At 41.0% G+C, this 72,089-nt stretch overlaps 1 protein-coding gene across 1 annotated transcript; it reads right to left on the bottom strand.

Annotated features, from left to right (window-relative positions):
* Positions 1 to 15,783: 15,783 nt before the first annotated feature.
* Positions 15,784 to 47,011, bottom strand: SLC30A8 (solute carrier family 30 member 8). Its single transcript, XM_037146382.2, has 8 exons — positions 46,941 to 47,011; positions 42,134 to 42,333; positions 30,198 to 30,344; positions 28,002 to 28,155; positions 24,011 to 24,161; positions 22,179 to 22,284; positions 17,329 to 17,463; positions 15,784 to 15,970 (listed from the first exon to the last, which is right to left on the bottom strand). Exons 1-8 carry the CDS (start codon positions 47,009 to 47,011, stop codon positions 15,825 to 15,827), a joined length of 1,110 nt encoding a protein of 369 aa, XP_037002277.2. The 3' UTR covers positions 15,784 to 15,824.
* Between the last annotated feature and the right edge of the window lie 25,078 nt (positions 47,012 to 72,089).

Below are 72,089 nucleotides of genomic sequence, written 5' to 3' on the forward strand. Positions count from 1 at the left end.
TAAGCAACCAGTCAGTGTGTACGAGTGTGCGTATTTTAAATATGTTGGAGGTTGGGGAGGAAGGGCAGCTATACTGCTATGGAAAGAGATAAATCTGTCATACAATTTTCACAATATAGTGCCATGTAGTAATATTTGCAGTTAGTAATAACAGTTTATGATTATTGTATATTATAATATATAATATATATTCATTATATAATACATAGTCTATTTAAATAATGGCTGATTATTTGGTTTACAGTTAATGGTTTGGTTACAGATAATGGCTGTAAAGTTTAGAAAGTACTTTTGACTATGCTATCCCATTTGACCTTTATAACAGTCGAAGGGAGTAAGAAGTGTCAAAAAATTTTAGTCTCATTCTACTTGTGAGGCGGCCAAACTGCAGAGACAGCTGCAACTCATTGATAGTGACAGATCTGGCTAAGCTGATTCCTGTCCTGTTATACTTCCTACCACCTGTTCCCATCTGCTCCGCTTCCTTAAGGGCTCAACCAGGGATCCATGAGCCACATCAATATTTCAAATGTTGATATGTCCCATAATTGTTCATCCAGCAAACTATCCCGTGATTACTCAACAATGCCAGACACAACGATGGGTTCTGGGGGAGGATCAAAAGATAAATAAGATAAAGACCGCTGCTTTTGAGGGACTCTGTCAAATTGGCAGAGTCAAATTGTAAATAACTATTTTTCTCAGAATGTGATAAATGCCTACCAAACAAAGAGATGGAGAAACTAACTCTTTTGAGAGATGAAAATCACAGAAGCTTCGGAAACAGTCAGTCTTTGGCAAGGCCTTGCAGGGTGAACAGGAGTTTTCGTTGGCTTGCTTTCAGTTTTATTGAGCTGTAATTGACATAACATTGCATAAGTTTACAGCATGTAACATTGTTGCTTCATAAGTTGACATCCACCATCTCGCATAGTTACACATTTCTTTTCTCATGATAAGAAATTTTAAGATCTACTCTCTTAGCAGCTTTCAAATATACAATATATTGATGTCAGCTAGAGTCACCATACTGTACGCTGCATCTTCAGGATTTATCTTGTAATTGGGAGTTTGTAGATTGTGAGATTTTAATGAGGAGGAGGAGAGAAGCGAGGGGAAATGAGCCAAAGCACACAGCCGTGAACCAGTATGGCCTACTCATAAGCAGATGAGGAGTTCCGTGTGTTCCAAGTATACTCAGGAAAAGTGATAATAGATGAACCTGGAAAATGAAGTAGGTCCAGATGACCCAAACTGAGAAAACCACTGTTAACCCTGTGTGTTTTGCATATTTTCATAATTTAATTTTTAAAAAGGCAACAAGGTTTGCAAATAAGCAATTGTACCTCAGTATTGGTTAGTAAACTAAAATTCCTTCTTTGGGATAAGAGTGTCCCAGATCGGGTGTGGATGGATGGGTTATGGGCCTTGAACTCAATAGTGGGGATCGTCAGGGTACCATGGCTTTTTCTTGGTGTCTGCATGAAGGAAAAGGGGCAGCTCCTGTAGACCCAGAGGAGAGAGCCATGCCTTAAAAGCCTTCCTCCCAAAGGACGGAGGGAGGGAGGGAGGGAGGGGGGCCAAATATGGGTGTATTTTATTATAAACTTTTAAAAAGTGCTAGTAATGGCAGATAGGAGAAAGGCTCCAAAGGAGAGAGGCATCTCAAGAGCATGGAGATGGAATTAGCTAGTCACCCAAGTCTCCCATCTCCAAATGATGATTCTCCTGACACTGAGGGTGGGGAATAGTTCCCCGAATGTAGTGTTTGCTTTCTGTGTGTGCATGTGTGTATGTGAAAAAAAAAAAAAAAAAGAAGAAGAAACAGGAGACGGAGGAGAAGGAGGGGCAGAGAAGAAGAAGGCTTTCTTTTGGAGGGATTTTACCATACTTGGTCAATTTTTGATGAATTAGTTTGAAAGTGCATTTTGATGAAATAATACAAACCTACAGAACTGCAACAAGCTAAGCATCTTTCCAGTGGAAATCTTTGCATGTACTAAAACCCCAGGTCCTTACCTGGCCTTACAGGGCTATTCCCCGTTGCAGCCCAGCTTGTCAGTCTTCCCTCCGCCTTGGTCACTAAGCTCAAGGCCACCAGTGTCTCTCCTTTTCCTCAAACATGCCAGATTCTTTCTGCCATGGGCACGTGCTGCCCTCCTGTGTCCTTCACCACTTTGCGTGGCTGGCTCCTTCCTGACATTGTGGCTCAGCCCGAAGGTCATCTGCTCATAACCACCTCCCTTGATTCCCCACCCATCACTACCATATCATCTGGTCTCATTTGTTTTTTTACCACTTACCACAATCTGAAATGTCTTCTCTGGGTCTCTACCTACTTGTTTACTGTCCCTGCCCCGCACCAGAACGTGTCATCGTCACTCCTGGCTCCCCAGGGCCCCCCAGAACCTGGCGCAGGTCAGGCAACATAAAGTAAAAGCTCATGGAACAAACAAGTGGATGAAAAAGCAAAGGCGGTTTCAGGGTCACTTACACTGTGGCCTGCATTTCCATTAGTGTTAAAATATCCCAACTTCTGTTTGGCTTTGCGAAGCATGGAGGGAAGTGGCCATCTATTGTTACATTGTGTCATATCATTTCAATGTCCTCCACCGGGGATATGTGTAACATAGGAGTGTTTTTACCCTATTATCCCGACCTCCTACCCTTGTCTCTACTCTCTATGCATTCTGCATCCCATGCCTTCATTCCCCCAGTTTATTCTATTTCTGTTTCAATAAGAAAGAAACTTACACTTATCCCATTACCTGGGATAATGCCCTAGCACACCAGACACTACGCTGAGCATTTTATATGTATAATCTCGATGCGATTTGCTATAAACACCCTCCAGAAGTCGTCGCCCTGACTAATTTGCATTATAACTGCCCCACTCCTTTTATTTTTTAAAATTACTTTTCCCTTCCATCGTTTCCAGTTTCTATTTATTTCTACCAATGTCTTAAAATAACTGTATATTCCATACAGCAAATCTAATTTTTAAAGGACCTCTGATATGGGCCAGAAAATTTGTCTTGGCATATTTAGATCCTTTGACTCTTCAAATAAGTCTGTTAAACTTCCTTCTTAAATAAAGAATTCATACCTTCTATGATACCATCATAGAAGGTCCACAACTGCATGTCTGAAAAGCAGGAATCTGTTTCCAAGGGAATAAAACTTTTATGTTCTTAGTCAATGGTGTGTGCAAGCTACCAGCCTGAGAGTGCACGTTAGTTACCTAGTGATTGTAACGACTGTGTCACACAGGTGCCATCATCCTCATTGTGCTGTGAGAAACTTAATTCTGCTTCACATTGTGGCCTAAATCATGCAATGAGAGTATGTCCTGGGTTAGAACCAGAGTCTGAGTGAATCTAGGGCTAGAATTTAAATATAGATATTGAGCATGTACAATGAAAAAATATGCAAGAATTAAAATTCCTTGCTATCTTGCTAATAACTACTAAGGTCTGCTAGGTAAGAATGTTACTCTAGGTTAGGTAATTCATTGAAAGCTATTCCGAGCTAGTCTATATGCTAAGTGTTATCATTCAAAGATAAACAGGCAAGGGCACAGGCTTTCTCTTTCTTGTGGCTGAGTGATGTTACATTGTACATGTGCACCACATTTACTTCATCCATTCATTGGTTAATAGACATAGAGGTTGCTGCCATGTCTTATTAGATATTGTGAATAATGTTGCTATGAATATGAGAGTGCAGATATTTTTTTCTGGTCTTGTTTTCATTTACTTTGGATATATATACAGAAGTGGGGTTGCTGGATCATATTTTAGTTCTGTTTTTTGTTTTTGGAAGAAACTCCATGTGGTTATTCATGATGGCTGTACCAGTTGGCATCTCCACCAACAGTGTATAAAAGTTCCCTTTACTCTACATCCTTACATTTCAAAAGGTGTGAGGTGATTTCTCATTTTGGTTTTGGTTTGTGTTTCTCTATGATTAGTGAAAATGAACATATTTCATATATCTGTTGGATATTTGTATGTCCTCTTTTGAGAAATGTCTATTCAAGCACTGTGCTTATTTTTTAATTGTGTTATTTGATTTCTGCTATTGAGTATTAACTATTTGTCAGATATAAAGTTTGTAAATATTTGTTCCTATTAAATAGATGGTCTCTACACTCCATTTGTTTCCTTTGCTGCATAGAAGCTTTTTAGTTTGAGGCAATCCCCTCATCTATTTCTGCTTTTGCTATCTGTGTTTTGGGGGTTATATCCAAAAAATATTATTGCCAAGACAAATATCAAGAAGCTGGTTCCCTATGTTCTGTATTGGGAACTAATGTAGTCTATTGGGTTGGCCAAAAAGTCCATTTAGTTTTTTTCTGTAAAACAAAAGACACATTTTTTCATTTGCACCAACAACTTTATTGATTTGGATATGTTGAGTATGTTGGCTAGCTCCTGCTATTGGCTTCTAGTGGGTAGAGGCCAGGGTGCTGCTAAACATCTTCCAATGCATAAGACAGCCCCACAGCAAGAATTTCTTGGCCAAAATGTCAATAGGACCAAGAAACTTCACAAACCACTTTTGACATGTTCGATCAGTCACAGTACCTTCTCCATACACTACACAAATGAATTTTTTGCATTTCAGTTATACTTTTACCTTCTTGAAATAGTAATACATAATATACCAAAGAAGTTGCATATATTCTTTCATCTTCAATATTAAATGGCTGCACAAAAATTCACCCATTTTGATGTTTTTTAAAACACACGCTAATATAATAGCTGTCATGATACAATTTAACAAAATTGCTTTGAATGAAGTTAAAGACAACTATGCACTACTAGAGCCATCATATGGAAAAAATGAAACAACTTTTTTGGCCAACCCAACAGTTTTCCAGTTTTATGTCTTACCTTGAAAACTTTCATCCATTTTGTGTTTGCTTTTGTACATAGTGTGAGATGAGGGTCCAATTTCATTTTTCTTCATGTGGATCTTCAGTTTTCCCAGCACCATTTACTGAAGAGACTGTCTGTTTTTTCAATTATGTGGTCTTGGTACCTTTTCAAAGTTCAGTTGATCACAGATTTATTTTGGGAATCTCTATTCTGTTGCATTGGTCTATGTGTCTAATTTTCCCAGCACCATTTACTGAAGAGACTGTCTTTTTTTTCAATTATGTGGTCTTGGTACTTTTTCAAAGTTCAGTTGATCACAGATTTATTTTGGGAATCTCTATTCTGTTGCATTGTTCTGTGTGTCTAATTTTATGCCAATACCATACTGTTTTGATTACTATAACTTTGTAGTATATTTTAAAACCAGGAAATATAATGCCTTCAGTTTTGTTCCTCTTGCTCAAGATCACTTTGGCTTTTCAGTGTCTATTATAGTTTTATATCAATTTTAGAATTTTCTTTTCTATTTCTGTGAAAAAATGCCATCGGAATATTGATAGGAATTGCACTGAATCTGTAGATAACTTTGAATAGTGTAGATATTTTAAAAATACTACTTCTTCTAATCTATGGACATATGATAGATAGATTTATTTGTGTTTTCATCAATTTCTTTCATTAATATCTTACCATTTTCTGTGACTTTTTATTTACCCTCCTTGGCTAAATTTATTTCTAAGTATTTTATTCCACCCTTTTGGGCACCAACAATCCAAACCTATCCAATCTCCAAGTTATTCCCTCTTGCATAGTGAGGGGCATTGATACCTCAGTAAGTGGAGAAAGAAGAAAAGTGAGATTTTTCACCAGTTTCTGGATCAGCAAAATCTTATCAGGAATTGTAACTAACTTATGATTTGATTGCACTTAAGCAAAAGAAAATGAAATATATATATATACACACACATATATATATATTAAAGATTTTTATTTATTTATTTTTAGAGAGAGGAAGGGAGGGAGAAAGAGACAGAAACATCAATGTGTGGTTGCCTCTCATGTGGCCCCCACTGGGGACCTGGCCTGCAACCTAGGCACATGCCCTGAGTGGGAATCGAACCTGCAACCCTTTGGTTCGCAGCCCACGCTCAATCCACTCAGCTATGCCAGCCAGGGCAGAAATATATTTTTTAGGGAAGAAGCAATGCAGGCATGTTTACTTCTTAGATTTGATGCCCAGCATAAGTATTAGAATTTTTTTCAGGACCTCCAGGTTTAGTTATTCAGTCATTTCTTAACCCTTGATAAAAATAAAAGTCTTGTACACTAACATAAATGTATCTAAAGCAATATTGTATTCTCTGACTGACTCTGTGTCTGACACATAGTTGATCAATAAATATTAAGAAAATGAATTGAAAAAATGAGATACATGAATTAATTAAAAATCTCAGGATAGGAGATTAGAGGTTTCCTTCAAACTCTATATATTGAAGTATCTCTTCTATTGTGCAAATTTTTAGACCCAGGTAAAACATTCTTCATAGTTGGAGTATGTAGCACAGGAACCCCAACTTGGTGAGCTGCTCAAGCATTCGTGATATGCGAGGAAAAATCACCCGGTAGACTAGCAGATGTAACCATGCTGTTTATTACTCACATTTCAGGGGAGTGCACCAACATGGGAGGCTGCTATGAGAGAGACTGTGCCTTCCCCAGTCTGAGGCTCATTATAAGGGGACCCAGACAGAGGCAGCATGGGTCCAGCGTGCACAGACCTATAAGTGGCTGCAGCTGCATTACATCGGTGTGTACGTGCAGAAGGAAAAGGTCAAGAAGCAGTCACAGGACAAGAAGCCACTTATCTCCAAAAGGAGATAAGGAGGGAGATACAATCTATTCCCAAAACAATATACATTCCTCCTGGCCAGGGGCTCCTTGTCCAGCCCTCATCACAGGTAGTGGGAGAGCCTTGTATTGACCCCACAGAGTATAAGTGGTAACTTCCAGGGTATTTAAAAGCTATCAAAATAATAAGAAGAAGGAGGAGGTGGAGATAGAGGAAGAAAAATAATTGCGTATCCTTATCAGCTGTGCTTCATCATTGTGCCTCCCTCAAATTTCTTTCTTTACTTACCATTAAATATGATATAATCTAAGATCCTAAAAATCTTTTTCATGATTTTCTTTGTAAATAATTGGAGATTAAATGGAAAAAGAATCTGCTTCTGATTTCTCAATTCAGAGCTTACTGAGCCAGGGAAATTGGAGTTGTCTTTTCCTTATCCCAATTCCTACAAGGTGCTGAACAGCACGAGAAAGTAGAAACCAGACACAGAGGCTTCATCTTTCTGGGCCACTAATTATCCATCAAAAGTATTGCTCTAACAAAATGTCGATACAGGCTTCCATATTTTTATGATGGTTGACTTCTGCCGTGTCAGAGAAAAATTTTAAGTGGAAAATGGAACAGTAACAGGAATTCTTGCTAAGAAATTTCATGTATTTGCCACATAAAATGCCCCATTCATCTCTGAAAAAAATAGGGGAGGGGATGGAAAAGAAATGGGGCCTTAGTTTATTCAGTTCCAGCTGATTCCCATTTGGAGAATGCAGTTCAACTTCAAGTAAGACTCTAAAGTCACATCTGACTCTGATGCTGTTGTACAGGTTACCATGTTTTACAGTATCTTCAGGACAGCTGGTGTTCTTTCTTCTGCAATATCCCAAAACATGCCTAAACCTATTCGTGGTGGCATTAGACTATGCATGTAGTTTTAGCACATGCAAATGAGATACTTGTTTTTACCAAATGGATACTGCTTTAAAGAAAGGAAATACAGGGCAATTGATACATGTCTCCTTGGGTTTGACCGAAATGGGGTGCAATTCAGCTTGACACCTCATTGCCTCTTTGCCTTTATAGTTGAAGAAGCACAAGCTTGTTCATTTTTACAGCTGCCGAGGGCTTCCACTGTTTCTGACCACCATTCTCTCCCCACACTGGGCTTTCATACCAATGAGCAGGGTGATTTCAAAAGTACCCTGATCACCTTTGATCTCTCTCAAACGGATCTGCTCCCCAAATGGGTTCTTCCCCCCAAGAAAAGATTGACAGTGTATTCTCGTTACACTCTGGATTGGTGTCATGAAAAACATTTTCTGTCGTGATTTTAGTGATCAAAAGATGGCAACTTGACCCAAAACATTTTTTCTTGATTTTGCCTTAAACAACACACTTTAACATTTTAAAATAATTTAAACAGGTGTCCAGTAACAGAATGACAAACGTTAAGTGTGAAATCTGAAAGTCGAGAAACTGAACCACATATGGTCACCTTTTCTTTTTTTTTAACATCCGCCTGCGCTGGACTGTTAAGTGGTTTCATCACGGCCAAGCTAAGCAGGGCTTGTAAAACCTCGGAGGTGGGCATTCAAAGGCAATGCTCCCTGGTGCCTTTAATGCCTTTTGTAATTCCTCATTTAAACAGATTGCCCTGTGATCCCAAACTGGGAATGCAGGGCGATAAGCCATTTCCTGGGGGTACTTGAAAGCTAATTGCGGAACATGAGGCTTGTCTCTTTGCAGGATTCTTTGGCTCCTATTTCATTGTGTGGGAATGGAGCCGGGAGCAGCATTCTCTGACAGTCTGTATCATGTATGTGCCCAGGAGCTCTTTTTTTTTTTTTTTGATACTGGAGAGCTAAAGGCCTTTGTGGGCTTGCAAAATTTAACTTACGTAAGTAAGTGATCCAAATATTCAATGACAACTCAGAGCTCAGAAGGCGAGAGACCAAGGAAGGGACATTTTGTGGAAAGGGGAGGAGTTCTGGGAGCTCTGTGGCTCTGCCTTCCCTGAGCCGGGCAGTTACACTTTGTTAATGCACTTTGAGTAACTAATTCAGCTTTTGCTTTGGAGATAAAAGAAGAATGTTTCAGAGCATGTCAGAAAGGGACTCAACTATTTTAATGACTCCTAGGTAATGCTCTCAGATAACTGCCTTCAGCTCAGTGAGCCCCCTTGCTCCATGGGAGAGAAGGGGGCTGTGTAATTCTCACCCAGTCGTTTTCTCACTCTCTTACGAGAGTTATGTTGGCGACTCAAAGCCTTTTAAAAGTTTGGATGATATAAATCTCTGTTTGCGCACACATACACAGACACTCACTTTGTTTATAATACTAAATAATAGTTAACATTTACTGAGGGCTGGCTGCATGCTGTGGGCAAGTCCAACCTCTTTAAGTCTCCTAATGTATTAAATTCTCATACTCTGAATAGGAAAGTTTTGCTGATCAGGAAACAGAGGGCCAGAGCATTGAAGTAACTAACTCAAGGTCACAGAGCTAATAAAGGGAAGAGCTAAGATTCAGACTCAGGCAATCTGACTACTGAACTGATGTTCAAAGTACAAAGCTTCTTTCCTTTGTGTCCTTCAACATCCCCATTCCCCATCTGTAACCAAACATATGGAACCCATAAATTTCTTTTATGGGAACTAACATCACCATGGAGCCTGAGATAGATGTTGATTGGGTGCTGGGTGACAGAGGAACATATTGTGGATGGAGGGTGGCGGTAAAGTTAGTTGATTTCAGTACTCTGAAGAATAAAGCGTGGTGCTTTGAAACACATGAAAGGTCAGTAATGTTCTGATGGCCACAGAGAAGGTGTTACCATGAAGTAGGGAATTCTACCCCTCCCTCCCAGTGACTTCAGTGGCCTGGAGTTTCAACCATGCCAAGGAAAGGCAAAGGGTGAACTGATCTTCAAAACTGATGTCTGGTACATAAAGTCCCTTGGTGGCATCTGCTCTTTTATATTACATCCTTGAAATCTCTATTGCAGGTTGTCTTGTGTTTCATTGCAAGAACATCTACCATCTGAGTTATCAATCCAGCCAACTAAAGAAATAGAATCTCAGGAAATAGCACAAATGGAGCTAGGGGCAGTTCCTTTAGTTGACATACAAATTCCCCTTCCTTATGATTACCTGGCATTTAGTGTGTCTCTAAAAAATTAAAGGTAACCCTGATATAAAAAGAAAGCACAACAAAGAATTACACTGGAACTTGTGTGTTTGAAAGTTCATCTGGTCTTTAGGGCTCAGTCCTGCACAGAACATGGAAATGAAAATCATCCAGTTGGTCCTTGGGACAGGAGAAATGATCTGGGGTAACCTGTCTTTCCGTGTTGAGAGCCACCTGAAGCAGGGGGCATTAGGAACTTGAGTGCCTCTAATTCTGGTTGCCTAATTTTCAGTGCTTACTGAGGTGGCAGACGAGTGTATTTGTGTCCCCGGAGCAGGGCAATCTGTCAGCAGAATGCTAAGTAGCTATTTCAGTGGCGCTGATTGATTCCCAGAGATGGCACAGATGTGACCTCCTTAGTCAAAGTCAATGTTTTCTTGGCCCTCAAAATTCCAGAAAAATACAAATGCAAATGAAAAATAATGACAAGGCCCACACGTCACCCCAGAGTCATCGCCCCAACAATTACTAATGCCTGCCAGGCCTCCAGCATCCTGCCAGGTGCTGACAATGACAAAAAAAATCATCGCAGACGTAACTCCTGTTCTCTACATCAGTAATGATAAAGTAGCAAAAGTTATGTAGTTTTAAAGATCACAGAGTTTAAAATTTATTTTGCCACTTGTATTATGCTTTTCAGATAAAAACTAACAAACATAAGCATGCTGTATACATAATCTTTTTCATCAAGAATATCCTTTCCTTTATCAACCTGGAGAAGCTCCACCTGCTTACCGAGTCCAGCATGGTTGTCACCTCAACGACATGAAGCTTCCGTGGCCATGCCGACACTGCAATGCTCATCACTTTCTCTGTGACTCCTTCCACACCACTGCAATGCAAGATGTTACTGTGCATGGCTGAGTGTGTGTCTGAAGACCCCACTCCATGGGGGACCTCCTCTGGTTGAGGTTCTGCTACATTCTGGCTGTTCTTTAGAATCATCTCTGGGTATGTTTAAAAAAAATACAGAAGTTCAGGTTCCGAATGAGACCCATTGGCTCAAGATTTCCAGCGTATAGACCTGCACGTCTTTATTTTGTTTTACCCTCCACAGGTGATGTTGACTCACAGTCAGGGCTTAGAAGCACTCACTGTGCCTGATCCGTCTCTATAGCTCCAATGCCAGGAGCAATGCCCAAGGACAGGGGCTCAGATCACGCTTCAGGACTGTGAATCACTCACGTCCACTTTATGTGTCTTTGTAAGTAAATATTTAAGTTATGCATAGCTTCCACTGCTGAGGCCAATTCAAATGCTTCTGTAGGCTTCTCTTGCAGATCTCTGGGTTGCTACAGCTGCATTCCTTGGTCGATCTTTTGCTTTCGCACCGAGATAAAGGAAGTTATCTGAGGTGGAAATATTTTCTTTTGTGTGAAGTTTTGCAATAGATAAGTTAGAATTTCAAGATATAGTAGAAGGGATTTATTGCCAAAAGGTGACAAGGAAATAAAGATTAGTTGTAAAAAGCCTCTCTGTATATTCATATACATTTCCAGACTAGAAAAAAAAAATCCCAAGAAGTTTTCTATCCTAAGGTCCATGACCAAATGTCTAACTTCCTAATGGACATTTACATACTCAAAATGGAACTTCCTAATCTTTCCTAAACATCTTGTTGGGGGTAAGGCCTGAAGCTGAGATGGCGTAAGATACTCCTATATGATTGAGGATTCAGAATGAGAGAATCTGGCCTTGCCACTTACCCATCTTCCCCATGGAGAAGTTGCCATACAAAGAATAATAGCAGAATATGAACCAAAATGTCACATCACTGATCCAATAACCCAGTGAAATATTTCATGGTTTAGAATGGACTGCTTGGGCTAGAGGTGAAAGTGAGCCATCCATTTCTTTTCTACTATTTAAATCGAAATCTTAAAAGTAGGACATTCAATTCTCCCTGTGCAGACAGGAAGTAAGAGGGAGAAATGAGAGATGGATGGTCAGATCTGCAGAGAAGACCTTGGTCTTCTTACCCACTCAGCTCTGAGCTCAGAGGAGCTGGAGAAGAAAAGGAGAGAGCCATGCATGGGTCTGGATTATGGAGACACACTCCACCTAGGTTTGCTTATCAAGGGGGCAAGGAGAGAAAAGAATGAGAGCAGGTGTCCCTCACTTTAAGACCCAGTAACCCTGTCTAAGGGGAAAGTAGATACCAAAGAATGTCCCAGTTTCAGACAAATCATATTAAATACTCCTACCCCCTTGATGGAAGACCTAGAAAGTGAGCAGAAGGAGCCCTGGAATGAATGGAGCAGCCTCAGGTTATTTTTTTATCCCACTGGCCTCTTGTCTATAGGCAGCCATTTCAAATTCCGAGTATTCATGCCCCAACCTCCACAGCAAAGAATGACCTAGCTTAAAATATTAATAATGCTGAGGTCGAGAGATCCTGGATTGAAAAGAACATTTGTTGAGTGCTCACTTCTATCACACACAAAAACTGTTCTTTATATGTATGGTCTCATATTATTCTAACAGAAACCCCTTGATGAAAAATACTGAATATAATCCCCATTTTTAGATGAGGAATTAGAAGCTCAGAGAAATGAGGACCAGCACAAGGTCACAGATCTGGGAGGAAGCAGAAAGGGACAGCAGTCATGGTTTCTAACTCCCTCTCATGTACATCCTTCCAACAGAGTTCCCTATTTCCACCATGTTGTTAACGTCTGCCTTTCACATCCCCAGTGTCCCCAGCATAACTCAGGCTCTCTGGGGATGAGGTCTTTTGGCAGGTCAGCCCACAACCATTTCCATCAATTCAGGCTTCTTTTGTCCTTAGCCAGACTCTGTGTAGAGATGCTATAAGTTTAGTGCTTCCTAGGATAGGATCCGTTAAGAAAGCACTGTCAGTCCTTCCCTTCTTTTAAGTATATTTTATTGATTATGCTGTTATAGTTGACTCACTCTTCTTCTCCCCTTTATTCCCCTCCACCTTGCACCCCCCTCCCACCAGCTCCTCCCCATCCCAATTTCATGTCCATGGATCATAAATATAAGTTCTTTGGCTTCTCCATTTCCTATACTATTCTTAACCTCCCCCTGTCTATTTTGTACCTACCACTTATGCTTCCTATTCTTTGTACCTTTTCCCTGACTCTTCTCTCTTCTCCTCCCTAATGATAAACCTCCATGTGATCTCCATTTCTGTGATTCTGTTCCTCTTCTAGTTGTTTGCTTAGTTTGTTTTTATTTATAGGTTCAGTTGTTGATAGTTGTGAGTTTGTTGTCATTTTACTGTTCATAGTTTTGATCTTCTTTTTCTTAGATAAACCCCTTTCACATTTTATATAATAAGAGCTTGGTGATGATGAACTCCTTTAACTTGACCTTATCTGGGAAGCACTTTATCTGCCTTGCCATTCTAGGTAATAGCTTTGCTGGATAGAGTAATCTTGGATGTAGGTCCTTACTTTTCACAACTTCAAATACTTCTTTCCAGCCCCTTCTTGCCTACAAGGTTTATTTTGGGAAATCAGCTAACAGTCTAATGGGAACACCTTTGTAGATAAATTTCTTGCTGCTTTTAAGATTCTCTTCTTACTTTAATCTTGGGTTATGTAATTATGATGTGCCTTGCTTCCTTGGGTCCAACTTCTTTGGGACTCTCTGAGCTTCCTGGACTTTCTAAAAGTCTATTTCCATTGCCAGATTAAGGAAGTTCACCTTCATTATTTTTTCAATTAAGTTTTCAGTTTCTCACTCTTCCTCTTCTTCTTCTGGCAACCCTATAATTCAGATGTTGGAATGTTTAAAGGTGTCCCTAAAGTTCCTAAGCCTCTCCTCATTTCTCCTCAATTTTCTGGCCATTCTGCTTGTTTTTTGCTTTTAAATTTATTGTTGTCCTTCTTTTGGTTGTGCAAGGAGCCAAAGTGTATCTAACTACTCCTCCATCTTGCCAGAAGTCCTGTCTCCCATTCCTTTGCTTTTAAACTCAGGAATTTTTTTCATCTGATTTTTTCAAAGAACATAGATTCGTCTTTCTCATGCAATTCTGAAATAGTGGTTCATTGTCAATGCAGATTACTTGGTCAAAGGATTGTAATAGCTGTGTACAGGGCCAGGTGGGTACTTAAAATATTGGGGGGGGTCACCTCATTAAAGTACATGCTGGTTTAATCGCTACAGTACATCTGAATCTATTAGAGAGTAATATTGATTATAAGATATAATTTAAAAATAGAAATAGCCAAAAACATAAACATGTTCAAAGATAAAGTGTAGATGAGATTTTGGATAAAATAGATCTGGGCTTCAGCTACTTTCCAACTTGAACTTCCTTATCTTTCCCATTTCATGTATTTTTTTAAATTCACCCCCTCACTTAGTGCCCCCAGCCACATGTACTCCTTCAGTTCCTCAAATACACAAAGTTCTTTCCTGAGTGTCTCCAGTCATGATCTTGCACTTCAAGAACCAGCTTCCTCCTGCCTCTCATTTACTTACCACTCACTCTTTTGTTCAGCTCTCAACTCAGAAGCTATTTCTTCATAGATGCTCTCCATGGTCTGCCCCAATCTAAATCAGCATCTCTTCTCTCATCATCGCCTGTCACTGTTTGGTGGTGTTCAGTGGTGTTTATTAGTGTGCTGCCCATCTCTCCCACAATAGAAAAAGAACTCCATGAAGGCAAAGGCCCTATTGGCTTGGTTCACCAATGCTCAGTCAATAGCTGGCCTCAAAAAATATTTTTGAATGAATGAATAAATGACATGGTTCATTTACTTAACCTGTAAGAGCTGTATATTCTTATCTGTACAATGATGGTCTTAACAACAACTTCTCAAAATTATCATTAGAATGAAGTAAGGTGATAAATAGCCCAGTAAAATAATTGGACAGTAGTTGGTGCTCCATAAATATTATTCAAGACCTGGGAGCTCTTATCTTCATTCTCTGATTAGATTATTTTTCATGTGACTTGGAGTAAGAACTCTACTCTCCATGTCTCCCATTTTCTTTTATTAATAGGTCATACTATATGAAAATAACCCCAAAACAGTAATTTCATAAATTTTAATTTATACAGAATTTTTATACAGAGAAGTAAAATATAATTCAATAGTTTCAGACATATTATAACATAATTTATAAGCAAGATGAAGAGAGAGCATTTCTACACCATTTAGTGAGTAGTGATGTTCATAGACAAGAATTCAAAAGAATTGCCCCACTTTGGCTGGTGTGACTCAGTTGGTTGGAGCCTTACCCCGTAAACTGAAACGTCACAGGTTTGATTCCTGGTCAGAACACATGCCTAGATTGTGGGTTAGGTCCCTGGTCGGGGCACGTACCAATCAACGGTTCTCTCCCTCTCTCTCTTCCTCCCTGCCCCTCTCGCTAAAATCAATAAGCATGTCCTCAGGTGAGGATTTTAAAAAACTTGCCCCAAATCATATTACCACTTGACAACTTGGTAGAAAAGTCAAGTTCTTAAGAAGTATTAGGCCTCCAGATTCTCTTTTACCTCTAATTTGGCTCCTCTTATTTTTGTGTCTTGGGTTTTGGGAAATTTTTGTGACTCTTTGCCTTGCCACAGATTCCTGATCAGACTTTCCTGAGTTCATTTTTACTCAGTCACCCTTGGGCTGGGCCACTGAATGGCAATGAACTTTTTATTGCCTGCAGTTACAGACAGCTGTTTTTTCAGGCTCCATCAGGAATGACCTACACACACATTCCTGAAATTGAACACAGCTGCTGATGAGTTGCTAATCCAATTGACTGGTGAATCTAAATTTATCTTACTCGTGGTGGATGGAGCTAAATAAAGGAGTATAACAGGTGTACTGTATCGTATCACCAATTTCTCAAACATCTTCCTTTGGTTCTTTATTTCTTATGTTCCAGAAACTGCAGAGCATCATTTAGTGACCTGTCACACTTGGTGTACTGACAGTGTGACTGAACTAGTCCCGGGGATCTTCACAGAAAAGGCAGTCAGAGTCCCGGTCGGCTGAAGATTCCATCTGAATGGTGAGTGAATGCACAGGAAAGCTATTTCTGAGGGCTTTAGCAATTTCCCTCCGAACACTCTGGCTGTCCCAGCCGGCTGCTGTTGAAAAGGAACCACAGTGAGACTGGCGTTGACTGCACATACATAGGTGACTAGTAAACCTCCAGTTTCAAGTACTCTGTGGGGGGAGGCCCAGGCCAAATGCTCAGAAAGAGGCAGGTTGGCTCTGACAATCAGCTACAGACACACAGACAAGGCAGGGGGGGAATTCTAGTGCAGCAAAGTACCCCCGTCACTGTGGGAGCTCTTCCTCACAGTTTTCTCTGGGGCCTGGCACTCCTAGGGGCTGCTTATAGAAGGGGAAATGAGCCCTGAAAAAAAGCCAAGACAGAATGGTTATTTCTTATACAACTTTGCTCACCATTCCCCAAGGACCGCTGGGTTGCAGCCCTTGTATCTAATCAGAAGCTACATCAAGACTAGTGACAGGAGGCAGGAAGCATTTAGAGCTCCCCACAGACTTTTCTTAGAGCAGCAACCCTTACTCCATCTTTTCTCTTGTCCCCAAAGGTGTCAGGAGGCTATAAAGTTCCCTCCATGGTAACCTGAGTACTAGATTTTTCCATTTGCAATAAAATATTGGTGTAGCGGATGCTGTAAATTCCCTGTAGCCAGATCTGGTCCTCTCAGAAAAGATGAGGACGTCTGAGAAAGCAAAGTCCTCAGATGACTGTCACCAACATCCCTGTACCCTGCCACTAAGTAAGTTCTTCAGTTATTTTTTAGCAGCCTAATGTATCATACTTGGCCTGAGCTGTCTTGTGAGGCAGTGAGATTCCTCCCACTGCCCAATTCCTCAGCCTTAGGATAGGTCATGGACAAAATCACCGTCTACTTGAGAAAGTAGTTTTTACAGTAAACCCAACATCCTAGATATTGTTGCACATGGTCGTAGAATTTCTAACCATTCACTAAAAAAATTATTAATTTTTACTAGCATGTTTTTTTAGATTGTTGGAACCTTAAGGGTAGAGCCTGTACATCCTTCATCTTTCTATCTTTAGTGATAGGCAAAGCATCTCATATACAGGAGATACTCAATGGAGATGAATTGTTTAAATCATTCCTATTATTTAACTAACTGTTTGGGTGCCACATCAAGCAGGTGAAGTCTAATTTCTCAGAGCCTAAGGTCTTGAAGTTTGGGTGGCATTTTACCCCTTTGTTCTACTCTACACCCTCTTCAGTAGGCCTCAAGGGATGTCATCACTATCCCTGTTGCCATGACAACATTGACAGGAGGGATGGTTTTTAAAGGCCTTAGGTAATACAAAACACTTCACAGTTGTTTTGACAGGCAGCAGGCACTAAGGGCAGCTCTACAAAGAGGAGGAAAATTACTGAGTTTATAGAACAAGAACTGGATTTTGTCCAGGGTGTTTACAGAACTCACTGACCTGCAGCAACGTGCACTGAGAGAATCACGTGGTTCATTGTTAGCGACCAGACATGCAGGCTGTGCACAGACAGCACCCCGTCCACCCCTGAGATGAGCTCTTTCACCGCATCATAGCTCAGGTTGCTTGGCACACCTGACAAAAGGAAGGAGTGGGTGGTTGTTGAATGGGAGGCTGCTGTTATTCAACTGATACAGCTCACTGAGATGGCTAATTGGGTCAGCAGTGTCCCCACCCAGGTATCAACATCTGCCATCTCCATTTATAGTTTCTTATTTCAAATGAGTACAAATCAGATTCACCAACTGCAAAGGGTTTACTGTCAATCAAAAGCTCATGACAAATATTTGCACATTTTACTGTGCAATAATCAACAACAGTTATGTGATCATCCTTCATTTCTAGGGTGTATTATTAAACCAAATTGCGCTTTTCCCAGTGACCTTTGCATATACTCTGAAAGCAAAATGAAATAACCTGGGATTTGTATCAGATAATCCTGGGTTAGCATTCTGGCTATAACTATTTTGAGTTTGCCCAAATTTTGGAATGTCTCTAATTTTCAGCATCATTTGCAATAAAATGAGGGTGGTAATAATATGTAGTTCACAGAGTACTTTGAGGAGCATATCAGAAAACAACTGCCCTTTGTAAACCGTGATGCTGTACCAATGTTAGTTATCCAACAGGTCAGTTGAGTGAACTGCATTGTAATCCTAGCATTGTAATACCATTATATTATTCAGTTTGTAAAATTTTACTAAACTTTCAAACAAATAGAAACAGACTCATAGAGACAGAGGGCAGACTGACAGCTATCAGAGAGGAGGGCTATTGGGAGCTGGGTGAAAAAGGTGAAGGTATTAAGAAAACAAAACCTTCATAGATACAAACAACAATATGGTGATTCCCACAGGGAAAAGGGGATCTGAGGGAGATAGAAAAAGCTATAGGGAGATAAATGGTGATGGAAGGAGATTTGATTTCGCGTGGTGAACACACAATACAGTATACAGATGATGTGTTATAGAATTGTACATGAAACCTATACAATTTTATTAACCAATGTCACTCTAATAAATTTAATAAAAATTTAAATTTAAATAAAAATATTGATTTAGATTCATAGTTGGGGGTTGAAATTCAGGGCACAGAATGTACCGGTTTAACTGCCGTCCTCATTTCTAAAGGAACAGTGTGGAACACACAGGAAGGTGGTCTGGCCAGCAGCCACTCAGCTTTTCTTTGGGGCTGAAGGAACTGGGGTGTCTTGATCCCGGAGAAGAGCAGGCTAAGGAAGTAGGATTGCTTTTTTCAAACACTGCAAGGATTGTCACATAGAAGACTAGAGGTTATGAAAAGTTTGAAGTTGCTTGCTTTGGCTCACTACAGGAGCCAATGGTTGGTTAGAATTGTAAAAGATATCAGTTCGACCAGCACAACAACATCAAAAGCCACTGGATGCAGTAGTAAATCTCTGTCAACTGAAGACGATCCAAAGAGAATGCTGTAGAAGAGATTTCTATGGCTGACCACCTTTTAGCCTCTACTTCAATCATATGTATACCACACCAATACCTGGTGTGTTTGTTAAAAATAAATATGCCTTGGCTGCAGTCTCATCCTCCTGAAAAAAATTTCTGTGGATGAGGTTCTGAAATCTACATACTTCCAGAGTGGCTCTCAACCTTGGAGGCACAGCAGTATCACTGGAGGAGATTTTAAAAATCCTGATGATGGGGTTACATACAAGACCAATTAAATCAGACCCTCTGGGGATAAGACCAAGCATCAGTTCTTCCAATGCTTGTTTGATGATTCTAATTCAAAGTCAATGTTGAGAACCATGGTACCAACATTTATAAGCCACTGAACAGTGTTTCTACTTTGCAGTGGTTCTCAAGCTTGGCCACGTGTTAGAAAACATCAAAGCCTAGTCAGTTGTACCAGAGTCTCTGGACATGGGGCCTGAGCATAGGTATTTTTAGAAAGCTTCCCAGATTGTCATGACCAGTTATTTGAGAAGCATTTACTTAAAAATATATAGAGCATCCTTAATCGTCCTTCCTTGGAGTTAAGGACCTTGCCCACAGGGATTTTGCCCTTAGGGCTACTTTAATATTGTCTACAGTTTGAGTTTAGTGTAATCCCACTTCACACTGTTTCACAGAGGCAACAAAGAGCCAGTCAACATGTCCTTTCACTGAATGAGCTGTGCAAAGCTCAGGATACCAGAAACAAATTAAAGGGTTTTTTGTCTCAGATGAGCCATAGAATGTGTTGGATTCATGGGTGAAGTACTTCTATTGTAGTGATAATAATAATAGCATACACTTATTGAGGACCTACTGTAGGGCAAGGTTTGTGCTGAAAATAAAATCACTTTATTTACAGTGATTATTTTACTTTAATATTTACAAGAACTGGAAGAGCTAGTTATCAGTGTTACAATGGCTATTTGGAGACAGAGAAATTAAAAAGCATTCTTAAGACCACACAGATAAGTGGGGTATCAGAGTTCATGCTCTGAATGTGAGGTGTTATCCAAATGCTGGGCTCTAGGTATTGTGACCCAAAGTTGACCATTATGCCTAGTGGGTCATCTATGGGGAGTTCCCTTTGACTTCAGAAGACCTGCTGCCATTCACCTAGAGATGAAGTCATGATCCCATTACCCTTTGTCTCTCTTGCCTCTTTACATTTATGGAGAACACGAGCCCTCTATTCTTTCTTTTACTCTATGAAATAATGCTGACAAGCACAGGGATGTGCTCCTACTGACCTCAGTGCTCCATCACAGTCAAGAAACCTTTTCTTTTCTGAGGGAGAGTCTGCAAAAATATTCACGCAGCCAGGAAAATAATCAAATTAGTGTTTAAAAAATAGTTTTCCAGATTGATAAATATGTGTAAAAATCACTCAGCATGACTCAGTTAAAGAACTGCACGTGAAGCCAATAAGATAAGATATTTCACCTATCAGATCAGGAAGGAGTCGGCGGTTTGACAAGACCCAGCGATGCCGAACACGCGAGGGCATCTGCACTGGAGCAGGCCGTTGGCCAGACAGACACCGATTTAGGATCTTTGGCAGGCGTGGCGGTATCCGTCAAATTTTAAAATGTACAGAACTTTTGAAACAGACATAACATTTTTAGGAATTATTCCACAGATATGTAAATGCTAAAAGTACATACGTACAAGAATGGTAATTATGCCATCGTTTTTAACACCCATCAATAAGCAAGTACGTGCATTCAGCGGAATACTTTGTAGCTATGGAAAAGAATGGGGTGTTTCTTTGTATCTTTCTAAATATGTTTGATCATATTGGAGATCTTTCCATATTAGTTATGGAAAGTGAGAAAAACAAGTGCGGAATCCCATTTGTTTAAAAAATGCATAAATACATACACACATGCACTATACATATATGGTACACACATATATATTTATACTTGTGTATATATAACATGTACATACATAAATGCATAGTTATTGTTGAAAGATATGTGTCAACATTAGTAGGCATTACTCCGATGAATGGGACTCAGAATTCAAAGGTGGAAAAATGGGGAGACTTTTTAAATTCATTTTTATTTTCCATATTATTTTAATATTTTACCAAAGATAACTATTCTTTTATGTTAACCTAATTTGAAAACCTGGTTTAAAAATTAAGCATCTTCTAGATAGGAGTTATCTGACAGTTTCAATGATTAGCTGTCCTTTCTGCCGTGGATAATCACCAGGGAAGATCTACACTGAAAGACATGGGAAGTGGGATGTAGTCATCTCAGACTGTGGACCGGTCTGTCTCTTATCCCCTCTTAGTCATTAAGCTCCATCATAGCAGCAGCAGCTGCAGCGCAGCACTGGACCCTCAGGAAAGGAAGTAGGTGTATTTGTGACTTGTCGAACCAGACATTGTCACCTCCAGGGTGAGGAAGTTCACTTGTTACTCCATGACGTTCGATTCCATTTTGTTTTGCTACTGTCAACATTATCATCTGCCAACAATGAGAGGGCCCACTGAGAATAGAACCCTTCAATGTAGCCCCAGCAGTACACACTATGGAAACGTGAGCTGTTTTGAAAGCAACTGCCTTCTGAGACTGTATCTACCTTATGTCAAAATATACTAGACAAAAAAGAAACGTTCAGCCAATATCCAGGTATTTTTGATCATCGGAATGTTTGATGTAGCGCAAACCTCTGGTTCTGGTTGAATTCGGGGGGTGTTGTTCACAGTCCCCTCCTGTGGACATCTCCTTAGTGGTATGAAAAGACTAGTCCAGTGGTTCTCCCCAGACCAGCAGCATCAACAGCTTGTTAGAAATTCACATTGCTGGGCCCCACCCCAGACCTACCATCTCAGGAATGGGGTGGGGGGGTGCCCAGCAATCTGTTTTAACAAACCCTCCAAGTGATTCTGATGCCACTACAGCTGGAGAACCACTGGCCCAGTCTAACAAGGGTTTTGGGTAGATCCTCCACGATAGTTACAGTGCTGCCTGAAGGATAGATCTATGCAGCCTTTCTTGGGTCTTTTCTGCGCACTTAGGGATAAACTAATATCTTTGCAATAACATCCTCCATGCCCATCTCCAGTGTTTGTACATACTGTTTTTACACTGAGCCATATCATTTAAAATTTGTTGGAGGAAAAATAGAAGCCAATGCTTTTTACTGGATCTTGCCTGAAAGAAAATCATAGTACTTGTCTTCCTTCATAATTGCTTATAAGTTTAAATATTTTCCATGATGCTACTAACAGCGAGGCCACTCCATTTTGTGGTCATAGGGAAGAGGAAACAGGGATTTTAGGAATAAGAGTAAAATCACTCCTACCTTCCATGAGTAGGATGGAGAGGTCCTTTAAGATGGTGATGGTGCTGGCCAAAACCAGGACGGAGAAGACAAAGGTACAGATTGGGTCGGCCATTTTATAGTCTGGCTAGAAAACGCAGGGACTTTGGTTAACGGATTCTGTGCCTCCTTGGCAGAAAGTCTGATTTAAAAAATCAGTGAACCTCCCTTTTTCCTTCCCTCCCCATCACCCTTTCACCCCCCTGACACTTCACATTCAACTCAGAGGCAACACTTTCTGAAGACTTAATGCTTCTTTTAAGCTTTCAACAACCAGTGACAGAAGAAGAAAGACTACAGAATATGATCTCCCATAATTTAAGAAGTAATAGAAAAGATAGTCTTGAGTGTTTTCTCAAGAGGCCTGATTTAACTTCTCTGGAATTAAGAGAAGTACAGAGTGTGTGATAGGCTGATTTGCACAATACCCAGTGACTTTTCAGCCTGATGAGAAGAAAGCATGTCATCTGCCCAGAGGTTGCATATGGGCAAAGTACAGCTGGATCTTGGTCTTGGCAGACTGGAGGTACTTTGGCTTGTTCCTCCCAAGTATGGCACATACCTGAGGAAGGCTTCTCTCATACTGTGCTAAGAGGACAAGCTGAGGCCTCATTCTTGCCTCGCTACTACTGACCCCCTTAGCCTCAGGGTGAAACACCTGCTATTCTGCCTCTGATGCAGTTTTGTGCCACAGAAAAGTATGTACCTCATTATGTCTAAGAAACTTGGCATCAACCTAACCTTTATAAACATACTCTCAAACGCCACTAACCCATACAATTTTGAAGTGTTTTTCTTAAAGCTTTCAGTGAGCCTTTGCTCAACTGAATTCTAATCCGTCTTTGTAATTTGCATGTACACGTTTTCCTTTTTTAGTGAAAACAATGTGGAGTCCCTGCTAACCAGACAGTCATGATATGAACAGAAATCAAAGCTCTTTTCCTCCATCACCCCCACCCCCACTCTAAACCTCCCCTGTTCGTTCTCAGTACTGCCCAGTAGAGACCTGTAGTGAAAATCCCCTGAAGGTCAGAGACCCTGCGGATCCATTCCCAGTTTCCACCAGCACCCGGACTCTTGAGAGAGCAGTTACCTCCCCACACTGTGGGTGATATTGGTGGGCCCATCACCCAGGTGCTCTACCCTCCGCCCACCAAGCAGCAGGTGTGTGACCCAAACCTGGTGAATGAGACTCCCTTTCCCAGAAATAGGAAACTTCAGCATAATGATGAGAAATGGAAAAAACTGAGTTACATTCATTTCAGTCTTGTGTCTGGGACAGAAGTTGGATGGTTTCTGAAAGAAGTCACCCTTATTTATACTTTAATTTCTGTGTGGCAGTTTATCCAATGAACTTCAGCATATATATTATATATCATATCATATAATAATATATTATATAATATCTAATATCTATAATCTAACATTATATAACCTATAACATATATATATATACACACATTTTTCTTAAATGAGCTAGAGATCTTTCTATTGCTTACAACCCAAGATCCCTAATGTATTCATGGTTCCACGTGAATACATGTTGAATACAGTGGTCCATATTGACTCCATGACAAAAGGAACTACTTTCCTGCAAGACTGGAAGCCCTAAAGTTAAAGACACAGCTCTTAGGAATTTAAGCCTAAGGTTTTAGACTTTGACTGTTTGCTCGTTTGTTTGAAAACTTGCACAGTAGTTTGTTTAGGCAAACATCGTCTGCCCACCTTCGTGTGAGTTAATATTGGAGGATCCACTTCTATACAGGTTGGTCTATAAAATTACTATGACAGTGGGTGAAATCAAACATGCTCACCTTAAAGTAGATAATAAGTGCACTGGTTAACACACTGATGCTCTGAAATAGATCTCCGAGGGCGTGCACAAAGGCTGCTCTGACGCTGGCGTTGGCTTGCACTTCCTTGTGACTGTGACCAGGGTGTCTCTGGTGCAAGATCACACTCAGTCTGAAGGAGAGAACAGCGTTCTCAGCACCCATGAGATTAACCCTTAAAAACCTATGCAGTGTCATGGATGAGTTCACCGTGGCGTATATTATCTCAACTGGCAGATAATTGAAATAGCAATGTTTTAAGAGACACTGTTTTGGACTAATTTTGAGCACAAGTGGATCATAGCATTTAAAACCTGTCACACAAAGACAGACAATGAAGATTTGCCTCAGTTTTCCCTTCTGTCCACCTGATGCCATTATTTCACATTAAACCTGGAAATCGTCCCTTCGATGAAAGTCAAGTGTTTGACGATGAGGAGGGGGAGTATCATTTAATGATGGTCCACGCATCTCAGGCACTGAGCTAGGCTTAAAGCAGAGCTGTGGTGGGAACGTAATTAAATGCGCTGCTTTCAAATGCAAAAAGCAGCAGAAAGGGATAAAATAAAATCAGTGAATTTCATCAGGGTTGGATTTTTTAACCTTTTATTTACCTAACTCTGTTCATTTACATGAGAATTTGAAATTTGAATAATTTTCTAATGGCCAATGATGAATATACTGTACTTCTTTGTAAGTGGCTATTTATCCAGAAACTAAAGTACCTTAAAAGATTATAAATGTAGATACAGATATAGACACACACACCTATAAAATACTGCAAAATTTAACAGTTCCTATTCACATCAGAGTTCAGTGGCAGTCGTTATAAATAATGTACCTGATTCTATTTATCTTCAGCTTCAAGAGGTTTAGCCCAAAGGTAAAATCAGAACTTTTTTTTACTGATGGCCAACAAGGACTGTTTTGCCCAGAAACTTTTTCTGTGCATTTTGTTACAAAGGTTTTAGAAACTGCTGTTTGGTGCCTTGTACCTCTGTTTTCAGTAGAGTGTCTGCTAAGTCTCAGGCCATCGTCACAAAGCAGACTGGCTGTTCTCCACCCAAACCTGATTATTGCATAATGTACACTGTTGAGACTGTCAGTGTTTGGGGGATCCCAGAACCTCCGTTAGGAGTCACCGTTTCAGGTTCTGCCTGCCTGCTGTGGCTGGCAGTTAATGGATGCTCCTTCCAGGTCTGCCCTGTGTGCCCCTCACATTGTCATTCACTCTTCGCTCACTTTATTTGAAGGAAAAAAAAATTTACTTAGGGACCCATGTATGCCAGGCACTGTTAAATGTCTGGGGCATCAAACTGAGTGAAAACAGACATGGTCCCTCCCCATCATGGCTTTAATAATGAAGGAGATGCAGAGAACTTAGAAAGATATGCCTACATGGAAAGTTCTAATTGTAATCAGTGTATGAGAAACTGCTGCTACAGATAATCAAACAAGGGAGTCAAACTGAGTTGGCAGACAAAACAATTGAGTTGGATTCAAAATGTTAGAGTTAAATAGGCTGACAAGGGGAGGGAATGTTTCAGGCAGAGAAAATTTAGCATGTAACAGCCTTAAGCTTTTTGCCAATAATTTTTATCCTAGAATCTCTTTGCAACTTGTATTACAACTTTATGTCCTAATTTTGAGTCCCCAGGGGATAAATATATTCGAAAATTATAGTTCTGATATCCCTATTGAGACAACACAGCCTCTAGCTGCACTTGAAACCTGTAATCCCAGTTCTGGGAGAAAACACTAGAGTCATCAGTATTCTCACCTTTTAATAATTACCTGAGTGCCCAGAAAAGTCAATGCCTTTCTATTCCATTGTCTTTACATTGAAAATTGAGGTCCAAGTTCAAAAGCAGTTGCAGTAAAAAGAAAATGTGAATAGTATCTGTTTACAAAGTCAAACTCAATCATTGAGGGTCCAGGTTTATGGAGTCACTAGCTAGGGGTATCCTTCATCTTTGTGCACATCCTTCAGCATTGACACAACTTATGTGACATATGACTCGATATGACTCAGGAAGTTGTGAGTATCTTTATGCTTCCTGCAGCCTTGTGGACAAGTTGTTCTATGCAACGATGACGTCATGGACCCCTAGTCAGGAGAACATGCGCTCTGATTTGTCTCCTAGTGGTAACAGACTTGCATTGATCTCCCCAGTGCAATGTGAAACACATTTTCAGTATAACTAGAAGGTGTGGGGAGTGGGGAATAGGGATGTAGTCAGTGACAGCAAGTGAAATACCCCTCTTCTATCTCTTTGGCTCACAGATTTTGAGAAATGGCTGGCAAACTAACAGGTGAGGGACAGAGGCAGGCGCAAGGTAAGGGTACTAGAATGACTTGAGAAGCTTTTCTCAAAGTGTACATGCTCAGCTTTGATTCCAGTTTTAGAGATTTCCCTGCACCCTCTCTTTAAAAACAATGTTTAAGAAGCCATTTGTCTATCACTGTTTTCACTTTCATGTATAAACCTACTGCGTAGCATGTACCATGTTGCATTGCAAGATAGACAAAGAGATGATGCATAGATGCTGTATGAGTTTCCTAATGCCGCTGTAACAGATTGCAGTAAGCCTTTGTAGCTTAGAACAGGGTAAATTTGTTATCGTATAGTTCTGGAGGTCAGAAATCTAAAATGTGTGTGCAGGACTGCATTTCTACTGATGGTTCTAAGGGGGGGGGGCACATTTCCTTGCCTTTTCCAGCTTCCAGACATCATTTACATTCCTTGACTTCCTGTCCCTTCCTCCATCTTCAAAGCCAGCAATGCAGCATCGTCTCCCCTCTCTGACCTTACACTTCCCTTTCATAAGGACCTTTGTGTTACAGTGGAACTATTTGAATGATCCAGGATAATTTCCCCATATCAAGATCCACCCTTAACTTAATCACATTTTAGAAATTCCTTCTATTGTGCAAGTTGACATATTTAGAAATGCCAGTAATTTGGAAATTTTGGAGGGGCCATTATTTTCTTTATGACAGATGATAGACAAATAGTTAGGCAGACAGACAGATACGGTTTCAAATAGGGTTGCCCAGAGTCAGGGCAACACTATTTAAATGGGAAGGAGCAAACTGACCAAAAAGATCAAAGCCCTGGTCTTAAAACCCATTTCCCTGAGCAATCAAGTAGTTCATTTTGGGAGAGCAGACAAATATGACAATGATCATGTGACCCATAAGAATGATTTAAGACTACCTGGTTAAGAGAACGGATCAAATAGGCAGAAAATAAAGAGAGTTTAGCTACCAGAACTTAAGGAAGAATGTTCATATAGTCAAAATAAAGCAAAGATAAGATAGAGTGCTTTTTTGAGAGAAATAAATGTTGTTATTAGTTCTTTTTAAAATATATGAAACTAATAACCATTTTATGGGGATGTTGCGAAAGGGAATTCAGAAGTAGAAAGGGGACTGAAGTAAATAATATGTAAGATCCCTTCCAACCCAGCTTTCTGAGAACCCATAATATGTTCCTTAATAAAAACCCAATAGGAGTAAGCCACATCCCATATGGAACCATCAATATGCATGAGAGAGCAGAATGGCCAGGACCCGATTCTGAGTGTGGTGGGTCTAGATTCAAATTCAGGTTCAACACTGCCTCCTTGGAAATTTATTTAACCTCACTGAGTTTCAGTTTTCTAATCTGTAAAGTAGGGATGTGTGAACATTGAGCTTGATAATGTGGATCGGAAGATCTTAGCACAGTCCCTGGCACACATGGAGCTTTCAAAACAGTAGTTGTTAAAAGCCCACATTAAAGAGCGTAAGGTAGTGCAACCAACCTTTCTTTCAGTCACACAGCCATTTGAACTCTCTGTCAGGTCTCCCCCGCCCTCCCCAGTGGAGGAATTAAACAAAAACAGAAAAATAGCGCAACGACAAACACACATCTACGTCCAGACAGGGTTAAAGACTGGCTTCATGGCCAGTGGCAGGGGGGACGCTTACACAACGTTGGCTGCCACTGCACAGCCCGAGACGATGATCATCACAGTCGCCTGGATCTGGTAATCCGGGTAGAGGAGGCGCTCACACGCCAGGTACACCAGCACACCTGTCACTGCCCAGACACACAGGACAGACAGCAGGGCACCGAGGATCTCTAAGGGTGTAAGCACACAGATGTCCGCACACAAACAGTTTGTGAATCACCTCCACGTCCCCAAGAGTCATAAGGCATTCACGTTCCCCCCCTGCCAAAAGAGGTTTCAAACTAGTTCACTCCGACTCACAGAGCAAAAGTTTGGAAGGATTTTAGCACTGAGATGAAGTAGTTTTATGTTGCATATATAAAACACCAGCATGTGACTTCATTACTCTCCACGTTGCTCAGTAATTTGCGGCAAAATTTTAAAGCATATTAATTGCTTCCTGCCCACGCTCTTTTCCTTGGGATTTTAATTTAAGCAGGTGCTAAAATGATTGAAACTTATTAGGAGATGAAATAATGAGACACAAAGAGTGAACGGTATTTAGAAACTCTTCATTTTGCCATAAAACATTTACAGGTTGCCAGCACCAGTATCTTCTGGGCATTAAAACAGTAAAAAGGGAAGCCTTCGGAGGGTACTTGAAAAATGAGTTTCATTTGCTAACTCAACATACCATAAACACAGAGGTAAGCTCAGAGGTATATCAACACTCTCACTGCATTTTAACAGCAGCAGTAAGGAAAAAAATGTCAGCATGAAGACATTTACATGAATATTTAAAGACAAGACAGTGTTCAATCTGCCTGCTGAGTAAAGGACATCTGCTCACTGAGGCGATTGTTAATGCCTCACCCCGATCTGTAACTGAACCTTGTAGATGGATTCTGAAAGCTCACAGGGTCTAGAAACATCCCCTGAGTCAGTGGTCAGGCAGGCTCCATCATGTTGACCTCCCCTCTTTAAAGGAGGGTACTGTCACATGTTTTCCATTGTGGGACATGTTCCCCCATCTTTAGTCACTAGTTACAGTCATCATGACTTTTGCCATGGCCACCTGCCCTCTGTCTCATTAGACACTTCATATTCTCCTTAAATAATTTGACTTTTTATAATTAGCTTTTTCCTGAACAAAGATCTCCATGAAATTACGTGTTTGATGTTCTAGTTGATTTCAACCTCTGTGTCTCGGTACTGCCTAATGCAATAGCCATCAATTGCCTGGGGCTGTTTAAACTGAAATTCAGTAAAAATAAAATCCAGTTCTTCAGTAGTGCCCGCCATGCAGTAAAGTGTTCTGTGGCCACGTGATGCTCTACACTATAGAACATCTCCCCTGACTCAGAGTTCTGTTGAGCAGTGCTGGTTGTCTGGCGTGTCTGTGAAACCCCATGGCCAGGACTCAACAAGTGGCATTTGAAATTCTGAGTCCTCCCTATGTTTACAAAACACCCTGTGTTTACAGAACCACTCTGGCCAATGGTATCAGAAAAGGTAAAGTGCAAGTAATGATTAGATAAGTGATGGATGCTCGGCCAAAAGTACATTGTTTTCCAAGAGTAGCTCTGTTGAGGGACTGAGAAAGCATCTTTGGGTCACATTGTCACAATCTCTTTCTATCTGTGTTTATTGCCTTCTCCCTCTCTCTCACTGAATGGAATTAGAGCTTCCTTCTATTCTAAGTTTGCAAAAGCACAGTCCACAGTTGCTGGGCTGTGGTCAGTGTGGGGTGGTGCCTTTCTGTGAAGCCTGGCCATGTCAGCGTGTTGCCCAGCCCCGCCCCGCCCTCAGTTCTCCTTCACTTCTATTCTTGCCCCGCTGTGAGAGGTTCTTCCATCCCTGCAACTTTTTTGTGCTGTCTGTGCCTTACTTTGCAAAATGGTAGGAGCTTTACCCTCATCCTCTCTCCCAGATGCAGAGTAACTTAATGAATGACGTTGTGGCTTGTCGGCACACGTGAGACCCTGGGGCTGGGATGGTTGCCAGAGTAATCCCTGTGTTCCTATTGTCCCACTGGAGTAGACAAGGCCTGATGAATCTGGCTTTTAGCTGGATTAACACTGAGAACACCTGTTCCCAGTACACATCTATTTTATCCAGGGATGTGCCTCCGAAGGATTTTTCCAACAAGGCTTTGCTTTGTCCCTTTTGTTCTCATCCTCGGTTTGCCTCCGAGGCACTACACCGCCCTGAATGCTCCATAAGTGAACGGTACCTGCTCGGTGCCATCCAAATGTCAGCCGCTTGGAGGGAGGCTTCGAGGACAACCACAAGGACAAGAGGCTGAGCAGGAAACTGGTCAGGTCAATGAAGAGGTGGGCAGCATCCGTGACGACAGCAAGACTCCCAGCTATGTGGCCACCTAGGAGGTGCAGAATGTCGCATGTGTTAGGGCCCCGGACTTCAACTCTCTCCATACGCGTACATACCAGAGCTGGTGAAAATGTCACAGGCTCACAGAGCTTTCGAAGAGGAATTAACATTGATTCCATCCACCTCTTCTTCCTAATTTGACAAGCAATGAAACCAGGACCCCGAGAGTGGGAAGGATCTAAACATGTAGAAGTGAATTTCGAGGGCACGGCCACTCCTCTTGGAGTAAAGGCACAGGGATCAGAAAGTGTGGGCATTCTTAGAGACCATCCCTATTAGACTCAGATGTAAGGATTCAGAAAGGGCAGTGCAAAAAGATGAGGCTGGAGAGATTCAGGCCAGATTCAAAAGGCCTCACGCTCCAAGGTGAACACCGGACTTTGGTCTGTAAAGCAGATGATGCAATGGGCTGCTTGGTGCGTTTTTATTTATGTATTTTTTGGCTTGTAACTTTACCAGAGTCCTTACTACTTTTTACTTCTCTACTAATTTGTGTAACCCACCTGAGTTCCAGACCCCTGCTGTGAATAGTGCACAGGAAGGAGAAAGGCAAGCACCTTGCAGTGGGATTCCAGAGCACGACCACCCAGTAAAGTGCAGGAAGGGAATTCATGCCCTGAAGTCCTGCCTGGCTTTTCTCTCCATTTCCTCCCAGTCCCTTTTGAGAAAACACCTCTAGCCTCTATAATTGAAGTCAAAGGAAAACCGTGTCTCTTCCTTCCTGAACAGGGCTTGTTGTTTGAGAGCAATAACCTTTATTACTCTCCTTGCATCTTCCCAGCAATGAGCTTTGCTGACTGATAGTCCTCCCAGCAGCTGTTTATTGCCTTCTATACTAAAAAGCAATGGAGGCTGTCAGTCATCAGCCCCTCCATCATCAGACTCACCTTGTCGACTAATGATTATAAAAAATTACATATATGGCTCATAATTGCAGTAATCCCCCCAGATTGCTAGCTCTGGCTGCAGTTAATAACTGGTTTGTCAAAGTTTAATGGTCTGAAGCAAAGTAGTCTTCAAGCTTGTTACTGAGCTGTCGGTGCAAAAATCACAATGATTCATTAGGCAAAAAGCAACATTTTGCTAACAAATCAGCTGTCCTTCCAATTATCCTCTAATGTTGCTCTATCTGCCAAACCGGTGCCTGATAATGAAGCTGTGTTAATAATGCATTATTTCTTGCCTGGGAAATGACTATATGCAGATAAGCGTCACGCCACCCTCTCAGCAATGAATGATACTGGTGCTTCTATGTGCTGAGCTGAAATCATAGCCTAAGTCAAGGAAGTGAAGCCTGGTGGGGTTTCTTCAACAGGCTCAGCTGAGTCAGGAGGCAGCTGAGAAAGAAAAAGGACCTGACTTTGGAGGACGTGTGTAAACATGGAGGGTCAAGAACCAATAACCATTTTGCAACCCTCAGAACTACCGATACTTTAAAGAGCTATCAAAAAAAAAAAAAGGGCAATTATGCTGAGTGACAATGGAGCAAGCTTTTTGCAAGAGGTTGTTTGCACTGAACTTGAATTTGCTTCTGAACAAATGGGGTACTACTGACAATTAATTCAACCATCCAGCCAGCATTTATTGAGCCCTTACTGTGCACAGTAGAGGGACAGGACATACAAAGATCTAGTTAAAAAATCACAGTCTCTCTCTTCAGTGATCTCATGTCCAACCCCGAAGGCATGCCTGACTAGAAAACCGCCCCCAGTGGGAGCATCAAGGACCTTTTCACAGGAGGGAGGGGTAAGAATTAGCCAGAAGAGAAGGGTTTGTCAGGAAGAGGTAACAGTGGGAATGAGAACAGGGAGAAATGAAAACATGGAACCTTTGTGGACAAGCAGGGAGAGAGGAGGAATATTGAAGGAATAATGAAAAGTCAGACTGGGAAGGTGGGTTGGGGACCCTTGTGTGGGACATTAGATGTCATGCTAAGGAGTGGGAATGTTATCCAATGGGCTAAGGGGATCAACTTACAATTTTGAGGCAAGGTTGTGACATGTTCAGAACTGTATTTAAGAGAGAGATCTTTGCCAGCGATATGGCGACTGACTTGGAGGCAGAAGAAGCCAGCAGTTAACACACAGTGGTAACAGACAAAGGAAATGATGATAAAGGCATGAGATAAGCTGCAGCACTCGTCTTTCTAGATCACTTGGCGAGACGTGGCAAGCAGCGCACGTATAACAGGTAGGAAGGGCACTAAGGACTGCGTTCTGCACACACGCCCTCCTTAGGGCCTGTGGGGTGGAGGCCACAGTAGGTCAGGAGAGCATTGAGCCTGGGTCTCATACTCACCTCCAGTGCAGAGAGCTGGTGTTAGGTACACATGCTGTTTGCTGTGAAGAACAGAGGCATGCTGAGGGAAGTAGAGGTTTCTCCGACAGCAGGAGCCTTGGTCCCCATTACTGGACTACACCCCGGTATGCCACTAATCCATATTTAAAAAATTCTTTAATAGTGTTATTATCCTATGTAGCGTGTCATGTCAAAAACTCATAGGATTAATACATAGCAAGTATTCAAAACATACCACAGTTTGCATAGGCACATTTTGACATTTCTTAAATTTTTAATACCAGGAACATGCAGAAATGTAAGTGGGGTAAGCTTCTGAGACATCCTGGCTATAGTGGAAAGTAAGATCCCTTATCAGCTAAGCTTGTGGCTATCACACCACCCAGCAGTATCTTTTTCTTACTAAGAGACATGTTTGTTCATTCAAAGATGCTCACCATCTCCCCCAGCCTGCGTCTGGCTCTGTACTTCTGTCTAGCAATATGGCGCTCCCTCCATCCTTGCTTCGCTCGTAGTAGTCCTGGGTCAGGATGCCTTTCCTGACCACTCTCCATTTCTTCCAGTAATGGCCATCCCTGAGCTTATTTCTGTGAGTTCTCCATGTCTATACCTTTGTCTTTTCAAATTGGGATGCATGTGTACATCTGCACTGTAACTCATCTCTTTATGGCCTTTCTACAATGTGGAATTTTCACAAGCAATCACAGAGAGTCCCAATTCAACAGGATTAAAGGCACATTAACAGAGGAGACACTGGAGCTTATAGCCTTTTCTAATTCCTTCCTCCCATCTGCTCTGAGAGCTGAGGCCAATTCTCTCTAAATGCAGCTCTATCACCTCATTCTCCTCTGTTCAAAATGTCATTTATGACTCCAGGCTTGCAGACTGAGCCCAATTCCCCAGCCAGGCCTCATGGTGCTTGAACTCCCAACGACTATTCCAGTTTTATTCTCCACTAATCATGCTTTAGCCTCTACCACTGCCTGAGATTGGTCCTTTCACTTTAAGTCAGTGCTGCTTAACTCAAGCTAACTTAAACAGCAACAACACACTGACAGTTTACTGACTTGAACAACTGAGGACCAACCTGGGTGGGATGGCATTGGGTGCAGTCTAAACTAAGGTTCCAAAAATGTTGTTGGGACTCTATTCTGTCTCCAACTAATTCTGTTTATTGTCCTACTGAAGACAGACTTCCTCCCTGTCAGCAAGAAAATTAGGCCTCTGGAAGTCCCAGGTTCTTGTCATTCTAGCAGAGTATTTGTAGAGTAAATAGAGGAAGACTTCCCCCCAGCCTCTCTGTGTAAAGACCCAGAGACCGATTAATCCAGTTTGGCATCTTTACTGCCTCCTGGACCACAGCAATAATCAGATGCCGCTCCTTCAGGCCCCTCCCTCTGGACAAAGCATTTCTCATCTCCCTCTTAGCCACCACTCTATTCCTACCCTACCCTCAAGACTTTGTTCAAATACCATATGCCGCAGGGGTGATCTAAGAATAATAATTGCTTTCTCTGACATGGTCAGAAGGACTTCTGGAGGAGGAGAGCTGTGTGTTGGGCTCTTGAATCATGTCCAGGGTTTTGATGAGTGTGGGGAATGAGGAAAGGGACTTTTCATTCAAATAAAAAGGCATAAACCAAAGCTATGAAGACATCCAGGTACAATGATTATTTTGCATTCAATGAATAAATGGCTGAAACAGAAGAGCTATGTAGGAAAGCGGTAAAGAAAAAGACAGATAGTTTGGCAGCCAGATGGTACCAAAGTAAGAATTTTTTGTTTTGTTCAAGATGCTAGAGTTTTCAATCTATGGATCTTACTCCCTTGGGGCAGCCTGTGGGGTCCAGCCTCTTCTTGCCACAGGCATCCTTGCCAGGGTGCCCCAGTGCTCAGGAGTGTTTCCTACATCTTCCGTGAGGGGAAAAGGTTGTGAAGGGCTGAACTAGGCAGAGAGGAGCCACAGAAGAATTTTGAGGACAGAATTAACATGATGAGAGTAATGTTTTAGGAGAATGTGCTCAAAATAAGTACAGCTCAAATTCCAAATGGCTGTCTATCAGTATCCATTTAATTCCTTTACTGACAATACTCCTTTCCTCTGACTGTGAAACAAAGTCAGATTAGAACTCACAGTCTAATTATCAGGAATGAGAAGGAAAGGAGACTGATTCGCTCACTCCAAGTAAATAACTTCCCATTTTACTCCTTAAAAATACAAGTCATTAAAAAACAAAGGCACAGGACATTAAGAGAAGGTACAAGGAGAAAAGCGAGTTTTTGAATGGAAGACCATGTCATTTATTGGTTGGACATCAGCTTGGGAGAAGACGCCATAGACTCTCAGCATCTAAATGGATTCAGGGAATCCATCTAAATGGATTCAGCATCTAAATGGATTCAGAAGAAAGTAGTGGAGGAAACAAGCTGGTTTCTCCATCTTCCTGAGCTGTGTTGGCATGGGGTGCTACCAGGACTTTGTGTGGAAGGCTGTGGAATTCCAGAACATCACCTTTTCAAATCACATTTCAAATGGATTGTGTTTTTCAGATTTTTCATTTTGTCCATCTGTTTCATGAGCAATTCAATATTGTCCACAATCTTATGAATTTTGATAATAAAAAATGTTAGTGGGTTTCCAAAGGGTGTTTTTCAGATTGGAACCAGTAAAAGTAAATTATTTGCAACTCCACCAAGCTATTAAGTCAGTTCCTTCAAAAGACTTGCCCTAGCTCTAGAAATTGTGTGGCATCAATTATTTTTGTAAACCAACTGGGAAAAGGTTATTAACAACCCTGGATTTGTCTTGGGCTTGATCGGTCTAAGTTCTTTTCCAGCTTTGAAAAGCTATAAAAAGTCTGAGTATATAGGCCATAAGACTCCATAGCTTGAAGAAACCAATTAATTCTGATTGCTAGCTATTATAGTACCAAAAAAATAGCTTAGCAGATTCTATTTCTTTCTGCTCTCAGATTATTATTAATTTATGCCACCTTTTGGGTAATAGAGAAAACTGAAGCCAAAATATTGGTAACAGAGTATAACAGGCAACAGTGAATAGCCAGGTAGCTTATGTATAGTGTTTTCATGAAAAAAAATTGTTTTGGAAAAAAATAATAAATAACATTGCATATCACGACTTTCAGACTAAGTTCATAGCTTCACAAAATTTTATTAAGAAAAGACAACCCTACTCTGCTGGAGAACGGGGGAGGCTCCCTCTCTTCCCTGGACTTCTGAGCAGAGGCATATCTTACTTTAGGACTTCCGGTCAAGATGGGGGCATAGGTAAACACTGCTTACCTCCTTGCACAACGAGAGTAGAAATTACAACTAAACTACAAAACAACTATCACCCAGAATTGCCAGAAAATCAAGCTGCATGTAAACCCAACAATCAAGGAATTGAAGAAGTCACTTTTATCCAGGGGGACAGAAGGGGCTAAGATGCAAAGAGGGGAAGAGACACAGAGATATGGAAGAGGTGGCCCTACACCCACGTGTGCTAGATAAAAATTGGGAGGGATACCTCAGGAGCAAGGGATCCCAGCACTGTACCAGGGCACCCGGCCCAGGGTTCCAACACCAGGAAGATAAGTCCCCATAACTTTTGGCTGTAAAAACCAGTGTCAGTTAGGGAGGCAGAAGAAACTGTGGGATTCTCAGGAGTTTTCTCTTAAAGGACCCACATGGACTTAGGACTAAAGCATACTTATTCTTAAGTCCTAAGTCTCTGGGCTCCAGCATTTGGGCAGCAGTTAGATGGGTACCAGGTGCATACAGGTAGAAATTGAAGTGCCTGGCATCAGGATGAGGGCTGTGGACAGCTTCCTACCAGGCAAAACTCCAGAGGCCAGGCAGCAGCATTGCCCCCTTTCTGAGCCTCCCTCTCCCCTATACAGAGCCACAAAGTGATGACACCATGTCAAAGACTCCATCAACCTGGGTCACATGGCTTGCCCCCCACCTGGAGATTATATAAGGCTCAACCCCATCCAACTTATTGGTGCACTTTTCTCCAATAGGCCATGCTACTAAGAAAGGGAGTCAAAGCTGTTAGAGCTAATACATAGAAACAAACACAGGGAGGCTGCCAAAATGAGGAGATGAAGAAATATGGTCTGATTGAAAGAACAGATCAAAACTCCAGAAAAAGGACTAAATAAAGTGGAAATAAGCAATCTATCAGATGTAGAGTTCAAAACACTGGTTATTAGGATACTCCAGGAATGCATTGGTTACTACAACAGCATAAAAAAGGACCAGGCAGAAGTAAAAATTACACCATGTGAAATTTTTTTTTAAAAATACAGGGAAACAACAGTGGAATGGATGACACTGAGAATCAAATCAATGATTTGGAACACAAGGAAGAAAAAAACATTCAATCAAAACAGCAGGAAGAAAAAGGAATCCAAAAAAAAAAAAAAGGATAGATAGGCTAAAGAGACTCTGGGACAACTTCAAACATACTAACATTTTAATCATAGGGATACCAGGAAAAAAGGAAGTGCAAGAAGTTGGAAACTTACTTGGAAAATAATGAAAGAAAACTTCCCTAATTTGGTGGAGGAAATAGACATGCAAGTCCAAGCACAGAGAATCCTGAACACAAAGAGGACCACATCAAGACATGTCATGATTAAAATGCCAAAGGTTGAACATAAACAGAGAAACTTAAAAGCAGCAAGAGAAAAGCAGAGAGTTACCTACAAAGGAGTGCCCAAAAGACTATCAGCTGCTTTCTCAAAAAAAAAACTTTTCAGGCAAGGAGGGACTAGTAAGAAGTATTCAAAGTGATGAAAAACAAGGACCTACAACCTAGATTACTCTATCCAGCAAGGCTATCATTTAGAATTAAAGGACAGATAAAATGCTTCCCAGACAAGCTAAAGCTAAAGGAGTTCATCACCGCCAAGCCATTATTATATGAAATCTAAAGGGAATTATTTAAGAAAATGAAGATCAAAACTATGAACATTAAAATGGCAACAAATTCACAACTATCAACAACTGAAAGTTAAAAACAAAGTAAGCAAACCAGCAGGACAGAAAAAAGAATCATAGATATAGAGATTATGTGTAGGGTTATCATTTTGGAGGGGGGAGGGGGAGAGTGGAAAGGTACAGGGATGAAGAAGTACAAATGCTGGGTGCTGAGAGACAGGGGGATGCTAAGAACAGTGTAGGAAATGGAATAGCCAAAGAAGTTATATGCATGACTCGGGGACATGAACTAAGGGAGGACTGCTGGACATAGGAGAACTAAGGGAATGGGGGACATAGGGAGAAAAAAAGTTCAATCAGAACAGCAAGAAAAAAAAAGAATCCAAAAAAATGAGGATAAGTTCAGGGGGTCAAAAGGGGAAAACTGGGTCAACTATAATAGCATAATCAATAAAATATATTTAAAGAAAGAAAAAGAAAGGATAAAAATAAATAAATAAGAATATAATTTAAGACATTAAAATGTACCATAAGAATACAACCCGGCCCTGACTGGTGTGGCTCAGTTGGGCGTCAGCCTGTCAAGTGCAAAGTCACTGGTTTGATTCCCCATCAGGGCACATGGCTGGGTTTCAGGTTTGTCCCTGGTCAGGGTGTGCACAAGAAGCAGCTGATCGATGTCTCTCTCACATCAAAGTTTCTATCCCTCTCTTTCTCCCTCTTTCCACTTCTCTCTGAAAAGAAAGAAAGAGAGGGAGGCAGGGAGGAAGGGAGGGAGGGAGGGAGGGAGGAAGGAAGGAAGGAAGGAAGGAAGGAAGGAAGGAAGGAAGGAAGGAAGGAAGGAAGGGAGGGAAAGGAAAGGAAAGGAAGGAGCGAGGGAGGAAAGAAACAACCCTGACCAAAGATGGAAGAAGTGAAAAAGGTTTTTAAAGCCCAAATTATGTTTTAAAAAAATAGAAGAGAAATTAAAACAATAATATAGTCAAGAAAATGTATATAAATAATGTATCAGTAAAATAGACATCTACCCATTAAATCAAAGAAAAGAAGACAAACTGTATAAATAATATTAAAATAAGAAAGGATTTAGACACAGGGGTGTCAAACTCATTTTCACTGGGGGCCATATCAGCAAGGCGGTTGCTTTGAATGTACTTTCAACTCCTTAACAGCTAAGGAGCAGTTACACTTATACAACCTAAAATTATTTCACCCTTTAATAAATAATATCAGTATGACACAATCACATTCCAATGAATTGAAAATTTGAATGAGACAAATGGGAAAACATAAATGACCAAAATTTACTCAAGAAGTACAAACTTTGAGTATGTTGGTGAATGACTAAACTGAAAAATATACCAAAAAATTATTTCCATGAATGTCTGCAGGCCAATTTATCAAGAAGTTCTTAAAAAGGAGGAGATAATTACAAGGTTGTATATACTCTTTCAGTTTTTTGAAAAAGGGTATTACTAAAATTAAACTTTGTATCTGTATATGCATAACTGATTCAAAAACTTAGAAAAATAGCTCCAAAACAGAAAGCTGTAGTTAAATTTCCATGATCAACAAAGGTCTAAAAATCCTAATGAAAAGATGAGTGACTCAGATTAAGCAATGCTTTGAAGGAACGCTTTGCCACAGTCCCTTTGAGAAGCACCATTGTGAGAGCGGAGAGCCAAGCCCTGAAATTCAGACTGCCTGCCCACCTGCAGGTGAGACTCGGGTAGAGCAACGTACTCTTGTGCTTTGATATCTCGTCTATAAAGTGCACTTCATCATAGGACCTGCCTCTCAGGGTTTTCGACAGCATTAAGTAATGTAATACAATGGGAAGCACTCCTCACAGTTCATGGCTCATAGTAAGCATTAAATAAATATTAGTTATTCACACCATAATGCCAGAAATACAAAGATCATAGTATAATAGGAAATCTATGAATATAATACACATCCACAATGAGTGAAATTGTTTTTAACAGAATACATTTAAAAGAAGTGACATTAGATAAAAGTCAACACTCATCCCTGATTATTGGTTAATCATTGAAAAAACCTAGGACAAGAAGAATACCTCATTAATGCAATAAAAATACTTAATCCCTCAGAAAACATTTTATTTAACATTGAAATAGATGAACATAAGATTTTACAAAAGAGGCATAACTATTGAAAAGAAGGAAAAATATGCTTTTTGCACAAGAAAGGGTTATCTCCAGAGATGAGGTGGGGGGAATGGATGAGAGAGGAACAAGGGAAATGGACTGAGATACATTTAAAGTGATATTTCAAATATGTACACAGTTGAGTACAAAATGATTACACAAAATGAAAACTTTGTAGAATAAAAACTAACCATCCAGAGAGCAGTACAGGAGAAGGAGAAGACTCACACTCACCTCCAGAAACAATAAATCAAAAAACTATAAATAACTCTAGCAAGAAATAGGCTGTCCCTGTGTTAAAACAAATAAACAAATGAAAAACCACAAAACTTTGATTAGAGATATAGAATATTTGGATAAATGAAGAAACACATAATATTCATGGTGGAAAAACTGAGTATTTTAGAGATTTGCGTTCCCAAATTAATTTATATACCAATAAAATCATAATTAGATTTTGGAGGAAACTGGAAAAAATGATTCTCATGTTTAATTAAAATAATAAACTGAAATAACTTCTTTTCCATTAAGCAAAGAATAATAAGGAAAGAACAAGAGATATTATCATGTATAAATTTGCATTAGTTAAATATGTTACTGCTGATAGAGACCAGCAGCATGGACCATAAACTGCCTCAGAACCAAACCCAATTGTTTATAAAAATTTGATAAATGGTTAAAAAAAATAAAAAATCAATGAAAAAAATTATTCCATAAATTATACTGAAAATTTTGTTAGTTCTTTAGAAAACGATTCTCCATCCTTAGAACATGTCTAATTTTACACTGATTTAAAACTAACAGTAAAAACCTGAACAACAACACACTGATATTTATCTTTTCAGTAGCTGGGGAAGGCTTACTAAGTACTACAACAGCAAAAGAGTGGTGAAAAACTCAGCTAAAAATAAAATAGTTAATACAGTGATGTATACAAAATTTAAAACTTCTCTAAGTCGAATAAAAAAATTAAGCAAAAACTAAAAAGTCATAGCAGCACAATTTACAATAGCAGCACAATTTATAATAGCCAAGAGTTGGAAGCAACCTAGGTGCTCAGCAGTAAATGAATGGATCCAAAAACTATGGAACATTTACACAATGGAATTCTATGCAGCAGAAGGAAAGAAGGAGCTCCTACCCTTTGCAACAGCATGGATGGAACTGGAAAGCATTATACTGAGTGTAATAAGCCAGGAGGTAAAAGACAAATACCATACAATCTCACCTTTAACAGGAAGCTAAACAACAAAACAAACAAGCAAGCAAAATATAACCAAAGACACTGAAATAGACAACAGGCTGACAGGGAACAAAGGGGAGGGAATTTCAGGGTAAAAGGGGAAGGATTGACAGGAACAAGTATAAAGGACACATGGACAAAAACTAAGGGGGGTAGAAATGGGAGGGAAATGGGGAGCACTGGGGGGGGCTGGGATGGGAGTAAAAGACAGAAAACTGTACTTGAACAATAATTAAATTTTAAAAAGTCAACAACAAACTGGACAAGTATTTCCAATAAATATATCTAAAGTTTAATATCCTAATATATAAAGAGCTCCCACAAATCAATATAGAGAATTACAATATATTTAAAAAGCAGACACTAAGAGGCAAGCAGTTCATGCATTTACAGGGAATTACAGATCACTAATAAACATGCAAAAATATTCTAGCAATAAAGAATGTTAAAATAAAGCATATTCATTTATACATTAAAATTTTTTTAAAGATTAAAATAATTTCTGGTAAAGAGAAAAATCATTCTCACATAAACCTGGAAGACACACGAATTGTTTTAGGCTTTCTGGATGGTGGTTTGGCAATATTCATGAAGAAGTAATAAAAATATTTGTGTCCTTCAACCAATTATATCCACTTTTAGGACTCTTTTTGAAGGAATTAACAGAAAGGCAGGCAGAGTTTTATTCAAGATTTTTTATAGCAGCATTGTCCCTATGCAGGAAAAAAATCCCTAAATGTCTAACAATAGAGAGATGGTTATGTAAAGCACAGTGGAGTGTATATTGTTCAGGCATAAAAATGTTTTCAAAGAATATTTGATAGCATGGTCAGAAGCATTCAGTATGCTCTCAGTTATGTTGAGAAACACTGAGCTATGAATAGAAAATATATTGTACAGAAATACTTTGTAATTTTATTGGAGGTTATCACTCAAATGTGGTACAGTGATGATTTTTATTTTGTTTCCTTCTATTTTCCAACTTATCTACCATAAGCACATTGTTAGTTCACGCTTACAGAAAACATTAACGCATACTTTAAAAGGAGAACCTAGGTAGCCCTCCTGTAAGGATGTCGGTTTGCTTATTTAATCAGAGAAGACTTCTGGGGAAATACTCACCCACGACCTCTGCAATCATGAAAACAAAGCATATTCCAGAAGCAGCGCAGAGTTTCCACTTGGCGTACACCTGCTCCTTTGCCCTGTTCTCTGCGGCCTTGGCGTCGCTGTCATAGAGAGAGATGGCTCCAGTCTCCAGCTCCTGTGGCTTCTCCCCCACATGTGGATCTTCATTCGCAGGTTTCTGCTGGAGATCTGCGCTGTGGTTGAGTTTGACAGAAGCAAGAAGTGAACACGATTGCAAACATCACAGATGTTTGCAAAAAGCAAACAGCACTACCCATTCTCTGAACTACTCTTGGGGCATTCGCTACCTAACTAGGAAGTTGGAATTCACAGCTCCTTCCACAAGAAATGTCCAGTGGACGGAATGAGCAAGAAATTTCCATCTGAAGTCTCAACTACTAAATGTTTTGCTTTTATTCAGTCAAACTCTATTCAATCTCTGCCACCACTAATTAATAGATAGCAAAGGAACAGATGAAAGGAAGCAAACACCCTGTGATGCATTTCCTTCCCAGTTACTTCATTTTGAAAAGATACCGGACACCGTCCCACAAGTTAAAAAAGGGGGTGGGAACAATGGATATGTGTGTATGAGCCAGCCTGGTGGTTCAGAGACCCACCACTGCATGCCATTACTGTCATTTTCTTCTCCACGACAAATTGTTAATGGATTGTAGCATCTTTTCCTGCCAAGTCCATATGGGCCCTCAGAAACCCTCTTAACATAGCATTGCACACAACCTCTCTCAATCCATGAAAGTGATCATGGACATGGAAACTTACCCTATACTTCCCATAGCAAGCAGTGCATGTTGGTTCTGCTCAAACAGAAATCACTCTTTAGAGCTGTTTATAGAGTTATAGACTTTCACAGATGCAAAGATTGTAGATAACATTTAGTCCAACCCCATGGTTTTGTAGCTGAAGTAATTAAGGTTCAGAGAGGCTAAGTCATTGCCTGAGGTCAACAGCCAGCCAATGGCAAAGCTGGGCTCCCAAGGCCAGCCCACTTTACTCCCTAACTGAACACAGCAGGTCTAAACCGGGTCTCTCTGATGCAAATCTTGATGTTGGTCTTGAGCTAATCAGATTTACATTTTTTAAAATAAACTTACTAAGCCCTGGCTGGTGTAGCTCAGTGGATTGAGTGCGGGCCTGCAAACCAAACAACTACAGTTCAATTCCCAGTCAGGGCACATGCCTGGGCTGCAGGCCAGTTCCCAGCAGGGGACACACAAGAGGCAACCATACATTAATGTTTCTCTCCCCCTCTCCTTCCCTTCCCCTCTAAGGATAAATAAATGAAATCTTTTAAAAAATAAAACAAAATAAACTTACTAGAAGACATTAATAAGATTCTTAGAATTAAGAACTTTGTATTTATGGCTTTGAAATAAATAAGCTTCCAGTCGAAGAGCTATTTCATTTTTCTTATTACCGTCTGGAATTATAGGTCTGCAGGCTTTGGCTTAGATGATCATTTTGATTATGACTCTAATTATCACTATGTTTGTTTTTTCTGAATAAAATAATATGTTCATTCTAGAAAATCTGAAATTACAGAAAAGCACAAAGCAGAGGGAAAATCACTGGTAAGCTTACCTGCAAGAGACATGTTGTTGCTAGGCTTTGTAATACACAAACAGACTTTTTAATACATAATTAGAGACCATGTGAATTAGGATGTTTTTGATTGCAAGTACAGAAAACAAAGCTTTGGCTAGGTCAATGAATAAATGGGGATTATCGGTTCTGCAACTGAAAATGTCTGGAAGTATCAGGCTTCCGGATGATTTACCAGGACTCCAGATCCATGGTTTTGTGGCTCTCACTGTGCTTCAGTCTCAGGCTGGTTTTCCTCATGGTGGTGGATGTTTGCCCAAGGTCGTCAGGGCTACATACACACTGTTTCTAATACAGGAATCGAGAGTGTCCCCATGTCCAATTACTGAACAAGTCCTGAGTTGCATGCTGATTTGGCCAAATAGAAACCAACACTATAGCCAGAGGAATAGAAATGGGCTGATTGGCTCAGACCTTGCTGCCCTCAGAAGCTTGGCTAAACCTGGCCATGCTGACTCCTACCACCAAGAACAGGGTAAATGCTGCCTAGATCACGTGGTTGTAACTCAGCAAGGATGGGCTGGAACAGATGGTGGATGACATCCACCCAAGTGTCACCATAGTATATCCTACCAAAAATACAGCTATGGGACCTGATTCTTAGCTGTGTATATTGTTAACATTTTCTCAGTTTATTAAACATTCCATGTCATTATTTTAACATGTAGAGACCATTATATTTAATATAGATATGGCACAGCATACTTAATTGATTTCCTATTATTAGAAAATTCATTTTTTTCTAATTATTTGCTCAGTAAGTACCACTGTGATTCAAATTCTTATAGTTAATCTTTGCTCAATATATTATTATCTCCTTAAAGCGTGATCCTAGAAGGGAAATTATTTGGACAAAGAGTATCTACATTTTTAAGGGCTTTGTCGTATATTTCCAAATCAACTTCAGAATGATTGTACCGATGATGTCAAAAGCCCTCAGAATTTTGAGCAGTTCCAAATAATCTTCCTATAGGGATAAGAACCATTTGGTAAGAGGCACATTTTGCTTTTTTAAAGTGATACATACCCTGATAATAAACAACTGTATAATGTAGTAGTGTGGGTCGCCAATGGTCCTTGCTCGGGAACCTGAGAACTCATAGGAAAGCATAGCAGAGATTCTCCCTCTGCTTGTGCTGAGCAGGCAACACGAGGAAGACAGGCCCGCCAATTGCTCTGGCACCGTCTATGTAACCGCTGGTCTACTGTGCTCGTAAGGGGCTTTACTTTATGTTTTTCATGAATCTTGTGGTGAGAGAAAACCAGGCGGTAAGTGACCAGGAGAGGGAACTTGTCCTGGAGCAGTTCAGAAGGCAGACCACAGCAGGAATTCCACCAGGCCATGACCTGTGGGCAGTGCCACAGGGGGAAACATGCAGGGACCCTGGCCAATTTTGAGTTTTAAATGCTGCTTCCCGGTAGACTTCACATCAGCCAATATTGCTATACTTTGAGCTGAGATTGAAGCCCCCAAAATTAAATGGACATTTGCTGCCAATGGATGTATCAACATAGATTCCCACACATTCTAATACACCTGAGGCTCTGAAGACAGGAACAGTAGACCAGAGCAAAGAAATTTACTGCAGCATCGAAAATTTAAAAAAGGGAGAAATAGGTTTCTAACTGGGAAAATAAGGGATCAAGATAAATAATCTCTCCCAGGCTTAATTGGATTTTTTCAAAAACAATATAAAAACAAGTTTGACAGATTTGATCATCACTATGACCTGCAAACTAAACCCTTTATGAGGCAAATGAGACCCTATAACTGTAAGTCATTGGTTTTATGTGGGTAACATAATGCTAGCAGTCCATTTTAATGAGAAGAAAAATACTGTTATTTCAGTAATGTAGAGATGCTCTGCTGATAGTGTCCATACTGTTAACAATTTGTTGTACAAAACCTCTGCCAGACCTACCATGAGGCCTTATTATTTATGATCTCAATACATCACATCTAATATTGATTTCTAAGAAAAATAATTCTTATAAGGTGAAATACTTGATGTGCTCATTTCTTCATCATACATTTTCAAAGCAAAGTTATAAATATCCTGGGAGAAAGTTTTGCTTTGCAGTTGTTCAGATATTTCATTCTATCAAACACAATGCTGCTGCTCTTTGGAATATCAGTTTGGTTCCATGAAACAAACATTTCACATATTATTAGGGGGATAATTAATTTCATAAACTTGGCTCCTAACATGAGTTTACTTCAGATTTTGATTCATTCATCTGTGTGTTGTGTTCCTCTTTGCTGCCCACTTGGATTGAATTCTCCAGACACACCAAACTCTCATTCCTACAGGTCTCTGACTTTTCCAGGCAATACCCCCATCTGAAAAGCTTTTCTGAGCCCTTCTCCCTATGTCAGGTCTCTCCAACCTTACTCTGATTCCTCTTTATTTTTTAGTTCTTGGTCTATCACTTCCGAAATGCTTTCACTGGCTGCCACAGTCCAGCTGCGACGTAGGTTCCTTAGGATGTTCTCATTGAACGCCCCCAGAATGACACACAGGCTATTTTTGTCATCGACTTTTCCTTCTATGTATTTCACTTTAGACTCACAGTTTCTAGAGAACAGAGATCTGGGATGAGCAATCTTTTCTTCTCCATCACATATCCTGCCTGGTGTGCTCAATCAGTAATTTCTAAATAAGGGAAAACAAAGGCACCAGAACCACATACAACAGTAAACTCAGCTATTTTTGTTATAGGTGTACATATTTGATAGTGGTAGTATATGATTAAGAAAACAGCAAATAATTTGAAAGTCAATGTAAACACAATTTCGTCACATAGTTGAAAAGCCTTAATTCTTTCCAATATAATTCGATAAAATTTACTACCTATTTTAAGAGTAAGAATAATTGAGGAAAAGAAAGGTAAACACATTAGATTGTATGTGTCTATTTTCTGGAAGAAAATCTACAGATCAAAATACACTCATGAAATGTGTCCTTCATGCTGTTAGGATATTTATGAATCAAATAAACTATATATAGCATTGCATGTTTCAGGATATGAATTACACAAGTCAGCCAACAGTTTGTAAAATGTCACAAAAATGCCCGAAGTTGCACAGCAAAAGTTTGTAATTTTGAAGCTGTGGGACCTGGGGATTTATTGACTACTGAAGACGGGAAATTGTGAGGCATAAACAGACATCTGTTACCTGTCTAGTGTGAAGGCGTACATCTTGGTGGCTTTGTCATTCACAAGGTAAGTTCTCTCAAGAAACTCCATGGCGGCTGGGATGAGATCTGTGGCTGCTGCCGTAGGTTTTCTTGTTGCTGTTGTTGCTGCTGCTGTTTAACTCACTGTCCAGTTTGGGAAGCCAAGCAGCATTACCATTATTCACATACTTTCCAAAGAGAAAAACTAAAAAGGCTTCTGGGACTTAATACAGCAAGCCTCCTACATCAGTGTTCTTGGTAGATGTGCTACGATTAATTACAGCCTCCTTGGAGTATCACCTGGTCTCCTCTCACCCACAGAACTCCTTTCCTAGACAGACTTGCAGGTAGGCTCCTGTGCAGTGTGTGTGCACGCACTTCCCAGGCTATCTGATTCCATTGTGCTTTCTCAGAGGTAGGGGAGCTCAGGGTTTCCTCCTGCTAATTGCTGATGTAGAGGTTTGGTCTTTAGAGCACAGCTGGGTGATCTGCACACAGCTACCAATCTGTACAATCTCATTTTTTTCATTTATTTCCCTTTCCTTTTGGGGGTCTCTCTCTCCCCCTCCCTTCCTTCCTCCCTCCCTCCCTCCAAAAGCATGTCTCCTGACATCTAGTTCTAAGATGACCTCTAAGCAGCTGTCAGGATTTACTTCCCTTCTCCTAGGACAGTTTGGGGATTTCATTGCTACGCAGAGGACATGGGTCATTAGTTACTGAAGTCTGTAGTCTGAAACAGTTCCTGGTGCAGCAGCTCTGAGACCATTTGAACAGGCAGGAGGAGGGCAGACTCAGCTTCTAAATAAATGAAAACCCTCAAGCATGCAGGAACCAGAATGATCTGGGTTCTCCCTGGCCTGGGCACGCTGTGCTTTGGGTAGAAGCCTCAGCCAGGAAGCCCTCCTAGGCACACCAAAATCACAACCCTTAGGTATGGAGTTTTTAAAAATGATCTTGAGATCTTCAACCATAGCCTCCTGGGAATTTACTTTTGATTTCATGGCAAAGAACTTCCTTTTCCACACAGAACAGATATGATAGCCCAAGGGGAACAGCCCGGTCAGAGGGCAGGCCTTGGTGTGGGGGGCAATGCATGTCTCAGGCCTATATAGATGCTTACAGGGGTGGGCAGGGCTGAGTGGAAAAGAGCGTAAACCTGAGCACTGAGTCCTTGGTCCCTTCTCCCTCCGTCAACACACACTTCCTGGTGAGAAAACTCAGAGTCAACCAGAATAGTCCCGTGGCCCCGCATCCCGACAGTCTGTCCATCTTGATGCGCAGAGACCTCAACCACCAATAAAACTACATGTAAAGCAAGTACTGTCCCCAAAGGGAGAAGGGGATTCAGTGGTAATTGATGCAGGCAGTGAGGGGGAGAAGTCATCTTTGGCTGAGAGTGAGCATGTAGGTCTCCCATCACTTGTGCTGGGGAAACTGTACTCTTGTGCAAGGTCCCATATGCTACAGTGTTAATTCTATGGTCATTTCATATGAGCCCATTGCCTGAGTGATTGTTAACTTTGCTCTGACACATGAAAACCAGAGAAATGGCTCAGGGAGGTCATTTTCCCTGCAGGAGAAATTCTGGGTCTTCTGTTAGCAGTATATTAAAAAACCCAACTAATTTCTTCTCATGTACTTTGCAACATAATACCTTATTCTTGGGAGACAAAAGTAGGAAACCAGAAAAGAATTACTAACCCATCCATGCGACATGTAGTCACATGTTACAGCTTGAATCATTTGTGAGGAGTTTCCAGCACAGAAAAGAAAAATAAAATTCAAGTGAAAGAATGTCAAAAAGTGAGGAAACTACTTGAACTGGGTTGAAATCCACTGAGGATAAGTGCAAAGAAGCATCATTCAAATGTAAGAAAGAGAATATTTGGCTGTAAACATCAACTGGAAACGAGTGATCTGAAGTTTGCGATTTCCTACAAAGAGCTTTGTCACTAAGATATATGTGGATGCACAGGAATGTTTATGTCTGTTTGTGATTCTGGGAGTCTGGAGACACAGGCATGGCTATTACAGTGAGCTGCCCGTGGAGACCAGCAGAGAGAGCAGACCTGACAAGGGTCAGGTAGACTGGCACGGTGTAGGGTAAGGTGGAAATAGGAAAAGAGGGTAAAAGGACAAGATAATACTGCACCAGAAAATGTATTCTATCATCTCTCTTATTTATTTGTAACTTGAACTATATAAAATTGGCGTCTTTGTAGGCCCAGTGTGGTCTGCCACAAGAAATTTCATGGGATTGGATTTAAATATATATATGCACTTATCTACACACCAATAAAGGTATATGTGTATATGTATTATACATTTAAAAAGAAAAATAAGTGTGCGTATTTGAAAAGTTTTGTTAAATTAGGTACCATTTTCATCAAAGGTTTGTGGATTTCCAACTGCTGCCTATGAAGATAACTATAGTCCTTGGCTATAAACCAAAGCTCCTGATGTAAGTGGCAGAAGAGTAGGGGATAAGGGATGATGGCAAATAAACTTTTAAGTGAAAAAAGTAAGTTTTGCTGCAGTAAACTTAAAATGTAGATCCGTCGTGATCAGAAATTGCCTGCACGTTACATTATGTGAAATACTCACCTGCGACCTCCTCATCCTCTTACAAACTCATTGTAAGTACACCATTAGCCACCTCTCCCCTGTGCATTGGCAGCACTGTGTTTATGGGAACTTTCCCATACTCCTTGCCTCACCTTTGAGCACCTTTGGCGCCCGCTGCCCATCAAGGGCCCAGGGCCCTAATCAGGGTCCTCCCCGCGAGTCACAGAATTTGTACTTGGAAAGCAGGGCAGATCACAATAGCATTCCCCTCTCTTGTTGACAGTTGGTTTCTGCGGGCAGTATGCTGCTCATCCCGGTTTCCTGGGCAACCAGCTTCCAAACCACCCTGAATCATAGGTTGTCCTCTCCGCCCACTCTCCATCACAGGTTTATAGCAACTGAAGAGGCAAGATGCACTTCATAACAGTTTCCTCTGGAATAAATATCCTGTCAGCCACAAGAACATCTCATCTCTGATACAACCGAGAACTCTCTGGGGTTTCCAGGGCTAGCTCTTGCTAGCTACAATCTCTTAGTAGGATTTAACAAACACTTGCTCATACTAGTACAAAAATGATTTACAGAAGTGTCTTACACCTTGACTGATATTTCATTTGCAGAAAGAATGTGCGTGTTTGTGCAAAATCATTTGATCAGCCCTAGACATTAAAGGACTGAGTTCTTATGATTTGCATTCACAAAATTGAAACTCATATTTCATAAATACTTCATGTTGCCATTGTTTGCATGTAACTATCCTTTAGAAAGACATAAAAGTTTGCTTGTTTTTAAATAACATGGGGTTGTTGTCCTGTTTGGTTTTTTCTTGTCTGTGTGGAGAGGCAGGCAGTCTAGTGAGGTAGCTTCATGCATGGGCTTTCAAGTTAGAGTTAGCTTCAGTTTCTTGTTTGACCACTTTCTTGTATGTGTGACCTTGAACAAGTTACCTGACCTCTGTGGTTTTCTGTTTCTCATCTGTAAAGTGGGTGCATTAACAGAATCCAACTTAGAGAGTTCTTGTGAAAAGTAAGAGAGATAATGTGTATAAAAGTTCTTAGCATAGTTACCTGGCATTTAACCCATTTTGTATACAAGTGAGTTGCTACTGACTTGGCCTTATCTGAGCAAAATATCTTGGCTGTCCCCGAGAAACTGGCCCCAGTCTTAGCAGAAGACTAAGAGTTACCCATGAACAAAAGAATCCAACAAGGACATAGAGGTTATTGGAAAGAAGACCTGGGGATTTTAACCTGCCATTAGCCTTATGGCATGGATGCCTCAAACTTTGAGGGCTCAGCTTTCTAAAATAGTAGATTTGTGCCCGCTTTATACAACCTGCTTAGCCATTCAGAACGCATCCTCATTATTGACACACCGGGGAAGAAACCACAAACTCAATCAGTGTAATCGCCTGCTAAGGATTCTGTGTTCATGTTATTTCCACACAGACTATAAAGATATTATTTCCAAGTTGGATAGCATTTCCTTAGGAAGGTGGTTTTATGGTTATTACTTACACTGTGAGGTTTTTCAAAAGTTCCATCCCAGAACTTGAAAACAAAGGCATTGGAAATTAAATTGGATTGTATTTTAAAGAGCGTTATGAAAATTTCATTTTAATCTAAAGTCAACATGTATAAAACATAAAACCATTCCCCAATATTTCATGCCTTACTTGAAAATGGAACGAAAGTCATCTGAATTTTATTTTCTTTTGATAAATTGATGCTGTATAACTTTCTTTTTGCCATTTTGATATTTTAAAGAGATTAAGCTGTAGAAATATTCCAGTGCAAATACAATTTGTATTTGTTGAAAAATGAATGACTTGATAAAATATTGATACTAAAACAACAAAAGAAAGATTTTATTAAGGCTGATAGATGCAAATAAATAATATAAAAATAAACTAGCAGCTTTTTTTGGTGGGGGGGAAGTATTAGGGCTGGGTGGTTAAAATTTTTATGAAGTATATATATTTGGTTGATTAGTCTCCATGTCCCACACTTCCTTTTCCAAGAACTCTGCAAAGTTAAACTAATTAACCCTTAAGTGCATCCTCTGAGCTAGATATGCCCGCCTATGTCTGGCAACCTCCAAAGTGGTGTTCTGCTGTCTTCATATTCTCACAGCTGGGTATGTCTGTCTTCTTTATTTTTGTCTACATTGGCAAGCAAGAGAGTGCTCCGAGAACCTAAACCATGATTTTAAGGCATTAGCATAATAAACAGAGATAAAACCCCACTTTCAAATAGTCCATCTTCTTGATCTGCAAACGCACGGAAGGATTTTCACAGCAAGGCCCAGATGAACCCCAAGAGGGCAAAGGCATGGCCCTGCTCCCCACGCAGCCTGGGTTGATTTGACCCGAGGCTGCAAGACTGCCTCTTGGGAGAGAGTCCAGGAGACAAGACAGAAGTCGCCTGGACGCTTTCCCCTGAAACACTGAGCCACTGCTTTTCCTGTCAGACCCACAGTGCATCAGGGGGACTGCAGCTGGGTTTTCTGCTTGGAAGCACAGCCACCAGGCATTGCAACTAATTCATCTCTTCTTTTTGTAGTAATGAACTTACTTCTACTGAGTCTATATTTTTATTTTATTTCTTTAAATTGTATTGTTTTATTTCATCTTTATTGTATGTTTTCCATTCCCATTTAGTCCCCTTCCACCCGCTGCCTGACATTGTTGTCCAGTGTGAAATGCTGATCCAACTGTAGCAGATCTCACCCTGACCAAGAGCCTCTGAGCTGTTCGAATTTGTATCCAACCCTAAGCCACTAAGGTTTTATCTGACCTTTGGTATCCCCAACCCGCCACTCAACCGCCAAGATACTGGCCAGTGAGATGGTGGGAGCTTCCATTCTCCTCCCAGTCAGCTAACTCCAAAGGAGAAGGCAAATGTGTACTTAATTGTAACAAGTGAACACATAACACACTATTGAAAATATATTTGCAACCAATTTTTTAAAGCTTTATGTGCCTAGGATAATATTCCCCTTGACCCTTCAGATTCAAAAACAGATTTTTCTCAGTACCTTCACCAGAATTCTGATCCTTCATTATTCACACAATAAGTTTTATTTTAAACATAATAAACATTCAGATTAAACTGCTCCCAAAATAATATCCAAGACACGGACAATAACAGTGTCCTACTATTTTAAGGATTATATTGGGTTGGCCAAAAGGTCCATTTAGTTTTTTCCATAAAATAAAAAGAACATTTTTTATTTTCACCAATAACTTTATTGAATCAGATATTTTGAGCCTGTTGGCTATCTGCCGTGTGGTATAATGTTGATTGTTCTCAGTTAATATCTGGTTTTGATCGCTATCAACTTTAACTGGTCTGCCCGACCACGGAGCATCATGCAGTCAGAAATCTCCAGCACAAAACTTCACAAACCACTTTTGACACATTTGATCAGACACAGCGCCTTCTCCATATACTACACCAATCATTTGGTGCTTCAGTTGCGTTTTTACCTCTCCTGGAATAATAAAGCATAATATGCCAAAAATGTTGCATGTTTTCAGTATGAAAATGGCTACATTGAAATTCACCAATATTGATCATTTTTAAAAGGCACTCTGATATGACAGCTGTCACAGTACGATCAAACAAAATTATTTAAAATGAAGTTAACGACAACTAAATACCACTGGAACCATCTTATGGGATAAACCGAATAAATGTTTTGGCCACCCCAGTGTGCGCAACAAAAACCTGTAGTACAGACATGTGTGAACAGTTTTGGATAGAAGTTGGGAAGAATAGGACTTGGCACACACTACACTTCCTAGTCACACGTTGGTTTCAAAGGAAGCTGGTGAATGGTAAGCTCGGATGCCCCTTCACCCTTTTTACTGAAGGAAACAGAAGGAGAAATCGAGGCAACGGTTACCGTAATGTCCCAATGAATACTAAATCTCCGTCACTTCTTAGAATCAACATTAGGGATGTGACTGAGTAACGGAGGAATAGTTCTTTTTAATCTGCTTTATGCTACAGGGTCATTTCTTCTTAACTTTTTAATGAAAATTCAGGCCCCAACTAAAATGAGGTTTAATGATTGGTCCCAAGGTTTAATACATTGACTCTATTGTCTGCTCATACATACCCTTTCCACTGTTGACTGGCCAGATTACAGGCCTTTGGGCATTTCATTCTAATCCACATGATCATTTACTACATTTACTCTTTGTCAGGTAGATGTGATTATTCAGTCTCTACTCACTAATTTAGACCATAGGGTATTCTCCCAAGTATTAAACTCTTCTCTGAGGATATTTTGCCTCGAGTCTTGTTTATTGGACCCCTGAATCCAGCACTACCACCATTTAAACTTGACCAGGTTGATGTGCTAAACGCAGCCAGCAGGTAAATCGGGGGCTGCCAGTTCTGGTTCTGTCCCTTCTTCTGGTAAGCTTGCTTTATCCTGCCCCAATTCCCTAGTGAGAAAAATTTGAATGACAGTATTCAGCCAATTCAGAAGACTCGCGTAAGGAAAAGTAATCCCCTTTTTCCTCAAGAGGTAACAAATCATTTCCCAGGATTTAATATTGTTAAATACATGAACTATTGAGAAGTCACTTGTGGATAAAATAAATACAATACACTGTAAGATGAATACCTCCTAAATAAACATTTTTGACATATTTTTTAATTTTAAAAGAAACATATATACACAGCAGAACATCTTTAATATTCAGGAAGGTAGGTACCATATTTTGCCATGTATAATATATGCCCATGTTTTTGGTCCAAACTTTCAGGAAAAAAAATCTTTCATTTTAACTTTTTAATTTAATTATTTATTTATATTTAGAAACAAAACCGATGATCGTATTTCAGGGTATCATTTTGCATATGGATATCATTATTGCTTTTTAGAGTTATACTTTTAATGCATAAGCATAAATAGAAGAATTAAAAACATGTATGTAGATACAGAATTAGTGCTATCCATGTATAATGTGCACTGTTATTTTCCCTCAAAAATTTGGGCAAAAAAAGTATGCATTATACATGGCAAAATATGATAAGTCCACCTAGGGAATGAATCAAATTTAAGTGCATCCTGAATAACTTCATGGAATTCTTTGGACATTTGTGGAATGTGTGCATTAACACACCCGTACACACTCACATACTTTGTGTAATAGTCCAATTTAACATGTACCGTAGGGATGACTTATAAGCCTGTCAGCCATTAATTACTTACCTGTCATTTCTTAATTATTAATAGAGTTTATTTTCTACAACAGTTTTAGGTTCACAGAAAAATCAGGGGGTTCAGAGATTTCCCATACACCCCTGGGTGTATGGGACCCCTGGGTTCCCAGGGACCCCTTTTATCAACATGCCCACCAGAGGGATGCATTTGTTATAACTGGTGGACCAGTGTTGATATAGCATCGCACCCAGTATCCTTACGTTCAGGTTCATTCTTGGTGTTTGGACAAGTGTTTGATGGAATGTACCTGCTAGGTAGCAGCTGGGAATGAGCAGCCAGAGGGAAAATAAAGGCAGGGCCCTCACTGTTACAATCTGACAAAGACCTTAGTACAGGAGGCTGGAAGCAAAAGGAAGATGTGTCTCACCAATGAACTCAGCAGTACTGAACTTGGTTTGATAAGATCGCCAGGTGTCCCTGACATTATGAGCAAAACAGGGCAGGAGGAGGGGAGAGGCATGGAGACTGGGCTGAGAAAGGGGCTTCTGTAACGAGGTTACTAAGACTGCCGGGTGTTCTGTACATCACAAACCGGAACTGCGCAGGAGGAAGAGAGGGACCTGTGCCGGGAAAGCGGGGCTCTGGAACAATTTCACTACCTGAGACCAAGAACCTTTGCTAACTGAGAAAGAAAGCCTTTGTAACTGCACATGACTCCCAAGATGTAGAAGGGGGAGAAGGAGGGTTAACCAGAAGCTAGCTAAGCTACATAACCCCCGAACCCCACTAGTCAGTGTACCCACTTACAGCCTTGGCTCATGCGTATAGAACAAACTCACTAACTTACCAATAAACTAACAACTTTCTTTTCTGTATATGTGGAGCATAATGGACTAGCTGGGTGCCCGCTTGCAGCTTTGTGCTCATCTGTCTTTCATAAATAAACTTGCTGTCTCATTTCCACTATATGTGTTTGTCTCTCACTTGAATTCATGTTTTGCGGTCAAGGCAAGAACGGAGATGGGGGATGAGCCTCTAGACTCGGTCTCTCTCTCTCTCCCCATCCATAACATACCTGCCCCGATAGTGTCATACACAGTAGTTTCACCAACCTATATTTTTTTCACATATACTTTTTAAAACTAGACTTTGCCTAGCTTTTATGAGGCTGCATCAGGCAAGTCTTAAGATAACACCAGTAATGAAGCTCTTTTCTTTCCTGTGCTCTTGCTGGGAGACTCCCAGCACCCTGCCCCCTGGACCAAGCAGATCTGATGGTCGTGCCCACTATTCTGTACAAGTCCCCCACCAGGCAGACGGTCCGTGGCCCACCTCATGTCTCCTTTGCCAGCCATCAAACAGGCCAAAGGTCACAAAAATTGCTGTTCACTGGGAGAAAAGGGACAGTAGAGAGCAAGGTGCCCTCAGAGACATGGCTCAACCCAGCAACTAGCCCATCAACCCCATCCTCATCCTCCTCCCAAGCCTCCATGAAATGCCTACTGCCAGTAGCCAAGCTCAAAGCTCATGCTAAGTCAGTGCTAGTGAGTTAGACAGATACAATTCCCACTGCCTGGGAATTTATAATGGAAGAGAGAATTGCTTTCAAAAGCAATTCATTTGGAACTGGGTGACATACCATAGTAATCACAAACTAGCAAACATGTCACAGTACTGCCAACATATTTATACGGGAACTACATCACATTCATTCACAAAACCTGAACAGACTGAATGGCAAAGTGAGTATCATCGGCCCCAGTTCTCCTCAAGGCCAGTGCTAGAAATGAGAAACTCCTGTCTTAGCCCTTTGGATCATTAGATCTGACTCTGTCAATCACAAGCAGTATCACATATCACACATCATCATGTACTTTCTCTTGGGTTTGAAAACAAAATCTCACTCTCTAGAGCCTGAAATTGCAGACACCAGAGACTGTAAGATTTTTCTGAAGAGTTGAGCAACTGAAAATGAAACATTCACTTTGTCATAGGAACCCAAATATTTTCCTGTCTCTCAGAGAGTACCACAAGGAGGTGAATCTTTTCTGGCTCGGTCTGTGAGTTGAAGTCACCACAGTGCACAGGAAATCATCTCTCTTCCAACACCCTAAGGGCAACACTATCCTTGTCACTCTACACTGAAGATCTCATTCACGGACACCTTCAGTTATCACTCTTCAGCATAGTGCTTACAAACACTCAGAACATACTTTTCAGCAGATGAGAGGAAATGGGAAGGCTACCAAAAAAAATGAACTAAGACAGTAGGTAATGTAAAAAGGGTAATTACAAGTGTCACTTGCCCGTAATTTTCTCCAAAGAACTTCCACCTGAGACATCTTTCTCCTTGGTTTCAAAAATAAATGTGGTACCTATAATAAATAGACTTCAGAGTTAGTTTTGTTTGTTTGTTTAAATCAAAAACGAACACCTGAGAAGGAACTGGCAGCCTTCATGGAATCAACACAAACCAGAGGACAGGCCCAGGGGCCTCTTCTAGAGTCACATGGTATGTAATTGCTTGGAGATCCTTTCCATTGAGCTCATTGCCCGGTTTTGGAAATGAACCCCCCAAAGTGAAGGCTCCCCTCACCTGCAGGGGGCCTCTCAGACACCTCCCCAGCGCTCCTGCTCTTCCTGGGACACTTCTGCTCCTCCTGGCTGTGCAACGCATGTGCCACCTTCTCATCTGGCTGCTCTCAGCTCCGGCATCGCCTCCTCAGAGACCCCTTCCCACTCCCCTGGGAAAAGCGTGTGACGACGGGTCTCAGCCACCCAGACCCGGTTTCTCCCCTGCACATGGCACTCCTACTCCTGGCAGAGCCTCTGATCTTTTTCTGTGAGTCTCTCTTTACTTTTGTGTTTCTAGTCTCATCTCCTTCTGCAAGGACAGAAGCTACTGGTGGGCAGGGACATTGCCATTTCACACTGTTGTGTCCCCCGTTCTTGTTACAGAGTGTCTGGTATGCTCTGGGTGAATACTACAGTTTTCAGAAATCAGTGAATGAAGGGATGAAGGATGGAATGGGTGGATAGATGGATGGTGGATGGGCGGGGCATGCTGGTGAAAACTATTACATAGCGATCCACAGTAAACTTTTTAAACTCATGAAGATTTGGATATGAGTCTATTCCACCAGTGGCAAACACAAGGCCCACAGGCTGTACCCAGCCCTGCCTTTGTTTTATCCGGCCCGGCACCTTGTTTCTACCCGGTGGCAGCACCGAGCTCTTGCTTAATTGTTGAGAAGTGGTTACATTTATACAGTCCTAAAATTACATTTGGCCCCTTGAAGGCAACCACGAGGCTGATGTGGCCCCCGGTGAAAATGAATTTGACACCCTTGCTATTCACTAGGTAGGTCGTCGTAACCTTTCTGAACCTGTTTCCTTAACTGAAAAACTGGATATTTCGTTTTTTATAGATTGTTGTAAAGCTTAAGTGTAATAATTTATATAATTAATTTCACATATACAGATCATAATAGTTAATGAATAAATAAAATATATGCATATTGATACCTCATATATAAAATCAGCCTATAATCAGATAGGCAATTCTACCTGATCAAATATGAGGAAAAAAATCACAGAGGACTTTCAGATTTAGTTGTCAAGACAACTAAGATGGAGAAAAAGCTATAAAGGATGGACTTTTTTGCCTTAAAAAAATGACAAAAAAACATTTGGAGCTGGCAAGCATATTTAGCTTGAAATTGCACTGCTACCTGGCATGTCTTAGCTATATCTGCGCTTCCAAGAGAGCAGAGAAGATGGCGCAAGCTGTTGCATTGTGAAAGCAAAAAAGACTCGTAGACTGAGCCAGAAAAGATTCACCTCCTTGTGGTACTCTCTGAGAGACAGGAAAATATTTGGGTTCCTATGACAAAGTGAATGTTTCACTTTAAGATGTCCAGCTCTTCAGAACAACCTTACAGGCTCTGGTGTCTGCAATTTCAGGCTCTAGAGAGTGAGATTTTGTTTTCAAACCCAAGAGAAAGTACATGATGATGTGTGATATGTGATACTGCTTGTGATTGACAGAGTCAGATCTAATGATCCAAAGGGCTAAGACAGGAGTTTCTCATTTCTAGCACTGGCCTTGAGGAGAACTGGGGCCGATGATACTCACTTTGCCATTCAGTCTGTTCAGGTTTTGTGAATGAATGTGATGTAGTTCCCGTATAAATATGTTGGCAGTACTGTGACATGTTTGCTAGTTTGTGATTACTATGGTATGTCACCCAGTTCCAAATGAATTGCTTTTGAAAGCAATTCTCTCTTCCATTATAAATTCCCAGGCAGTGGGAATTGTATCTGTCTAACTCACTAGCATTGACTTAGCATGAGCTTTGAGCTTGGCTACTGGCAGTAGGCATTTCATGGAGGCTTGGGAGGAGGATGAGGATGGGGTTGATGGGCTAGTTGCTGGGTTGAGCCATGTCTCTGAGGGCACCTTGCTCTCTACTGTCCCTTTTCTCCCAGTGAACAGCAATTTTTGTGACCTTTGGCCTGTTTGATGGCTGGCAAAGGAGACATGAGGTGGGCCACGGACCATCTGGTGGGGGAGCTGTGCAGAATTAGTGGACACGACCATCAGATCTGCTTGTCCAGGGGGCAGGGGGCTGGGGGTCTCCCAGCAAGAGCACAGGAAAGAAAAGAGCTTCATTATCAGTGCTTCATTAACTCTGACATTTACTAGTTAAATTTTTACACACCTGGATTCTATCTTTTTTTCTTCTCAAAATACAGAAACTTACAGCTTATTTCTTTTGCTAAAACTTGCAGAATATGCTTTATTCTACTGCTCTTTAAATTTATAAGTACATTTTGGACAGTATAAATGTTCATTTTAAAATATATGCAGAGAAAGCCAATTTATTATAAGATAGGCAGAGTTCTGCATTACTTCTCACTGGTGCAAAACTAATTGGCTTTTCCCAGCCACTGCACAAATATTTATTTTTCCACTTTATCATCCTTACAATAGCAGCTGAAATTAGAAGAGGGCATGTCCACCTGGCAAAATATGGAGCAGGGAGCCTTGCATTTCCAAGCATCCTAGCCACTTTTATTTTCCAAGCCTTAAGTACCATTGCTGATAAAGGCCCCTGACTCTCCATAGTGCCACCCCATTGAGGACCACAGTCACCCGTACATTTCTCCATTTACAGGAACATCTGGTAAATTCTTTCTTTGGGCTGCAAAGAAGTTCCTACAATATGTGGGTTATCTAAGGCTCCAGAGGTAAAATTAAATATTGGTGGCAAGAGCCCCTGGCTTCTCCACTGGCTCCTTAGAGTTGTGCAACTCTGGGCTGGTCTCTTCATGTGAAATGAGAAGCAAAGATAAAAAGTATAAGAGAATGGGAAAATGAAAAAGAAAAGAACTAAAGCCCATAAAACCAAGTTACCTTTTCCTATTTGGGGACTAGATTCAAGAATCTCAATAAATGCAACAAAGAACTTTATCTTAAACACCTGTGTATTTTATACTGGTAATAGTCTTGGGTATATGCTAATATAACTGGCTGGTGATCGCATGGCTCCTTGAGATATTTTGCTTTGATGCCAAATTCCACAGTCTATGGAAGTTCAAAGTCTTCCCTGTATTTTTGCAACTTCCTATGGGAAGAGAGAAGGTACAAGGAGCGGAAGGGGGTCTGCCTCCATGCCCTGCTTCTGTGTAGCAATGTAACTACATCAGCAAAGAAACTCTGCTTCAGTTTTTCACAGAAGAAATCTATGCACACAGTGCATGGATAAAGGTAGCTGACTTACTTGAGATGGAGGGCAAAGATGAAGGAGGAAGTTAAATTGCCACATTGTGAACATTCTGAGCTAGAACCACAGTCATCAGTGTTCTGAAAGGATTCTTCTGTCTTCTTATGAATGGGCTCAAGCTTTTCCCTGGTCTTCCTCTCCCCTGTCTCCATCTTCCCACCATGCTGATGTCTATCTCTTCATTCTTCTTTAAATTTTTTCTCTCTTCTTCCTCTTGGAATCATAGCAAATTTTTAACTTAGCACACTCAGAGTAATTTGGGAATAATCTTCAGTTGCCTGACTAGTTAGCTCTCAACCCACACCCTAAGTTGTTCATCAAGATATTTTTCCAAATGAGGAGAGTTCTCTCACTGAAAAGAATTCTGATGCTAGAGTTTTTCTATCTTGACTTTCTTCCCCCTCAGTTCATTCAATAGTGCTATGTAGGTGGCAGTATTTACTGCCATCCACTGATTTTTATATCTCCTCTGTTTCTAGACACAAAGGAGGACTTCTCTGCCCCCTTACAATTGGATATGGTCATGTTTCTAATTCTGCTCAAAGGGTGGAGGGTGAAAGTCACATTAATTACTTTGTGGTTGTGGTATTTAAATGCCAATGTGAGATTCCCCCAGTACTGATTTTGCACTGCTGTGGCTAGAAATTGACTCTAGATCAAGCTAAGCAAAAACAATGAATGAACAAAATCTTCCTATTGACCTGCTCTGGACAGGGGAAACAAAACCTTTGTTGCTATAAGCATCTGAGATACATGGCTTATTTGTTTTTGCAACATAATCTGGCCTCTTCTGACTAATACAGTGTTCTGATCACAAAGGGGTGGCACAGTTTCATCTTCCTGTGGCAAAAATTGCATCCCCTTGGACCCAGTTTTACTCTCAGTTGAATGAGCACTTCAAACAAGTGCTCTCCTTCGCAATGTTCTCTCTGAATCTCAAGGCCTGAAAAGGCACAATTTTTAGAGAAATATGTTCATGAGGATCAGTTGGTCCTTCTGCTCATCCACTGTCTTTCCCATCTTTGCCTCTGCTTTGAGCATTGTCTATAAAGAGTCTATCAAGTTGAAACTAACCAGGTGCTTGCTTCTCAAGTGCAAACAGAAAGCTCAAAAAAGGGGGTCATTCCTCAGAGCAAGTCAATACACAGTTGTACGAGCCCACACCCAAAGCAGAGTCTTCGTTTAATTTCCCCACCAGTAGTTCCCGATGTCTTCGGTGCTCTTTCTGTTCTTTCTTCCATCAGACCCGAAAATGAAACAAGACATTAAATTAAGACATCTCTTGTATGCGAGGTACATTAACAAGACATGTTGTATTCTGAAATTAGAACGTGAGGATATTGCAACACTATGGCAACGTATGAAAAATCCTTGAAGTGTACACATAAAAAAAGTGACTTTTATGGGAGGTTAATCATACCTAAAAAATCTTTTTAAAAAGGACAAAGTGAACTATATTACTGCTTTAAATAAAGTACAATTTTAAAGACCAAATATTGCTTTCTTTTAGGAATTTTTCGTATTAGTCAGCACAAAAAAGATACCATAAACTTTTATTTCTGTATTTCAAGAATAGGATCATGTCCTCAAGATATTAAGGGCTAATGAAATTAGTTCAGGTTTCTAATTAATGTTCCACTTAAAGGTCCCATCGTGTTTAATATTGATAGCCTGTTTATGCAAATGTCATCACCAGTCTTATTCTGATGCTTGTTTACACCTTGCATAAAACCAGGGAGATGACATTTTTAAAACATGAGGTCTAGGAAAACAAGCCTTTTCGTCTCTGTGTCATCTGAGTACATGAGAAAGTTTGGATGTTGGCACATTCTGTCTACTGCCATGTATTAACACTTGGTCCCAGAGGAGGGTGGTTCATTTCCCAGTGGCAAGGAACAAACGGTGAGGGTGGATGAGATGGGCCCAGCCTGCAGTAGGCCCTGTAAGTTAAGACCAAAGGCACAGAAACTTCCCATTAGTTCATTCAACAAACGTTTGTTGGATTCCTGCTCTAGGCCAAGCAACATGCCCAGTGTGAGTACTGCAATAGCGACCAGGTCCAATAGGTCTCACCCCTATGGGTGTATGTTCTAAAGGTAGAGAGGAATGGCCAGTACAATGTCAAAAACTCTGACGGACTCAGGCATGATTTGAGGAGCAGTGGACTCAAGGGTTTTCATACAGAGGAGCAGAGCCCCATGGTGGGGAATGGAGACAGAGTTCCTCTGTGGAGTTCCTCCAAAGTGTCGTCATCAGCAAGGACATGGCACAGCTCCACGATCCTCAATTGCCAGAAAGGAGACATAGGCTTCAGTGCAGACTCAGGCAGCTCAGAGGTCTTCCGTGGAATACCCAGCACTCGAGTGTGGTATAGAATCTAATACCAGGGAGAGCATGAGGATGTTTACAATGGCTTGCTTCAACTCTGACCTCACCTGGTACCCACCGTGGATGTCAGGCCTCAGATGAACAGTCTTTGTAGATGGGGAGCCCATGTGCTGGAAGTTGAGACGAGTACCCACAAGGAGAAGCTGTAAGGCAGTGGTTAAGGGTATCGGGCCTGGGAGCTGAAAACCTCAGTTTGAACCTCAGTTCTGCTGTTTTTGAGCTAGGTAACTTAGGCAAGAGATTTGATCAGCCTCCTTATAAGTAAAAAGTTGATCATTATAATAGCATCTAATTATTTGATTACTGTCAATAAATGAGATAATATAGGAACAGTGCTTAGAATATTGCCTAACTCTCCCCAAACTCTTAAGATATATTACTATTATTCCAGGATGCTAGGCCCTAACCCGTGTGGCTCAGTTGACAGGAGTGTCATCCCATAACTGAAAGGCTGCAGGTTCAGTTCCTTGTCAGGGCACGTACCTAGGTTGCGAATTCAATCCCCAGTCTGAGCACACATGAGAGGCAACCAATCAATGCTTCTCTCTCACATTAATGAAAAAAAATACCCTCAGGTGAGGATTAAGGAAATAAAAATTTAAAGGATACCAGGACCTAATTTTTGAAGCTGTAAATAGGCTTTTAAATTTCATTTGCCCACATAAGATTCTACCATAAACCAATTAGAATGAGTCTACAGGCCAAGCAAAAGCTTGCCTCACTGCTTCTAAGCCATAGTTACCAAATAAGCAGTTAGCTTGTGTATAAATATCCAATAGAAATCAGGTTCCAATGTAAGTGAGCACTCTAATACCATGGTTTCCTTTTCAGTAAAAACGCACATACCCTAGACAAGAACACCTTGCATTTTCTATCAATATGCACCGCATTCCAACACTCTAGGCCTCCTGAGAGCATTGTGAGGTGTTCCCTGGTGTTAGCCACAGAGAGCGAACTTAACACTTAATGACCACACTTGAAACCACACGATGTGATGCAGGAGTGGGGAGCTGAGAGGGCTTCAGCACAGAGGAAGGAAGAATGAATGAATGGGTGCTCAGGGTGAGATGGTAGGATAATTCTTAGGAGGTTACATTCTTCTCACTCTCCCCTTAGCTTCCTCTTTGAGTAAAGTGGATGTGGCAAATGAGAGACTTCAGCAGCCAGAGCCCTGGCATTGACCAGGGGCCTCGGTTCTCATTTGAAAATTCAGTGTAAGTTGCAGAGATGGAGAAGAGGCAACATTGACTGACTCCCACAGAATTCTAGCCCAGAGTAGGTCTCAGATGTTTCCCTAACAAACCACAGATGAATTAAGGGTATGGAAGGGAAGAGCTAGAGTTTTGGATGCCTTTGTGCAGACAGTAGACCTCTGAGATTAGCTTTTAGAAAACACCACTTGTGGCTAACCTCGTGGTTTATCGGTACCACATCCAGCTTTCTCTTAGTCTATGCCTACAGCTGCCTGGAACCCCTTCCAGAACACTCTGACTAGTACAGGGAATCGAAACTTACATCTGTTTTTTTCAAATTGGAGTTTCTGTAGTCCTTGGCATGGAAGTCAAGAGCAAGGGGACTGCCATATTTGGTTTCTGCTAACTGACCCTGCATGGACCTTAGGCCTGTCTCAGAGGTTGGGAGGCATTTGCCTGATTTCAATACCATGTCTTTGAGTTTCAACTTTAACTGAATTGTTTACAATATTTTCTTTCTATAAATTCACCTGAATTTTACTATCACCTACAGGCAATGGAGAGAGGAATGACTTAAATTGCTGTTACGTAATAAAGACCAGGTTAAGGAGCAGTTCCACTCATCAAAAGACAATGAGGAAGCATGCTGAGAAAAAGAACAAGATTATATTTAGGGACATTCACAGTAGGGATGGCTGATCTTTCTAAATATATTTGAGCAAAAAAAATAAAAGGGAGCTGCTATAAACTATGACTCCAAATCTACATTAGTCTGGGCTGCTATGGACTTTTAAGCTCTGAAAATATGACTTATCTGGTCTGGCAATGCATTGAGAATGCTCTGTGGTTTAAAAAAATGAGCTATTGATCCTAGAAGATTTTAATTTAGATTAGTTCACTTTAAAGTGTAATAAATGGCAGGGCTCACATGTCAAATCAGTAAGGCAGCAATTATTTTCAGAGCATCAGTCATCTGTGCTTCCAATTTAATCAAATCTCTTTACAGAGGTTTTAGACACTATTTGAAATAACCATATTGCCTGCCTATGAAAAGGTGTTTGGAGTTGTATGTCAAAGTTAAAGAGAAATTAGAAAGACAACTTATAGTTTTCAAAGACCAATGATGACAGATGGGTAGTTGCTTTTATTTTATTTGTGAGCAAATGTTGTTTTGTAACAGTTTTTTTTTTTTTGCAAGCAATAGAGAAGGCATAGTATCTGAACTAGAAAAATCACCCTGAATATTTCTGAGTTAGATTTGGAAAGGCTAAAAGTCTTTAAGAAGTTGGGAGAGGAGCCCTTATGCACTCTAGGTGAATGAATTCCTGGTCACGTTCTGAAGGAAAAGGCAAATATGACAAAAAGAGAAAAGAGGAGAAAGCCAGCTGTTAGCATTAGCTTGCAGTTTTACCCTAGAAACCCAGTATCTCCTCTGAAAGACTTTTTACCTCCGACCTTTAAGGTTTTGATGAAGATTCCATCATCTCGGTCACAAAGATTCGAGTGGCTCCCTGCTGAGCTGAAGACAGAGGTGCCTTCCTCTCTGGAGCCAAGTTCTCGAGCACACTCTTAATCCCATAAAATTTTCACACTGCCATCTTTCCTGACATCTGTACATGAAGCAACGTAAAACCTGACCATATAAATGACATCCGAGGGATTTATCTGAAATTCTATTTCACTGTTTAATAATTAAAGGTTAAAAATCTCTCTGTAGCTTTACAGCACTCTCTAACAAGAGTAGATTTTATTGGTGTGGCATCCTTCTTCCCAACACTGGAAGCGGTTGGCAATTTCTGCAGAAATTTCTTAGTGATTAATGAATATCATGAATTCATTATACCATGCTATTCATTATATCATGAATACCATGTCCTCCAGGATGTGACTCCATGACTGAATCTCTTATTGAAAAGTATTGTTACATATTTCAGAATTCCCAAATATCCACCCATTTACGAGTGTGTGAACTGAGCATGGTGCTCCCTTTTTTCCTTTATAGAATGGGGTCGAGCAATAATATCACACTTACTACACTGGATTGTTGCAAGGGTTAAATGAGTAAATAGATGTAAGTGCTTGGAGAGGGGGTCGGCATACAAAAGACACTATGTGTGTTGGCTATTGTTATAATTGTTACATTTCTTGTGTTAACTCAGAGGAACCTTTTTATGTCACAAAAGGAGACATTCTCAGAGGAGAGGCCCTTCGAGGAGAACAAAAAGGATGGCAGCTGCACATTGTTTTTTATTCTTGTTTGAGTCTTAAGCATCTATAGGGTCACAATGTTAAATTCCAAGGGCCCCAAACCACCAACTAGTCAGAAGAGGGAGCGGTGTTCTAAAACAGGACCAGAGGCAACCCCCTGCGGTTGGAGAAGTTTCAGAAGCGCTGTTGGTCTCAGCCCTGACTCCTGTTTGAATTCACCCACAGCAAAGCACGACCTGCCCGTGAACCCATTGCCCCCATTCAAACGGCCGCACCTGGAGAATGCGTATTCTAAGTCACTGTGTCCCAGACACTTGAGTGTCAACAAAGCCATCAGAGCTGTTCTGATTTCACTGTCACAGCTGCCTGGGAAGAGACTATGGTGGGAAGAAGAAAAAGAAGGCTCTAGAGCAGGGATGTCACTCATTTTCACTGGTTGGGGGGGGGGGTGCATTGGCCTCACAGCTGCCTTCAAAGGGCCAAATGTAACTTTAGGACTGTATAAAGGTAACTACTCCTTAAGTGCCTCCCACTCCACTCACAGTAAAAGCACACAACACACAAAGAATGTGCTTGCTCTGCAAATGCAGCTTCTGGATAAGCCCTGAACCCCCTGCCCCTTCCTCTCTACTCACCCCTAGACTCTGGCATTAAAAATCTGGACTCACCAATGGTTTTGCCTGTGCAGTTCCTCTGTCTGGGACGGTCCTCTCCCAAACTCACAGTGGCTGGCTCTTCCATCTATTAGGTCTCAGGTCATCTCCCACCACCTCAGTGCGCGCTTACTCAACCTCTCTGATAGGGGCTCGCAGTCCTCCGCCCAGTCTTCCGGTTTTCTCCCTCCCGTTGCTAATGGAAGTGAACCTATTTCATTTATTTGTTTGGTTGGCATCCGCTTCCCTCACCCACAAGGAATCTCAGGGACAGAAAGGTTCCTGTCTCTCTTCTGCCTGACACATAGTAGGTGCTTAGTACCTATTAGTGCAGTGAAACAAAATTACAATCATGAAAGAATATTTGGTGCTATTAAAGAAAAATGGTAACCTGATGAAAGGCCTGGGGTATGACCAGGGAGGCTCCAGGCTAGAGGGAGCACAAGGGAAGGAAGTACCCCCCAAAAAGGAGGGAGAGAATTGGAATGGAAGGCCGATGGGAGAAGGAAGAGCAGGGAGCAGACCTGGAACATAGTCAGCAAAGATAACCTTTAGTGATCACAAATGCACCTGCACCACACGCTGACCAGAGCAGTTCTCTCACTGGTTTTCCACTTAGAAAAACACGGTGATGATCTTGGAGAGCCTAACGTTTAATTCTCATTTCTGAGGCTGCTCGGGGCCTCTCTGGCAGTCGCTCATTTTCACACAGCTATGGAATGTTCTAGGGCTGGGGAGCATAGGCCCCCAGGGATGATTTTCTGACCCCCCAGCTTGTTCCCTCAGTAGCCTCCAGTCTCCAAGTCTGGCATAGCTGAGAATCCGCCGAATGTGGGGAAGTAGGAATCTCCAGCCTCTGGCTCACCAAGCAGCCAACTCCTGCACTTTTCAAAATGAAACACCGTGCAGTAGGAAGGCGAGGGATTGAAAGCTGACAGGGGTCAGTTTAACCTTGGATGGGGGAATTCACTGTGGCTGTTACCCCACTGCTCAAGGCTTCAGTAATAAAACTTAATTTCTCCAGCTTAATTTCCCACTCTTCATCACCACCAAATTGTTGCTACTCCAGAGTATATTCCCCACTGGTACTTGGAGGCTGCACTGTGGAGTCTGAATAACAGCTCAGAGGAGCAAGATGAGAGAAGGGTACAAAACAGGAATGCAGGGCTTCAGGAGGGTGCTTGGCAGCTGAACATTCACATCCAAATCCTAATCTAGTTTCATCTACCTGCTGGTTCTACCCGTAGACAGGCAGTCTGGTAGCACTTTCCTGGAGAAACTTTATAAACCCTAGGAGTAACAAATAGCCTTTTCCTAAGTGGTATGTGTCTGAATTCTTGACTTTCATGGCTGGTAGGACCATGGGTTCATTTCTCCTGGAGCTGCGTCATCACTTCCCAGTGATTTACTAACCATTTTCTCCAACACTTGTGGATATTTGGGGATCCAACTGCCTGAGATTTTGCTAAAGGGGCAGGTAATAAAATGTAGTCTCCAAGTAATGTTTTGTGTTTTTGTTTTATAAAGCTCTTGTGTTTTACAAATATACCTATGTCTTCACCATTGTCTGAACCTATGTTACTGTACCATGAATTATAATTATTTTGTGTATTACATCCTCCTCCTAAAATAAACACTTATGAGGGCAGGAACCAAACCTGTCATACCCAATGGTTTTTCCCTGTAGTAAAGCTCTCAATAAGTTTTATTAAAATGAGTTGAACGTAGAAAATGTCTCCTGCAACCATTTATGTATATCTATAGCTAAAAAGCAGTAGACCTCACTGAATGCTGGTGTCTTAACAAAACTGTTATTCCACATCTCTGAGTCCTAGAGATAAGAACATGTTCACACAGAATCACAATGCAGGAAATTGTTCAATCAGAATCAAATTCCAGCTCCTGGGCAATGCAGCCAGGCGCGAGCTACAGAAACATCTCCACACCTTAAGTGTAATAACAGCAGTACCTTGCTTTAGGACAGTGCTTGCTAACACTTTTGCAACTGTTTCCTCATCTGTTCTTCACAATGGCACATGTGGGAAGAAGGGCAGATATTCCTAACTTCATTCTGAGGATAATGCATTCAATCCTAACATTGATAACTGACTTGCTACTATCCCACAGCAAGCATCAGAGCAGAAAGCTGGCAACATAGGTTTCCGGAATACCAGTTCTTTCTTTTCCAACTAAACTGCACTATGGCACCTGCCTTCCCCATGCTGTACTTTTCATATGTTTATGTGCGTACAAATTGCCTGAGGGTCTCGTCAGTATACAAATTCTGATTCGGCACACCTGAGGCAGTACCTGATATTCTGTATTTCTAACAAACTCCTCGGGGATGCTGATGCCATTGGTCTGAAGTCCAGTTTGAGTAGTGAGAGCCAGAGGGCAGTGACCGTGCTAACCTATCTTTATAGCTCTACTGCTTGGCACATGCTAGGTGCTCTGTAAATGTTTGTTGACTTATTGAAATAAGTCAGCAAATAAGTCAGCCATGCTTCATCCACTTCTGGTATCTTTAGTGCTGAATGACTAGTAAAACACTTGGGAAATAAGTAGTGAGTTAATGAATTAATGGAGCAGTCAATGAAATAAGAAGAGCACTGGCTGTAGAATTCCATGTGATTATACTCAGTGGTAAAACCAAGGGCTTCCGGAGCAGGAGTGCCCTGGGGACACACCCTGGTGTATGCCCTGTGCTAGTGGTTGCTCACACTAATACATTTTGCTTCTGGGTTTCCATTCATCAGAATATATTCTTGACCCCATAAGTAATATGATGACTTTTTTCCAAGTAGTTTGTGTGCTTTGAGGACATTATCACCCTCAGACTTCCTGTCAAGGCTCAATGAAGTAAAACAATTTCAGCATGCTTGTTTTTGCTCTGGGAAAAGAAATCCAAGTTTTTTCCAGTCTCCCCAGCAGAGCTGAAATTAGAGCCCCAGTCGTTCTGCCTCCAGCCCAAATCTTGACACTCAGCTGAGTCTCTGGGTTTTTTTTTTTTTTTTTTCACATGTACCAACTCCTTTATCTGCACAATGCTCCTGTGTGGTGAATAGGGGTTTGTGCTTCAGATGAAATATTTAACTGTTCTCAACTGAGTAGTGAAATAAAGGGCTTTATTAAGAGTAAGGGGTGAATAAAACAGAGCTTAATTAAAATTCTGTAACAGTTCACAAGGGAGAACAATGCAATCCACATTAACCCAGTTTCTAGGAATCCCATCTCAAGGTCTGGGGCACAAGACCGGGTGGCTCTTTAAATCTGTCTCAGGAAAGCATGAAAGGGCTTGTAATGTGTAAATCAACCCATGAGTGATCTTATCTTGATGAAGTCCTAACAGCAGCAATGACATTTTTCAGGAAGGGGGGAGGGGCAGTAACCAGAACAGAGAGGAATGGAACGTCATCACCTCCTTTACAGAGGGACTCCTTCCAGATGCTGCTGCTGCTGCTGCTGCTGCTGCCTACACTCACCCACCTGGGTCACTCAGTTCCCACCTCAGGCACCGATTTAGCACCATCATCTAGGACATCTCCAGATGCTGTTCAAGAAAGAGATGTTGGAATCGAAAATCAAAATCTCTTTAATTTAAAAAGAAAGAACAAAGCACCTCCACCAGAAGTACAGTTGGTGTGCTGTGCAGATACCTCAGTGGAGATTCCGTTTCCCTCCCTCTTTCAGCTCTGCATCTTCCAGGTGACCAACAGGTAGGGGTCCCCTTGGATGACAAGATGGCCGCCAGCCATTTGGACCAACATTGTTGTAGCTTAGTAGCCCCCACGGAAAGGGAGGACCTCTTTTGTAGAAGTTCACACAAAAGTCCTGGGATTCACTTTAATTTTGGTTAGCTTAGTCCACTCCCCTAAGGCTAACTCCATCACTGTAGCCAGAGAGTATGACTTTCTCTTTGGCCAGACTTGGGTGAGCGCCTCCTCCTGGGCTGAAGAATTGAACTCCACTGAAGCACAGTAACCAAAGGTCTGAAAGGTGGTGCTCCCCCCAAAAAACCTGGGGTACCGCCACTAAGAAAAGAAGGAAGGGATGGCGAATGGGCAAGTAAGACAGATCTACTACTAAATCTGATGTTATATTATGTCTGAATTCTGATGGCTAGGTTTCTCCTTGGTTCCAAAGCCCAGTCCCTAATTTGAACACGGTTTCCGATAACTGGATCCCTATCTTTCTTTATAGCTGGGTCCTATTTTGGTAACCTTCCTGAAAACTACAGGGATAATAGGTAGGAATGTCTACCAGATGCTTACTCGGTGCTAGAACTTGTACTAAATGCATTATAATCTAGTTTTATCATCATAAACATGTATAAAGATGTGTTTTATCCCAACTCCACGTTTAGTTGAGACAGTGGGGGCTCAGAGTGAAGGAGTTTTCCTGCTGAATGTGACAGGTAGGGGAAAAGCAAGATAAAAAGTTCCATTTGATTTCAGAGTCTAATCTATTAATCACTGAGCCATGCTGCCCAACTCCATTTTCATGGACTTTTCTCCAATGAATGGGACTTCTTGACCATTGGTGCTTGCTTGTTTTATGGCAGATCACTTAACATCTTTGGCCCTTAGTATCCTTGTCTGTAAAACGAGAAAGATGATACCTGCCCCCATCTCACTGTCTCATCTCTTGGCACATTGTGAAGTTTATGTGAGGCATGTGCATGTAACAGTATGATCTGATAATTCCTTATGTGTATAAACAAGTAGAATTATAGACACAGATAGGAATTTCTATTGAGAAACACACATACCACACCAGTTCCCATAGCTGCTCATTTCTAGCTTTACCAGGAACACATGCCCCTTTCAGCCAGTTCCCTGATGCTCTGACACTCTGGGATTCGTGGTCCTTTACGCCCCTGAGAGATGAGGCCTCACTGTATGTTCCATGAATGACCAGTATCCAGCCACCTCCTGAAGATCCTTCCCTTTCAGCTTCATACAGTCCTGCTATGCAGTACTGGTGGTCATCCCTGGGGGGAGGCCTGACCATTGTCTGGGTCCCCATTCTCCACCCAGTGCACCATGACAGGTGGTAACCTATGTCATTACTCCTGCTTGTTTACTTTTTGGCATTTTCACCCACAGGACAAGAAAGAATTCCTCAGCTCTGTCATTCAGAATGAACAAGTGACTGAATGCACAGTGTTAGACTACAAT

The sequence above is a fragment of the Artibeus jamaicensis genome, unplaced genomic scaffold (assembly GCF_021234435.1).
Source record: "Artibeus jamaicensis isolate MK-2021 breed Jamaican fruit bat unplaced genomic scaffold, CSHL_Jam_final scaffold_916, whole genome shotgun sequence".
Lineage (NCBI taxonomy): Eukaryota > Metazoa > Chordata > Mammalia > Chiroptera > Phyllostomidae > Artibeus > Artibeus jamaicensis.

What these genes read in the sequence shown, in the direction of transcription:
- SLC30A8 (XM_037146382.2), bottom strand. Translation starts at nt 47,011, where the DNA reads ATGGAGTTTCTTGAGAGAACTTACCTTGTGAATGACAAAGCCACCAAG. An exon ending in CATGATTGCAGAGGTCGTGG is followed by an intron (nt 30,345 to 42,133) that starts GTGAGTATTTCC and finishes TGCACCTCCTAG; the next exon opens with GTGGCCACATAGCTGGGAGT. An exon ending in ATTTGGATGGCACCGAGCAG is followed by an intron (nt 28,156 to 30,197) that starts GTACCGTTCACT and finishes TTACACCCTTAG; the next exon opens with AGATCCTCGGTGCCCTGCTG.